The 72,089-nt window shown below is 43.5% G+C and overlaps 1 long non-coding RNA gene across 2 annotated transcripts; it reads left to right on the top strand.

Moving 5' to 3' along the window:
* Positions 1–36,251: 36,251 nt before the first annotated feature.
* On the top strand, positions 36,252–46,117 carry LOC138319455 (uncharacterized). Of its 2 annotated transcripts, XR_011208024.1 has the most exons (7): positions 36,252–36,495; positions 36,782–36,891; positions 37,701–37,814; positions 39,317–39,458; positions 41,582–41,654; positions 43,056–43,148; positions 44,081–46,117. It is a non-coding gene; the product is annotated as an uncharacterized lncRNA (long non-coding RNA). The 2 variants fall into 2 exon arrangements; XR_011208023.1 differs by lacking the exon at positions 36,252–36,495 and having other exon boundaries at positions 36,551–36,891.
* Positions 46,118–72,089: the final 25,972 nt, after the last annotated feature.

Below are 72,089 nucleotides of genomic sequence, written 5' to 3'. Positions count from 1 at the left end.
AAATTTTGGCTCTGACCCCCCGGGGGCAGGAGGGGCGGGGCCCAATAGGGGAAATAGAGGTAAATCCTTTAAATCGCTACTTGTCATAGAGTTCTGAATGGAATGTAACCAAATTTGGCCACAAACATCCTTGGGGGAAGGGGAACAGAACTTGTATAAATTTTGGCTCTGGTCCCCCGGGGGCAGGAGGGGCGGGGCCCAATAGGGGAAATAGAGGTAAATCCTTTAAATCGCTACTTGTCATAGAGTTCTGCATGGATTGTAACCAAATTTGGCCACAAACATCCTTGGGGGAAGGGGAACAGAACTTGTATAAATTTTGGCTCTGGACCCCCGGGGGCAGGAGGGGCGGGGCCCAATAGGGGAAATAGAGGTAAATCCTTTAAATCGCTACTTGTCATAGAGTTCTGCATGGATTGTAACCAAATTTGGCCACAAACATCCTTGGGGGAAGGGGAACAGAACTTGTATAAATTTTGGCTCTGGACCCCCGGGGGCAGGAGGGGCGGGGCCCAATAGGGGAAATAGAGGTAAATCCTTTAAATCGCTACTTGTCATAGAGTTCTACATGGATTGTAACCAAATTTGGCCACAAACATCCTTGGGGGAAGGGGAACAGAACTTGTATAAATTTTGGCTCTGATCCAGCAGGGGCAGGAGATGCGGGGCCCAATAGGGGAAATAGAGGTAAATCCTTTAAATCGCTACTTGTCATAGAGTTCTGCATGGATTGTAACCAAATTTGGCCACAAACATCCTTGGGAGAAGGGGAACAGAACTTGTATAAATTTTGGCTCTGTCCCCTGGGGGCAGGAGGGGCGGGGCCCAATAGGGGAAATAGAGGTAAATCCTTTAAATCGCTACTTGTCCTAGAGTTCTGCATGGATTGTAACCAAATTTGGCCACAAACATCCTTGGGGGAAGGGGAACAGAACTTGTATAAATTTTGGCTCTGACCCCCCGGGGGCAGGAGGGGGGGGGGCCCAATAGGGGAAATAGAGGTAAATCCTTTAAATCGCTACTAGTCATAGAGTTCTGCATGGATTGTAACCAAATTTGGCCACAAACATCCTTGGGGGAAGGGGAACAGAACTTGTATAAATTTTGGCTCTGACCCCCCGGGGGCAGGAGGGGCGGGGCCCAATAGGGGAAATAGAGGTAAATCCTTTAAATCGCTACTTGTCATAGAGTTCTGAATGGATTGTAACCAAATTTGGCCACAAACATCCTTGGGGGAAGGGGAACAGAACTTGTATAAATTTTGGCTCTGGTCCCCCGGGGGCAGGAGGGGCGGGGCCCAATAGGGGAAATAGAGGTAAATCCTTTAAATCGCTACTAGTCATAGAGTTCTGAATGGATTGTAACCAAATTTGGCCACAAACATCCTTGGGGGAAGGGGAACAGAACTTGTATAAATTTTGGCTCTGTTCCCCCGGGGGCAGGAGGGGCGGGGCCCAATAGGGGAAATAGAGGTAAATCCTTTAAATCGCTACTAGTCATAGAGTTCTGAATGGAATGTAACCAAATTTGGCCACAAACATCCTTGGGGGAAGGGGAACAGAACTTGTATAAATTTTGGCTCTGACCCCCCGGGGGGCAGGAGGGGCGGGGCCCAATAGGGGTAATAGAGGTAAATCCTTTAAATCGCTACTAGTCATAGAGTTCTACATGAATTGTAACCAAATTTGGCCACAAACATCCTTGGGGGAAGGGGAACAGAACTTGTATAAATTTTGGCTCTGATCCCCCTGGGGGCAGGAGGGGCGGGGCCCAATAGGGGAAATAGAGGTAAATCCTTTAAATCGCTACTTGTCATAGAGTTCTGCATGGATTGTAACCAAATTTGGCCACAAACATCCTTGGGGGAAGGGGAACAGAACTTGTATAAATTTTGGCTCTGACCCCCCCCGGGGGCAGGAGGGGCGGGGCCCAATAGGGGAAATAGAGGTAAATCCTTTAAATCGCTACTTGTCATAGAGTTCTGAATGGAATGTAACCAAATTTGGCCACAAACATCCTTGGGGGAAGGGGAACAGAACTTGTATAAATTTTGGCTCTGGTCCCCCGGGGGCAGGAGGGGCGGGGCCCAATAGGGGAAATAGAGGTAAATCCTTTAAATCGCTACTTGTCATAGAGTTCTGCATGGATTGTAACCAAATTTGGCCACAAACATCCTTGGGGGAAGGGGAACAGAACTTGTATAAATTTTGGCTCTGACCCCCCCAGGGGGGGCAGGAGGGGCGGGGCCCAATAGGGGAAATAGAGGTAAATCCTTTAAATCGCTACTAGTCATAGAGTTCTGCATGGATTGTAACCAAATTTGGCCACAAACATCCTTGGGGGAAGGGGAACAGAACTTGTATAAATTTTGGCTCTGACCCCCCGGGGGCAGGAGGGGCGGGGCCCAATAGGGGAAATAGAGGTAAATCCTTTAAATCGCTACTTGTCCTAGAGTTCTGCATGGATTGTAACCAAATTTGGCCACAAACATCCTTGGGGGAAGGGGAACAGAACTTGTATAAATTTTGGCTCTGACCCCCCGGGGGCAGGAGGGGCGGGGCCCAATAGGGGAAATAGAGGTAAATCCTTTAAATCGCTACTAGTCATAGAGTTCTGCATGGATTGTAACCAAATTTGGCCACAAACATCCTTGGGGGAGGGGGAACAGAACTTGTATAAATTTTGGCTCTGTCCCCCCCGGGGGCAGGAGGGGCGGGGCCCAATAGGGGAAATAGAGGTAAATCCTTTAAATCGCTACTTGTCATAGAGTTCTGCATGGATTGTAACCAAATTTGGCCACAAACATCCTTGGGGGAAGGGGAACAGAACTTGTATAAATTTTGGCTCTGGTCCCCCGGGGGCAGGAGGGGCGGGGCCCAATAGGGGAAATAGAGGTAAATCCTTTAAATCGCTACTTGTCATAGAGTTCTGCATGGATTGTAACCAAATTTGGCCACAAACATCCTTGGGGGAAGGGGAACAGAACTTGTATAAATTTTGGCTCTGTCCCCCCGGGGGCAGGAGGGGCGGGGCCCAATAGGGGAAATAGAGGTAAATCCTTTAAATCGCTACTTGTCATAGAGTTCTGCATGGATTGTAACCAAATTTGGCCACAAACATCCTTGGGGGAAGGGGAACAGAACTTGTATAAATTTTGGCTCTGACCCCCCGGGGGCAGGAGGGGCGGGGCCCAATAGGGGAAATAGAGGTAAATCCTTTAAATCGCTACTTGTCATAGAGTTCTGCATGGATTGTAACCAAATTTGGCCACAAACATCCTTGGGGGAAGGGGAACAGAACTTGTATAAATTTTGGCTCTGGTTCCCCGGGGGCAGGAGGGGCGGGGCCCAATAGGGGAAATAGAGGTAAATCCTTTAAATCGCTACTTGTCATAGAGTTCTGAATGGATTGTAACCAAATTTGGCCACAAACATCCTTGGGGGAAGGGGAACAGAACTTGTATAAATTTTGGCTCTGACCCCCCGGGGGCAGGAGGGGCGGGGCCCAATAGGGGAAATAGAGGTAAATCCTTTAAATCGCTACTAGTCATAGAGTTCTGCATGGATTGTAACCAAATTTGGCCACAAACATCCTTGGGGGAAGGGGAACAGAACTTGTATAAATTTTGGCTCTGTCCCCCCCCGGGGGCAGGAGGGGCGGGGCCCAATAGGGGAAATAGAGGTAAATCCTTTAAATCGCTACTTGTCATAGAGTTCTGCATGGATTGTAACCAAATTTGGCCACAAACATCCTTGGGGGAAGGGGAACAGAACTTGTATAAATTTTGGCTCTGATCCCCCGGGGGCAGGAGGGGCGGGGCCCAATAGGGGAAATAGAGGTAAATCCTTTAAATCGCTACTTGTCATAGAGTTCTGCATGGATTGTAACCAAATTTGGCCACAAACATCCTTGGGGGAAGGGGAACAGAACTTGTATAAATTTTGGCTCTGATCCCCCGGGGGCAGGAGGGGCGGGGCCCAATAGGGGAAATAGAGGTAAATCCTTTAAATCGCTACTAGTCATAGAGTTCTACATGGATTGTAACCAAATTTGGCCACAAACATCCTTGGGGGAAGGGGAACAGAACTTGTATAAATTTTGGCTCTGACCCCCCGGGGGCAGGAGGGGCGGGGCCCAATAGGGGAAATAGAGGTAAATCCTTTAAATCGCTACTTGTCATAGAGTTCTGCATGGATTGTAACCAAATTTGGCCACAAACATCCTTGGGGGAAGGGGAACAGAACTTGTATAAATTTTGGCTCTGGTCCCCCGGGGGCAGGAGGGGCGGGGCCCAATAGGGGAAATAGAGGTAAATCCTTTAAATCGCTACTAGTCATAGAGTTCTGAATGGATTGTAACCAAATTTGGCCACAAACATCCTTGGGGGAAGGGGAACAGAACTTGTATAAATTTTGGCTCTGGTCCCCCGGGGGCAGGAGGGGCGGGGCCCAATAGGGGAAATAGAGGTAAATCCTTTAAATCGCTACTAGTCATAGAGTTCTGAATGGATTGTAACCAAATTTGGCCACAAACATCCTTGGGGGAAGGGGAACAGAACTTGTATAAATTTTGGCTCTGACCCCCCCGGGGGCAGGAGGGGCGGGGCCCAATAGGGGAAATAGAGGTAAATCCTTTAAATCGCTACTTGTCATAGAGTTCTGCATGGATTGTAACCAAATTTGGCCACAAACATCCTTGGGGGAAGGGGAACAGAACTTGTATAAATTTTGGCTCTGGTTCCCCCGGGGGCAGGAGGGGCGGGGCCCAATAGGGGAAATAGAGGTAAATCCTTTAAATCGCTACTTGTCATAGAGTTCTGCATGGATTGTAACCAAATTTGGCCACAAACATCCTTGGGGGAAGGGGAACAGAACTTGTATAAATTTTGGCTCTGACCCCCCGGGGGCAGGAGGGGCGGGGCCCAATAGGGGAAATAGAGGTAAATCTTTAAATCGCTACTTGTCATAGAGTTCTGCATGGAATGTAACCAAATTTGGCCACAAACATCCTTGGGGGAAGGGGAACAGAACTTGTATAAATTTTGGCTCTGGTCCCCCGGGGGCAGGAGGGGCGGGGCCCAATAGGGGAAATAGAGGTAAATCCTTTAAATCGCTACTTGTCATAGAGTTCTGCATGGATTGTAACCAAATTTGGCCACAAACATCCTTGGGGGAAGGGGAACAGAACTTGTATAAATTTTGGCTCTGTCCCCCCGGGGGCAGGAGGGGCGGGGCCCAATAGGGGAAATAGAGGTAAATCCTTTAAATCGCTACTTGTCATAGAGTTCTGCATGGATTGTAACCAAATTTGGCCACAAACATCCTTGGGGGAAGGGGAACAGAACTTGTATAAATTTTGGCTCTGACCCCCCGGGGGCAGGAGGGGCGGGGCCCAATAGGGGAAATAGAGGTAAATCCTTTAAATCGCTACTTGTCATAGAGTTCTGCATGGATTGTAACCAAATTTGGCCACAAACATCCTTGGGGGAAGGGGAACAGAACTTGTATAAATTTTGGCTCTGACCCCCGGGGGCAGGAGGGGCGGGGCCCAATAGGGGAAATAGAGGTAAATCCTTTAAATCGCTACTTGTCATAGAGTTCTGCATGGATTGTAACCAAATTTGGCCACAAACATCCTTGGGGGAAGGGGAACAGAACTTGTATAAATTTTGGCTCTGATCCCCGGGGGCAGGAGGGGCGGGGCCCAATAGGGGAAATAGAGGTAAATCCTTTAAATCGCTACTTGTCATAGAGTTCTGCATGGATTGTAACCAAATTTGGCCACAAACATCCTTGGGGGAAGGGGAACAGAACTTGTATAAATTTTGGCTCTGATCCCCCGGGGGCAGGAGGGGCGGGGCCCAATAGGGGAAATAGAGGTAAATCCTTTAAATCGCTACTAGTCATAGAGTTCTGCATGAATTGTAACCAAATTTGGCCACAAACATCCTTGGGGGAAGGGGAACAGAACTTGTATAAATTTTGGCTCTGACCCCCCGGGGGCAGGAGGGGCGGGGCCCAATAGGGGAAATAGAGGTAAATCCTTTAAATCGCTACTTGTCATAGAGTTCTGCATGGATTGTAACCAAATTTGGCCACAAACATCCTTGGGGGAAGGGGAACAGAACTTGTATAAATTTTGGCTCTGACCCCCCCGGGGGCAGGAGGGGCGGGGCCCAATAGGGGAAATAGAGGTAAATCCTTTAAATCGCTACTAGTCATAGAGTTCTGCATGGATTGTAACCAAATTTGGCCACAAACATCCTTGGGGGAAGGGGAACAGAACTTGTATAAATTTTGGCTCTGATCCCCCGGGGGCAGGAGGGGCGGGGCCCAATAGGGGAAATAGAGGTAAATCCTTTAAATCGCTACTAGTCATAGAGTTCTGCATGGATTGTAACCAAATTTGGCCACAAACATCCTTTGGGGAAGGGGAACAGAACTTGTATAAATTTTGGCTCTGACCCCCCCCGGGGGCAGGAGGGGCGGGGCCCAATAGGGGAAATAGAGGTAAATCCTTTAAATCGCTACTAGTCATAGAGTTCTGCATGGATTGTAACCAAATTTGGCCACAAACATCCTTGGGGGAAGGGGAACAGAACTTGTATAAATTTTGGCTCTGATCCCCCCGGGGGCAGGAGGGGCGGGGCCCAATAGGGGAAATAGAGGTAAATCCTTTAAATCGCTACTAGTCATAGAGTTCTGCATGGATTGTAACCAAATTTGGCCACAAACATCCTTGGGGGAAGGGGAACAGAACTTGTATAAATTTTGGCTCTGATCCCCCGGGGGCAGGAGGGGCGGGGCCCAATAGGGGAAATAGAGGTAAATCCTTTAAATCGCTACTAGTCATAGAGTTCTGCATGGATTGTAACCAAATTTGGCCACAAACATCCTTGGGGGAGTGGGAACAGAACTTGTATAAATTTTGGCTCTGACCCCCGGGGGGGAGGAGGGGCGGGGCCCAATAGGGGAAATAGAGGTAAATCCTTTAAATCGCTACTAGTCATAGAGTTCTGCATGGATTGTAACCAAATTTGGCCACAAACATCCTTGGGGGAAGGGGAACAGAACTTGTATAAATTTTGGCTCTGACCCCCGGGGGCAGGAGGGGCGGGGCCCAATAGGGGAAATAGAGGTAAATCCTTTAAATCGCTACTAGTCATAGAGTTCTGCATGGATTGTAACCAAATTTGGCCACAAACATCCTTGGGGGAAGGGGAACAGAACTTGTATAAATTTTGGCTCTGGTCCCCCGGGGGCAGGAGGGGCGGGGCCCAATAGGGGAAATAGAGGTAAATCCTTTAAATCGCTACTTGTCCTAGAGTTCTGCATGGATTGTAACCAAATTTGGCCACAAACATCCTTGGGGGAAGGGGAACAGAACTTGTATAAATTTTGGCTCTGACCCCCCCGGGGGCAGGAGGGGCGGGGCCCAATAGGGGAAATAGAGGTAAATCCTTTAAATCGCTACTTGTCCTAGAGTTCTGCATGGATTGTAACCAAATTTGGCCACAAACATCCTTGGGGGAAGGGGAACAGAACTTGTATAAATTTTGGCTCTGACCCCCCGGGGGCAGGAGGGGCGGGGCCCAATAGGGGAAATAGAGGTAAATCCTTTAAATCGCTACTTGTCATAGAGTTCTGCATGGATTGTAACCAAATTTGGCCACAAACATCCTTGGGGGAAGGGGAACAGAACTTGTATAAATTTTGGCTCTGACCCCCGGGGGGCAGGAGGGGCGGGGCCCAATAGGGGAAATAGAGGTAAATCCTTTAAATCGCTACTTGTCATAGAGTTCTGCATGGATTGTAACCAAATTTGGCCACAAACATCCTTGGGGGAAGGGGAACAGAACTTGTATAAATTTTGGCTCTGATCCCCGGGGGCAGGAGGGGCGGGGCCCAATAGGGGAAATAGAGGTAAATCCTTTAAATCGCTACTAGTCATAGAGTTCTGCATGGATTGTAACCAAATTTGGCCACAAACATCCTTGGGGGAAGGGGAACAGAACTTGTATAAATTTTGGCTCTGACCCCCCGGGGGCAGGAGGGGCGGGGCCCAATAGGGGAAATAGAGGTAAATCCTTTAAATCGCTACTTGTCATAGAGTTCTGAATGGAATGTAACCAAATTTGGCCACAAACATCCTTGGGGGAAGGGGAACAGAACTTGTATAAATTTTGGCTCTGGTCCCCAGGGGGCAGGAGGGGCGGGGCCCAATAGGGGAAATAGAGGTAAATCCTTTAAATCGCTACTAGTCATAGAGTTCTGCATGGATTGTAACCAAATTTGGCCACAAACATCCTTGGGGGAAGGGGAACAGAACTTGTATAAATTTTGGCTCTGACCCCCCGGGGGCAGGAGGGGCGGGGCCCAATAGGGGAAATAGAGGTAAATCCTTTAAATCGCTACTTGTCCTAGAGTTCTGCATGGATTGTAACCAAATTTGGCCACAAACATCCTTGGGGAAGGGGGAACAGAACTTGTATAAATTTTGGCTCTGACCCCCCGGGGGCAGGAGGGGCGGGGCCCAATAGGGGAAATAGAGGTAAATCCTTTAAATCGCTACTTGTCATAGAGTTCTGCATGGATTGTAACCAAATTTGGCCACAAACATCCTTGGGGGAAGGGGAACAGAACTTGTATAAATTTTGGCTCTGGTCCCCCGGGGGCAGGAGGGGCGGGGCCCAATAGGGGAAATAGAGGTAAATCCTTTAAATCGCTACTAGTCATAGAGTTCTGCATGGATTGTAACCAAATTTGGCCACAAACATCCTTGGGGGAAGGGGAACAGAACTTGTATAAATTTTGGCTCTGGTCCCCCGGGGGCAGGAGGGGCGGGGCCCAATAGGGGAAATAGAGGTAAATCCTTTAAATCGCTACTTGTCCTAGAGTTCTGCATGGATTGTAACCAAATTTGGCCACAAACATCCTTGGGGGAAGGGGAACAGAACTTGTATAAATTTTGGCTCTGGTCCCCCGGGGGCAGGAGGGGCGGGGCCCAATAGGGGAAATAGAGGTAAATCCTTTAAATCGCTACTAGTCATAGAGTTCTGCATGGATTGTAACCAAATTTGGCCACAAACATCCTTGGGGGAAGGGGAACAGAACTTGTATAAATTTTGGCTCTGACCCCCCGGGGGCAGGAGGGGCGGGGCCCAATAGGGGAAATAGAGGTAAATCCTTTAAATCGCTACTTGTCATAGAGTTCTGCATGGATTGTAACCAAATTTGGCCACAAACATCCTTGGGGGAAGGGGAACAGAACTTGTATAAATTTTGGCTCTGACCCCCCGGGGGCAGGAGGGGCGGGGCCCAATAGGGGAAATAGAGGTAAATCCTTTAAATCGCTACTTGTCATAGAGTTCTGCATGGATTGTAACCAAATTTGGCCACAACATCCTTGGGGGAAGGGGAACAGAACTTGTATAAATTTTGGCTCTGGTCCCCCGGGGGCAGGAGGGGCGGGGCCCAATAGGGGAAATAGAGGTAAATCCTTTAAATCGCTACTTGTCATAGAGTTCTGCATGGATTGTAACCAAATTTGGCCACAAACATCCTTGGGGGAAGGGGAACAGAACTTGTATAAATTTTGGCTCTGACCCCCCGGGGGCAGGAGGGGCGGGGCCCAATAGGGGAAATAGAGGTAAATCCTTTAAATCGCTACTTGTCCTAGAGTTCTGCATGGAATGTAACCAAATTTGGCCACAAACATCCTTGGGGGAAGGGGAACAGAACTTGTATAAATTTTGGCTCTGACCCCTGGGGGCAGGAGGGGCGGGGCCCAATAGGGGAAATAGAGGTAAATCCTTTAAATCGCTACTTGTCCTAGAGTTCTGCATGGATTGTAACCAAATTTGGCCACAAACATCCTTGGGGGAAGGGGAACAGAACTTGTATAAATTTTGGCTCTGTCCCCCCGGGGGCAGGAGGGGCGGGGCCCAATAGGGGAAATAGAGGTAAATCCTTTAAATCGCTACTTGTCATAGAGTTCTGCATGGATTGTAACCAAATTTGGCCACAAACATCCTTGGGGGAAGGGGAACAGAACTTGTATAAATTTTGGCTCTGGACCCCCGGGGGCAGGAGGGGCGGGGCCCAATAGGGGAAATAGAGGTAAATCCTTTAAATCGCTACTTGTCCTAGAGTTCTGCATGGATTGTAACCAAATTTGGCCACAAACATCCTTGGGGGAAGGGGAACAGAACTTGTATAAATTTTGGCTCTGTCCCCTGGGGGCAGGAGGGGCGGGGCCCAATAGGGGAAATAGAGGTAAATCCTTTAAATCGCTACTAGTCATAGAGTTCTGCATGGATTGTAACCAAATTTGGCCACAAACATCCTTGGGGGAAGGGGAACAGAACTTGTATAAATTTTGGCTCTGGTCCCCGGGGGCAGGAGGGGCGGGGCCCAATAGGGGAAATAGAGGTAAATCCTTTAAATCGCTACTTGTCCTAGAGTTCTGCATGGATTGTAACCAAATTTGGCCACAAACATCCTTGGGGGAAGGGGAACAGAACTTGTATAAATTTTGGCTCTGACCCCCCGGGGGCAGGAGGGGCGGGGCCCAATAGGGGAAATAGAGGTAAATCCTTTAAATCGCTACTTGTCATAGAGTTCTGCATGAAATGTAACCAAATTTGGCCACAAACATCCTTGGGGGAGGGGGAACAGAAATTGTATAAATTTTGGCTCTGTCCCCGGGGGCAGGAGGGGCGGGGCCCAATAGGGGAAATAGAGGTAAATCCTTTAAATCGCTACTAGTCATAGAGTTCTACATGAAATGTAACCAAATTTGGCCACAAACATCCTTGGGGGAAGGGGAACAGAACTTGTATAAATTTTGGCTCTGGTCCCCCGGGGGCAGGAGGGGCGGGGCCCAATAGGGGAAATAGAGGTAAATCCTATAAATCGCTACTTGTCCTAGAGTTCTGCATGGATTGTAACCAAATTTGGCCACAAACATCCTTGGGGGAAGGGGAACAGAACTTGTATAAATTTTGGCTCTGACCCCCCGGGGGCAGGAGGGGCGGGGCCCAATAGGGGAAATAGAGGTAAATCCTTTAAATCGCTACTTGTCATAGAGTTCTGCATGGATTGTAACCAAATTTGGCCACAAACATCCTTGGGGGAAGGGGAACAGAACTTGTATAAATTTTGGCTCTGATCCCCCGGGGGCAGGAGGGGCGGGGCCCAATAGGGGAAATAGAGGTAAATCCTTTAAATCGCTACTTGTCATAGAGTTCTGCATGGATTGTAACCAAATTTGGCCACAAACATCCTTGGGGGAAGGGGAACAGAACTTGTATAAATTTTGGCTCTGGACCCCGGGGGGCAGGAGGGGCGGGGCCCAATAGGGGAAATAGAGGTAAATCCTTTAAATCGCTACTTGTCATAGAGTTCTGCATGGATTGTAACCAAATTTGGCCACAAACATCCTTGGGGGAAGGGGAACAGAACTTGTATAAATTTTGGCTCTGACCCCCCGGGGGCAGGAGGGGCGGGGCCCAATAGGGGAAATAGAGGTAAATCCTTTAAATCGCTACTAGTCATAGAGTTCTGCATGGATTGTAACCAAATTTGGCCACAAACATCCTTTGGGGGAAGGGGAACAGAACTTGTATAAATTTTGGCTCTGACCCCCCTGGGGGCAGGAGGGGCGGGGCCCAATAGGGGAAAATAGAGGTAAATCCTTTAAATCGCTACTAGTCATAGAGTTCTGAATGGAATGTAACCAAATTTGGCCACAAACATCCTTGGGGGAAGGGGAACAGAACTTGTATAAATTTTGGCTCTGGTCCCCGGGGGCAGGAGGGGCGGGGCCCAATAGGGGAAATAGAGGTAAATCCTTTAAATCGCTACTTGTCCTAGAGTTCTGCATGGATTGTAACCAAATTTGGCCACAAACATCCTTGGGGGAAGGGGAACAGAACTTGTATAAATTTTGGCTCTGACCCCCCGGGGGCAGGAGGGGCGGGGCCCAATAGGGGAAATAGAGGTAAATCCTTTAAATCGCTACTTGTCCTAGAGTTCTGCATGGATTGTAACCAAATTTGGCCACAAACATCCTTGGGGAAGGGGAACAGAACTTGTATAAATTTTGGCTCTGACCCCCCGGGGGCAGGAGGGGCGGGGCCCAATAGGGGAAATAGAGGTAAATCCTTTAAATCGCTACTTGTCATAGAGTTCTGCATGGATTGTAACCAAATTTGGCCACAAACATCCTTGGGGGAAGGGGAACAGAACTTGTATAAATTTTGGCTCTGACCCCCCTGGGGCAGGAGGGGCGGGGCCCAATAGGGGAAATAGAGGTAAATCCTTTAAATCGCTACTTGTCATAGAGTTCTGCATGGATTGTAACCAAATTTGGCCACAAACATCCTTGGGGGAAGGGGAACAGAACTTGTATAAATTTTGGCTCTGACCCCCCGGGGGGGGCAGGAGGGGCGGGGCCCAATAGGGGAAATAGAGGTAAATCCTTTAAATCGCTACTTGTCCTAGAGTTCTGCATGGATTGTAACCAAATTTGGCCACAAACATCCTTGGGGGAAGGGGAACAGAACTTGTATAAATTTTGGCTCTGATCCCCCGGGGGCAGGAGGGGCGGGGCCCAATAGGGGAAATAGAGGTAAATCCTTTAAATCGCTACTTGTCCTAGAGTTCTGCATGGATTGTAACCAAATTTGGCCACAAACATCCTTGGGGGAAGGGGAACAGAACTTGTATAAATTTTGGCTCTGATCCCCGGGGGCAGGAGGGGCGGGGCCCAATAGGGGAAATAGAGGTAAATCCTTTAAATCGCTACTTGTCATAGAGTTCTGCATGGATTGTAACCAAATTTGGCCACAAACATCCTTGGGGGAAGGGGAACAGAACTTGTATAAATTTTGGCTCTGACCCCCTGGGGGCAGGAGGGGGGGGGCCCAATAGGGGAAATAGAGGTAAATCCTTTAAATCGCTACTTGTCATAGAGTTCTGCATGGATTGTAACCAAATTTGGCCACAAACATCCTTGGGGGAAGGGGAACAGAACTTGTATAAATTTTGGCTCTGACCCCCCGGGGGCAGGAGGGGCGGGGCCCAATAGGGGAAATAGAGGTAAATCCTTTAAATCGCTACTTGTCATAGAGTTCTGCATGGATTGTAACCAAATTTGGCCACAAACATCCTTGGGGGAAGGGGAACAGAACTTGTATAAATTTTGGCTCTGATCCCCCGGGGGCAGGAGGGGCGGGGCCCAATAGGGGAAATAGAGGTAAATCCTTTAAATCGCTACTTGTCATAGAGTTCTGCATGGATTGTAACCAAATTTGGCCACAAACATCCTTGGGGGAAGGGGAACAGAACTTGTATAAATTTTGGCTCTGACCCCCCGGGGGCAGGAGGGGCGGGGCCCAATAGGGGAAATAGAGGTAAATCCTTTAAATCGCTACTTGTCATAGAGTTCTGCATGGATTGTAACCAAATTTGGCCACAAACATCCTTGGGGGAAGGGGAACAGAACTTGTATAAATTTTGGCTCTGACCCCCCGGGGGCAGGAGGGGCGGGGCCCAATAGGGGAAATAGAGGTAAATCCTTTAAATCGCTACTAGTCATAGAGTTCTGCATGGATTGTAACCAAATTTGGCCACAAACATCCTTGGGGGAAGGGGAACAGAACTTGTATAAATTTTGGCTCTGTCCCCCCGGGGGCAGGAGGGGCGGGGCCCAATAGGGGAAATAGAGGTAAATCCTATAAATCGCTACTTGTCCTAGAGTTCTGCATGGATTGTAACCAAATTTGGCCACAAACATCCTTGGGGGAAGGGGAACAGAACTTGTATAAATTTTGGCTCTGACCCCCCTGGGGGCAGGAGGGGCGGGGCCCAATAGGGGAAATAGAGGTAAATCCTTTAAATCGCTACTTGTCATAGAGTTCTGCATGGAATGTAACCAAATTTGGCCACAAACATCCTTGGGGGAAGGGGAACAGAACTTGTATAAATTTTGGCTCTGGTCCCCCGGGGGCAGGAGGGGCGGGGCCCAATAGGGGAAATAGAGGTAAATCCTTTAAATCGCTACTAGTCATAGAGTTCTGCATGGATTGTAACCAAATTTGGCCACAAACATCCTTGGGGGAAGGGGAACAGAACTTGTATAAATTTTGGCTCTGACCCCCCGGGGGCAGGAGGGGCGGGGCCCAATAGGGGAAATAGAGGTAAATCCTTTAAATCGCTACTTGTCATAGAGTTCTGCATGGATTGTAACCAAATTTGGCCACAAACATCCTTGGGGGAAGGGGAACAGAACTTGTATAAATTTTGGCTCTGTCCCGGGGGCAGGAGGGGCGGGGGGCCCAATAGGGGAAATAGAGGTAAATCCTTTAAATCGCTACTTGTCCATAGAGTTCTGCATGGATTGTAACCAAATTTGGCCACAAACATCCTTGGGGGAAGGGGAACAGAACTTGTATAAATTTTGGCTCTGACCCCCCGGGGGCAGGAGGGGCGGGGCCCAATAGGGGAAATAGAGGTAAATCCTATAAATCGCTACTTGTCCTAGAGTTCTGCATGGATTGTAACCAAATTTGGCCACAAACATCCTTGGGGGAAGGGGAACAGAACTTGTATAAATTTTGGCTCTGACCCCCGGGGGCAGGAGGGGCGGGGCCCAATAGGGGAAATAGAGGTAAATCCTATAAATCGCTACTTGTCCTAGAGTTCTGCATGGATTGTAACCAAATTTGGCCACAAACATCCTTGGGGGAAGGGGAACAGAACTTGTATAAATTTTGGCTCTGACCCCCGGGGGCAGGAGGGGCGGGGCCCAATAGGGGAAATAGAGGTAAATCCTTTAAATCGCTACTTGTCCTAGAGTTCTGCATGGATTGTAACCAAATTTGGCCACAAACATCCTTGGGGGAAGGGGAACAGAACTTGTATAAATTTTGGCTCTGATCCCCGGGGGCAGGAGGGGCGGGGCCCAATAGGGGAAATAGAGGTAAATCCTATAAATCGCTACTTGTCCTAGAGTTCTGCATGGATTGTAACCAAATTTGGCCACAAACATCCTTGGGGGAAGGGGAACAGAACTTGTATAAATTTTGGCTCTGACCCCCCCCTGGGGCAGGAGCCAGGGCGGGGCCCAATAGGGGAAATAGAGGTAAATCCTTTAAATCGCTACTTGTCATAGAGTTCTGCATGGATTGTAACCAAATTTGGCCACAAACATCCTTGGGGGAAGGGGAACAGAACTTGTATAAATTTTGGCTCTGTCCCCCCGGGGGCAGGAGGGGCGGGGCCCAATAGGGGAAATAGAGGTAAATCCTTTAAATCGCTACTTGTCCTAGAGTTCTGCATGGATTGTAACCAAATTTGGCCACAAACATCCTTGGGGGAAGGGGAACAGAACTTGTATAAATTTTGGCTCTGACCCCCCGGGGGCAGGAGGGGCGGGGCCCAATAGGGGAAATAGAGGTAAATCCTTTAAATCGCTACTTGTCCTAGAGTTCTGCATGGATTGTAACCAAATTTGGCACAAACATCCTTGGGGGAAGGGGAACAGAACTTGTATAAATTTTGGCTCTGACCCCCTGGGGGCAGGAGGGGCGGGGCCCAATAGGGGAAATAGAGGTAAATCCTTTAAATCGCTACTTGTCCTAGAGTTCTGCATGGATTGTAACCAAATTTGGCCACAAACATCCTTGGGGGAAGGGGAACAGAACTTGTATAAATTTTGGCTCTGACCCCCCCGGGGGCAGGAGGGGCGGGGCCCAATAGGGGAAATAGAGGTAAATCCTATAAATCGCTACTTGTCATAGAGTTCTGCATGGATTGTAACCAAATTTGGCCACAAACATCCTTGGGGGAAGGGGAACAGAACTTGTATAAATTTTGGCTCTGACCCCTGGGGGCAGGAGGGGCGGGGCCCAATAGGGGAAATAGAGGTAAATCCTATAAATCGCTACTTGTCCTAGAGTTCTGCATGGATTGTAACCAAATTTGGCCACAAACATCCTTGGGGGAAGGGGAACAGAACTTGTATAAATTTTGGCTCTGATCCCCTGGGGGCAGGAGGGGCGGGGCCCAATAGGGGAAATAGAGGTAAATCCTTTAAATCGCTACTAGTCATAGAGTTCTGAATGGATTGTAACCAAATTTGGCCACAAACATCCTTGGGGGAAGGGGAACAGAACTTGTATAAATTTTGGCTCTGGTCCCCCGGGGGCAGGAGGGGCGGGGCCCAATAGGGGAAATAGAGGTAAATCCTATAAATCGCTACTTGTCCTAGAGTTCTGCATGGATTGTAACCAAATTTGGCCACAAACATCCTTGGGGAAGGGGAACAGAACTTGTATAAATTTTGGCTCTGACCCCCCGGGGGCAGGAGGGGCGGGGCCCAATAGGGGAAATAGAGGTAAATCCTATAAATCGCTACTTGTCCTAGAGTTCTGCATGGATTGTAACCAAATTTGGCCACAAACATCCTTGGGGGAAGGGGAACAGAACTTGTATAAATTTTGGCTCTGACCCCCCGGGGGCAGGAGGGGCGGGGCCCAATAGGGGAAATAGAGGTAAATCCTTTAAATCGCTACTTGTCATAGAGTTCTGCATGGATTGTAACCAAATTTGGCCACAAACATCCTTGGGGGAAGGGGAACAGAACTTGTATAAATTTTGGCTCTGACCCCCGGGGGCAGGAGGGGCGGGGCCCAATAGGGGAAATAGAGGTAAATCCTTTAAATCGCTACTTGTCCTAGAGTTCTGCATGGATTGTAACCAAATTTGGCCACAAACATCCTTGGGGGAAGGGGAACAGAACTTGTATAAATTTTGGCTCTGACCCCCGGGGGCAGGAGGGGCGGGGCCCAATAGGGGAAATAGAGGTAAATCCTTTAAATCGCTACTTGTCATAGAGTTCTGCATGGATTGTAACCAAATTTGGCCACAAACATCCTTGGGGGAAGGGGAACAGAACTTGTATAAATTTTGGCTCTGACCCCCCGGGGGCAGGAGGGGCGGGGCCCAATAGGGGAAATAGAGGTAAATCCTTTAAATCGCTACTAGTCATAGAGTTCTGCATGGATTGTAACCAAATTTGGCCACAAACATCCTTGGGGGAAGGGGAACAGAACTTGTATAAATTTTGGCTCTGACCCCCCAGGGGCAGGAGGGGCGGGGGCCAATAGGGGAAATAGAGGTAAATCCTATAAATCGCTACTTGTCCTAGAGTTCTGCATGGATTGTAACCAAATTTGGCCACAAACATCCTTGGGGGAAGGGGAACAGAACTTGTATAAATTTTGGCTCTGACCCCCCGGGGGCAGGAGGGGCGGGGCCCAATAGGGGAAATAGAGGTAAATCCTTTAAATCGCTACTAGTCATAGAGTTCTGCATGGATTGTAACCAAATTTGGCCACAAACATCCTTGGGGGAAGGGGAACAGAACTTGTATAAATTTTGGCTCTGACCCCCCAGGGGGCAGGAGGGGCGGGGCCAATAGGGGAAATAGAGGTAAATCCTTTAAATCGCTACTTGTCATAGAGTTCTGCATGGATTGTAACCAAATTTGGCCACAAACATCCTTGGGGGAAGGGGAACAGAACTTGTATAAATTTTGGCTCTGACCCCCCGGGGGCAGGAGGGGGGGGGGCCCAATAGGGGAAATAGAGGTAAATCCTATAAATCGCTACTTGTCCTAGAGTTCTGCATGGATTGTAACCAAATTTGGCCACAAACATCCTTGGGGGAGGGGGAACAGAACTTGTATAAATTTTGGCTCTGACCCCCCGGGGGGCAGGAGGGGGGGGGCCCAATAGGGGAAATAGAGGTAAATCCTTTAAATCGCTACTTGTCATAGAGTTCTGCATGGATTGTAACCAAATTTGGCCACAAACATCCTTGGGGGAAGGGGAACAGAACTTGTATAAATTTTGGCTCTGTCCCCCCGGGGGCAGGAGGGGCGGGGCCCAATAGGGGAAATAGAGGTAAATCCTATAAATCGCTACTTGTCCTAGAGTTCTGCATGGATTGTAACCAAATTTGGCCACAAACATCCTTGGGGGAAGGGGAACAGAACTTGTATAAATTTTGGCTCTGACCCCCCGGGGGCAGGAGGGGGGGGGGCCCAATAGGGGAAATAGAGGTAAATCCTTTAAATCGCTACTTGTCCTAGAGTTCTGCATGGATTGTAACCAAATTTGGCCACAAACATCCTTGGGGGAAGGGGAACAGAACTTGTATAAATTTTGGCTCTGACCCCCCGGGGGCAGGAGGGGCGGGGCCCAATAGGGGAAATAGAGGTAAATCCTTTAAATCGCTACTTGTCATAGAGTTCTGCATGGATTGTAACCAAATTTGGCCACAAACATCCTTGGGGGAAGGGGAACAGAACTTGTATAAATTTTGGCTCTGACCCCCCGGGGGCAGGAGGGGCGGGGCCCAATAGGGGAAATAGAGGTAAATCCTATAAATCGCTACTTGTCCTAGAGTTCTGCATGGATTGTAACCAAATTTGGCCACAAACATCCTTGGGGGAAGGGGAACAGAACTTGTATAAATTTTGGCTCTGACCCCCGGGGGGCAGGAGGGGCGGGGCCCAATAGGGGAAATAGAGGTAAATCCTTTAAATCGCTACTAGTCATAGAGTTCTGCATGGATTGTAACCAAATTTGGCCACAAACATCCTTGGGGGAAGGGGAACAGAACTTGTATAAATTTTGGCTCTGACCCCCCGGGGGGCAGGGGGGGGGCGGGGCCCAATAGGGGAAATAGAGGTAAATCCTATAAATCGCTACTTGTCCTAGAGTTCTGCATGGATTGTAACCAAATTTGGCCACAAACATCCTTGGGGAAGGGGAACAGAACTTGTATAAATTTTGGCTCTGACCCCCCGGGGGCAGGAGGGGCGGGGCCCAATAGGGGAAATAGAGGTAAATCCTTTAAATCGCTACTTGTCCTAGAGTTCTGCATGGATTGTAACCAAATTTGGCCACAAACATCCTTGGGGGAAGGGGAACAGAACTTGTATAAATTTTGGCTCTGACCCCCGGGGGCAGGAGGGGCGGGGCCCAATAGGGGAAATAGAGGTAAATCCTATAAATCGCTACTTGTCCTAGAGTTCTGCATGGATTGTAACCAAATTTGGCCACAAACATCCTTGGGGGAAGGGGAACAGAACTTGTATAAATTTTGGCTCTGACCCCCCGGGGGCAGGAGGGGCGGGGCCCAATAGGGGAAATAGAGGTAAATCCTTTAAATCGCTACTTGTCCTAGAGTTCTGCATGGATTGTAACCAAATTTGGCCACAAACATCCTTGGGGGAAGGGGAACAGAACTTGTATAAATTTTGGCTCTGACCCCCCGGGGGCAGGAGGGGCGGGGCCCAATAGGGGAAATAGAGGTAAATCCTATAAATCGCTACTTGTCCTAGAGTTCTGCATGGATTGTAACCAAATTTGGCCACAAACATCCTTGGGGGAAGGGGAACAGAACTTGTATAAATTTTGGCTCTGATCCCCGGGGGGCAGGAGGGGCGGGGCCCAATAGGGGAAATAGAGGTAAATCCTTTAAATCGCTACTTGTCATAGAGTTCTGCATGGATTGTAACCAAATTTGGCCACAAACATCCTTGGGGGAAGGGGAACAGAACTTGTATAAATTTTGGCTCTGACCCCCGGGGGGCAGGAGGGGCGGGGCCCAATAGGGGAAATAGAGGTAAATCCTATAAATCGCTACTTGTCATAGAGTTCTGCATGGATTGTAACCAAATTTGGCCACAAACATCCTTGGGGGAAGGGGAACAGAACTTGTATAAATTTTGGCTCTGACCCCCCGGGGGCAGGAGGGGCGGGGCCCAATAGGGGAAATAGAGGTAAATCCTTTAAATCGCTACTTGTCATAGAGTTCTGCATGGATTGTAACCAAATTTGGCCACAAACATCCTTGGGGGAAGGGGAACAGAACTTGTATAAATTTTGGCTCTGACCCCCCGGGGGCAGGAGGGGCGGGGCCCAATAGGGGAAATAGAGGTAAATCCTTTAAATCGCTACTTGTCATAGAGTTCTGAATGGATTGTAACCAAATTTGGCCACAAACATCCTTGGGGGAAGGGGAACAGAACTTGTATAAATTTTGGCTCTGACCCCCCGGGGGCAGGAGGGGCGGGGCCCAATAGGGGAAATAGAGGTAAATCCTTTAAATCGCTACTAGTCATAGAGTTCTGCATGGATTGTAACCAAATTTGGCCACAAAAATCCTTGGGGGAAGGGGAACAGAACTTGTATAAATTTTGGCTCTGACCCCCCGGGGGCAGGAGGGGCGGGGCCCAATAGGGGAAATAGAGGTAAATCCTATAAATCGCTACTTGTCCTAGAGTTCTGCATGGATTGTAACCAAATTTGGCCACAAACATCCTTGGGGGAAGGGGAACAGAACTTGTATAAATTTTGGCTCTGACCCCCCGGGGGCAGGAGGGGCGGGGCCCAATAGGGGAAATAGAGGTAAATCCTATAAATCGCTACTTGTCATAGAGTTCTGCATGGATTGTAACCAAATTTGGCCACAAACATCCTTGGGGGAAGGGGAACAGAACTTGTATAAATTTTGGCTCTGACCCCCCCGGGGGCAGGAGGGGCGGGGCCCAATAGGGGAAATAGAGGTAAATCCTTTAAATCGCTACTTGTCATAGAGTTCTGCATGGATTGTAACCAAATTTGGCCACAAACATCCTTGGGGAAGGGGAACAGAACTTGTATAAATTTTGGCTCTGACCCCCCGGGGCAGGAGGGGCGGGGCCCAATAGGGGAAATAGAGGTAAATCCTTTAAATCGCTACTTGTCATAGAGTTCTGCATGGATTGTAACCAAATTTGGCCACAAACATCCTTGGGGGAAGGGGAACAGAACTTGTATAAATTTTGGCTCTGACCCCCCGGGGGCAGGAGGGGCGGGGCCCAATAGGGGAAATAGAGGTAAATCCTATAAATCGCTACTTGTCCTAGAGTTCTGCATGGATTGTAACCAAATTTGGCCACAAACATCCTTGGGGGAAGGGGAACAGAACTTGTATAAATTTTGGCTCTGACCCCCGGGGGCAGGAGGGGCGGGGCCCAATAGGGGAAATAGAGGTAAATCCTTTAAATCGCTACTTGTCATAGAGTTCTGCATGGATTGTAACCAAATTTGGCCACAAACATCCTTGGGGGAAGGGGAACAGAACTTGTATAAATTTTGGCTCTGACCCCCCCGGGGGCAGGAGGGGCGGGGCCCAATAGGGGAAATAGAGGTAAATCCTTTAAATCGCTACTTGTCCTAGAGTTCTGCATGGATTGTAACCAAATTTGGCCACAAACATCCTTGGGGGAAGGGGAACAGAACTTGTATAAATTTTGGCTCTGACCCCCCGGGGGCAGGAGGGGCGGGGCCCAATAGGGGAAATAGAGGTAAATCCTTTAAATCGCTACTTGTCATAGAGTTCTGCATGGATTGTAACCAAATTTGGCCACAAACATCCTTGGGGGAAGGGGAACAGAACTTGTATAAATTTTGGCTCTGACCCCCCGGGGGCAGGAGGGGCGGGGCCCAATAGGGGAAATAGAGGTAAATCCTTTAAATCGCTACTTGTCCTAGAGTTCTGCATGGATTGTAACCAAATTTGGCCACAAACATCCTTTGGGGGAAGGGGAACAGAACTTGTATAAATTTTGGCTCTGACCCCCCGGGGGCAGGAGGGGCGGGGCCCAATAGGGGAAATAGAGGTAAATCCTTTAAATCGCTACTTGTCATAGAGTTCTGCATGGATTGTAACCAAATTTGGCCACAAACATCCTTGGGGGAAGGGGAACAGAACTTGTATAAATTTTGGCTCTGACCCCCGGGGGCAGGAGGGGCGGGGCCCAATAGGGGAAATAGAGGTAAATCCTATAAATCGCTACTTGTCCTAGAGTTCTGCATGGATTGTAACCAAATTTGGCCACAAACATCCTTGGGGGAAGGGGAACAGAACTTGTATAAATTTTGGCTCTGACCCCCCGGGGGCAGGAGGGGCGGGGCCCAATAGGGGAAATAGAGGTAAATCCTTTAAATCGCTACTTGTCATAGAGTTCTGCATGGATTGTAACCAAATTTGGCCACAAACATCCTTGGGGGAAGGGGGAACAGAACTTGTATAAATTTTGGCTCTGACCCCCCCGGGGGCAGGAGGGGCGGGGCCCAATAGGGGAAATAGAGGTAAATCCTATAAATCGCTACTTGTCCTAGAGTTCTGCATGGATTGTAACCAAATTTGGCCACAAACATCCTTGGGGGAAGGGGAACAGAACTTGTATAAATTTTGGCTCTGACCCCCCGGGGGCAGGAGGGGCGGGGCCCAATAGGGGAAATAGAGGTAAATCCTTTAAATCGCTACTTGTCATAGAGTTCTGAATGGATTGTAACCAAATTTGGCCACAAACATCCTTGGGGGAAGGGGAACAGAACTTGTATAAATTTTGGCTCTGGTCCCCCGGGGGCAGGAGGGGCGGGGCCCAATAGGGGAAATAGAGGTAAATCCTTTAAATCGCTACTAGTCATAGAGTTCTGCATGGATTGTAACCAAATTTGGCCACAAACATCCTTGGGGGAAGGGGAACAGAACTTGTATAAATTTTGGCTCTGACCCCCCGGGGGGCAGGAGGGGCGGGGCCCAATAGGGGAAATAGAGGTAAATCCTTTAAATCGCTACTAGTCATAGAGTTCTGAATGGAATGTAACCAAATTTGGCCACAAACATCCTTGGGGGAAGGGGAACAGAACTTGTATAAATTTTGGCTCTGACCCCGGGGGGCAGGAGGGGCGGGGCCCAATAGGGGAAATAGAGGTAAATCCTTTAAATCGCTACTAGTCATAGAGTTCTGCATGGATTGTAACCAAATTTGGCCACAAACATCCTTGGGGGAAGGGGAACAGAACTTGTATAAATTTTGGCTCTGACCCCGGGGGCAGGAGGGGCGGGGCCCAATAGGGGAAATAGAGGTAAATCCTATAAATCGCTACTTGTCCTAGAGTTCTGCATGGATTGTAACCAAATTTGGCCACAAACATCCTTGGGGGAAGGGGAACAGAACTTGTATAAATTTTGGCTCTGATCCCCCGGGGGCAGGAGGGGCGGGGCCCAATAGGGGAAATAGAGGTAAATCCTTTAAATCGCTACTAGTCATAGAGTTCTGCATGGATTGTAACCAAATTTGGCCACAAACATCCTTGGGGGAAGGGGAACAGAACTTGTATAAATTTTGGCTCTGACCCCCGGGGGCAGGAGGGGCGGGGCCCAATAGGGGAAATAGAGGTAAATCCTATAAATCGCTACTTGTCCTAGAGTTCTGCATGGATTGTAACCAAATTTGGCCACAAACATCCTTGGGGGAAGGGGAACAGAACTTGTATAAATTTTGGCTCTGACCCCCCGGGGGCAGGAGGGGCGGGCCCCAATAGGGGAAATAGAGGTAAATCCTTTAAATCGCTACTTGTCCTAGAGTTCTGCATGGATTGTAACCAAATTTGGCCACAAACATCCTTGGGGGAAGGGGAACAGAACTTGTATAAATTTTGGCTCTGACCCCCGGGGGGCAGGAGGGGCGGGGCCCAATAGGGGAAATAGAGGTAAATCCTATAAATCGCTACTTGTCCTAGAGTTCTGCATGGATTGTAACCAAATTTGGCCACAAACATCCTTGGGGGAAGGGGAACAGAACTTGTATAAATTTTGGCTCTGACCCCCCGGGGGCAGGAGGGGCGGGGCCCAATAGGGGAAATAGAGGTAAATCCTTTAAATCGCTACTTGTCATAGAGTTCTGCATGGATTGTAACCAAATTTGGCCACAAACATCCTTGGGGGAGGGGAACAGAACTTGTATAAATTTTGGCTCTGACCCCCCGGGGGCAGGAGGGGCGGGGCCCAATAGGGGAAATAGAGGTAAATCCTATAAATCGCTACTTGTCCTAGAGTTCTGCATGGATTGTAACCAAATTTGGCCACAAACATCCTTGGGGGAAGGGGAACAGAACTTGTATAAATTTTGGCTCTGACCCCCCGGGGGCAGGAGGGGCGGGGCCCAATAGGGGAAATAGAGGTAAATCCTTTAAATCGCTACTTGTCATAGAGTTCTGCATGGATTGTAACCAAATTTGGCCACAAACATCCTTGGGGGAAGGGGAACAGAACTTGTATAAATTTTGGCTCTGACCCCCGGGGGCAGGAGGGGCGGGGCCCAATAGGGGAAATAGAGGTAAATCCTATAAATCGCTACTTGTCCTAGAGTTCTGCATGGATTGTAACCAAATTTGGCCACAAACATCCTTGGGGGAAGGGGAACAGAACTTGTATAAATTTTGGCTCTGACCCCCGGGGGCAGGAGGGGCGGGGCCCAATAGGGGAAATAGAGGTAAATCCTATAAATCGCTACTTGTCCTAGAGTTCTGCATGGATTGTAACCAAATTTGGCCACAAACATCCTTGGGGGAAGGGGAACAGAACTTGTATAAATTTTGGCTCTGACCCCCCGGGGGCAGGAGGGGCGGGGCCCAATAGGGGAAATAGAGGTAAATCCTATAAATCGCTACTTGTCATAGAGTTCTGCATGGATTGTAACCAAATTTGGCCACAAACATCCTTTGGGGGAAGGGGAACAGAACTTGTATAAATTTTGGCTCTGACCCCCCGGGGGCAGGAGGGGCGGGGCCCAATAGGGGAAATAGAGGTAAATCCTATAAATCGCTACTTGTCATAGAGTTCTGCATGGATTGTAACCAAATTTGGCCACAAACATCCTTGGGGGAAGGGGAACAGAACTTGTATAAATTTTGGCTCTGACCCCCCCGGGGGGCAGGAGGGGCGGGGCCCAATAGGGGAAATAGAGGTAAATCCTTTAAATCGCTACTTGTCATAGAGTTCTGCATGGATTGTAACCAAATTTGGCCACAAACATCCTTGGGGGAAGGGGAACAGAACTTGTATAAATTTTGGCTCTGACCCCCCGGGGGCAGGAGGGGCGGGGGGGCCCAATAGGGGAAATAGAGGTAAATCCTATAAATCGCTACTTGTCATAGAGTTCTGCATGGATTGTAACCAAATTTGGCCACAAACATCCTTGGGGGAAGGGGAACAGAACTTGTATAAATTTTGGCTCTGACCCCCCAGGGGGCAGGAGGGGCGGGGCCCAATAGGGGAAATAGAGGTAAATCCTATAAATCGCTACTTGTCATAGAGTTCTGCATGGATTGTAACCAAATTTGGCCACAAACATCCTGGGGGAAGGGGAACAGAACTTGTATAAATTTTGGCTCTGACCCCCCCGGGGGCAGGAGGGGCGGGGCCCAATAGGGGAAATAGAGGTAAATCCTATAAATCGCTACTTGTCATAGAGTTCTGCATGGATTGTAACCAAATTTGGCCACAAACATCCTTGGGGGAAGGGGAACAGAACTTGTATAAATTTTGGCTCTGACCCCCCGGGGGCAGGAGGGGCGGGGCCCAATAGGGGAAATAGAGGTAAATCCTTTAAATCGCTACTTGTCATAGAGTTCTGCATGGATTGTAACCAAATTTGGCCACAAACATCCTTGGGGGAAGGGGAACAGAACTTGTATAAATTTTGGCTCTGACCCCGGGGGCAGGAGGGGCGGGGCCCAATAGGGGAAATAGAGGTAAATCCTTTAAATCGCTACTAGTCATAGAGTTCTGCATGGATTGTAACCAAATTTGGCCACAAACATCCTTGGGGGAAGGGGAACAGAACTTGTATAAATTTTGGCTCTGACCCCCCTGGGGGCAGGAGGGGCGGGGCCCAATAGGGGAAATAGAGGTAAATCCTATAAATCGCTACTTGTCCTAGAGTTCTGCATGGATTGTAACCAAATTTGGCCACAAACATCCTTGGGGGAAGGGGAACAGAACTTGTATAAATTTTGGCTCTGACCCCCCGGGGGCAGGAGGGGCGGGGCCCAATAGGGGAAATAGAGGTAAATCCTATAAATCGCTACTTGTCCTAGAGTTCTGCATGGATTGTAACCAAATTTGGCCACAAACATCCTTGGGGGAAGGGGAACAGAACTTGTATAAATTTTGGCTCTGACCCCCGGGGGCAGGAGGGGTGGGGCTCAATAGGGGAAATAGAGGTAAATCCTATAAATCGCTACTTGTCCTAGAGTTCTGCATGGATTGTAACCAAATTTGGCCACAAACATCCTTGGGGGAAGGGGAACAGAACTTGTATAAATTTTGGCTCTGACCCCCCGGGGGCAGGAGGGGCGGGGCCCAATAGGGGAAATAGAGGTAAATCCTTTAAATCGCTACTTGTCATAGAGTTCTGCATGGATTGTAACCAAATTTGGCCACAAACATCCTTGGGGGAAGGGGAACAGAACTTGTATAAATTTTGGCTCTGACCCCCCGGGGGCAGGAGGGGCGGGGCCCAATAGGGGAAATAGAGGTAAATCCTATAAATCGCTACTTGTCATAGAGTTCTGCATGGATTGTAACCAAATTTGGCCACAAACATCCTTGGGGGAAGGGGAACAGAACTTGTATAAATTTTGGCTCTGACCCCCCGGGGGCAGGAGGGGGGGGGGCCCAATAGGGGAAATAGAGGTAAATCCTATAAATCGCTACTTGTCCTAGAGTTCTGCATGGATTGTAACCAAATTTGGCCACAAACATCCTTGGGGGAAGGGGAACAGAACTTGTATAAATTTTGGCTCTGACCCCCCGGGGGCAGGAGGGGCGGGGCCCAATAGGGGAAATAGAGGTAAATCCTATAAATCGCTACTTGTCCTAGAGTTCTGCATGGATTGTAACCAAATTTGGCCACAAACATCCTTGGGGGAAGGGGAACAGAACTTGTATAAATTTTGGCTCTGACCCCCGGGGGCAGGAGGGGCGGGGCCCAATAGGGGAAATAGAGGTAAATCCTATAAATCGCTACTTGTCCTAGAGTTCTGCATGGATTGTAACCAAATTTGGCCACAAACATCCTTTGGGGAAGGGGAACAGAACTTGTATAAATTTTGGCTCTGACCCCCCGGGGGGCAGGAGGGGCGGGGCCCAATAGGGGAAATAGAGGTAAATCCTTTAAATCGCTACTTGTCCTAGAGTTCTGCATGGATTGTAACCAAATTTGGCCACAAACATCCTTGGGGGAAGGGGAACAGAACTTGTATAAATTTTGGCTCTGACCCCCGGGGGCAGGAGGGGCGGGGCCCAATAGGGGAAATAGAGGTAAATCCTATAAATCGCTACTTGTCCTAGAGTTCTGCATGGATTGTAACCAAATTTGGCCACAAACATCCTTGGGGGAAGGGGAACAGAACTTGTATAAATTTTGGCTCTGATCCCCCCGGGGCAGGAGGGGCGGGGCCCAATAGGGGAAATAGAGGTAAATCCTTTAAATCGCTACTTGTCCTAGAGTTCTGCATGGATTGTAACCAAATTTGGCCACAAACATCCTTGGGGGAAGGGGAACAGAACTTGTATAAATTTTGGCTCTGACCCCCCAGGGGCAGGAGGGGCGGGGCCCAATAGGGGAAATAGAGGTAAATCCTATAAATCGCTACTTGTCCTAGAGTTCTGCATGGATTGTAACCAAATTTGGCCACAAACATCCTTGGGGGAAGGGGAACAGAACTTGTATAAATTTTGGCTCTGACCCCCCGGGGGCAGGAGGGGCGGGGCCCAATAGGGGAAATAGAGGTAAATCCTTTAAATCGCTACTTGTCCTAGAGTTCTGCATGGATTGTAACCAAATTTGGCCACAAACATCCTTGGGGGAAGGGGAACAGAACTTGTATAAATTTTGGCTCTGACCCCCCGGGGGCAGGAGGGGCGGGGCCCAATAGGGGAAATAGAGGTAAATCCTTTAAATCGCTACTAGTCCTAGAGTTCTGCATGGATTGTAACCAAATTTGGCCACAAACATCCTTGGGGGAAGGGGAACAGAACTTGTATAAATTTTGGCTCTGACCCCCCGGGGGCAGGAGGGGCGGGGCCCAATAGGGGAAATAGAGGTAAATCCTTTAAATCGCTACTTGTCATAGAGTTCTGCATGGATTGTAACCAAATTTGGCCACAAACATCCTTGGGGGAAGGGGAACAGAACTTGTATAAATTTTGGCTCTGACCCCCCGGGGGCAGGAGGGGCGGGGCCCAATAGGGGAAATAGAGGTAAATCCTATAAATCGCTACTTGTCCTAGAGTTCTGCATGGATTGTAACCAAATTTGGCCACAAACATCCTTGGGGGAAGGGGAACAGAACTTGTATAAATTTTGGCTCTGACCCCCGGGGGCAGGAAGGGTGGGGCCCAATAGGGGAAATAGAGGTAAATCCTATAAATCGCTACTTGTCCTAGAGTTCTGCATGGATTGTAACCAAATTTGGCCACAAACATCCTTGGGGGAAGGGGAACAGAACTTGTATAAATTTTGGCTCTGACCCCCCGGGGGCAGGAGGGGTGGGGCCCAATAGGGGAAATAGAGGTAAATCCTTTAAATCGCTACTTGTCCTAGAGTTCTGCATGGATTGTAACCAAATTTGGCCACAAACATCCTTGGGGGAAGGGGAACAGAACTTGTATAAATTTTGGCTCTGACCCCCCGGGGGCAGGAGGGGCGGGGCCCAATAGGGGAAATAGAGGTAAATCCTATAAATCGCTACTTGTCCTAGAGTTCTGCATGGATTGTAACCAAATTTGGCCACAAACATCCTTGGGGGAAGGGGAACAGAACTTGTATAAATTTTGGCTCTGACCCCCCGGGGGGCAGGAGGGGCGGGGCCCAATAGGGGAAATAGAGGTAAATCCTTTAAATCGCTACTTGTCATAGAGTTCTGCATGGATTGTAACCAAATTTGGCCACAAACATCCTTGGGGGAAGGGGAACAGAACTTGTATAAATTTGGCTCTGACCCCCCGGGGGCAGGAGGGGCGGGGCCCAATAGGGGAAATAGAGGTAAATCCTTTAAATCGCTACTTGTCCTAGAGTTCTGCATGGATTGTAACCAAATTTGGCCACAAACATCCTTGGGGGAAGGGGAACAGAACTTGTATAAATTTTGGCTCTGATCCCAAAGGGGCAGGAGGGGCGGGGCCCAATAGGGGAAATAGAGGTAAATCCTATAAATCGCTACTTGTCATAGAGTTCTGCATGGATTGTAACCAAATTTGGCCACAAACATCCTTGGGGGAAGGGGAACAGAACTTGTATAAATTTTGGCTCTGACCCCCCGGGGGCAGGAGGGGCGGGGCCCAATAGGGGAAATAGAGGTAAATCCTATAAATCGCTACTTGTCATAGAGTTCTGCATGGATTGTAACCAAATTTGGCCACAAACATCCTTGGGGGAAGGGGAACAGAACTTGTATAAATTTTGGCTCTGACCCCCCCGGGGGCAGGAGGGGCGGGGCCCAATAGGGGAAATAGAGGTAAATCCTTTAAATCGCTACTAGTCCTAGAGTTCTGCATGGATTGTAACCAAATTTGGCCACAAACATCCTTGGGGGAAGGGGAACAGAACTTGTATAAATTTTGGCTCTGGACCCCCCCGGGGGCAGGAGGGGGCAGGGGCCCAATAGGGGAAATAGAGGTAAATCTTTTAAATCGCTACTAGTCATAGAGTTCTGCATGGATTGTAACCAAATTTGGCCACAAACATCCTTGGGGGAAGGGGAACAGAACTTGTATAAATTTTGGCTCTGACCCCCGGGGGGCAGGAGGGGCGGGGCCCAATAGGGGAAATAGAGGTAAATCCTATAAATCGCTACTAGTCATAGAGTTCTGCATGGATTGTAACCAAATTTGGCCACAAACATCCTTGGGGGAAGGGGAACAGAACTTGTATAAATTTTGGCTCTGACCCCCCTGGGGGCAGGAGGGGCGGGGCCCAATAGGGGAAATAGAGGTAAATCCTATAAATCGCTACTTGTCCTAGAGTTCTGCATGGATTGTAACCAAATTTGGCCACAAACATCCTTGGGGGAAGGGGAACAGAACTTGTATAAATTTTGGCTCTGACCCCCCGGGGGCAGGAGGGGCGGGGCCCAATAGGGGAAATAGAGGTAAATCCTATAAATCGCTACTTGTCCTAGAGTTCTCATGGATTGTAACCAAATTTGGCCACAAACATCCTTGGGGGAAGGGGAACAGAACTTGTATAAATTTTGGCTCTGACCCCCTGGGGGCAGGAGGGGGGGGCCCAATAGGGGAAATAGAGGTAAATCCTATAAATCGCTACTTGTCCTAGAGTTCTGCATGGATTGTAACCAAATTTGGCCACAAACATCCTTGGGGGAAGGGGAACAGAACTTGTATAAATTTTGGCTCTGACCCCCGGGGGCAGGAGGGGCGGGGCCCAATAGGGGAAATAGAGGTAAATCCTATAAATCGCTACTTGAACCTAGAGTTCTGCATGGATTGTAACCAAATTTGGCCACAAACATCCTTTGGGGGAAGGGGAACAGAAACTTGTATAAATTTTGGCTCTGACCCCCCTGGGGGCAGGAGGGGCGGGGCCCAATAGGGGAAATAGAGGTAAATCCTTTAAATCGCTACTAGTCATAGAGTTCTGCATGGATTGTAACCAAATTTGGCCACAAACATCCTTGGGGAAGGGGAACAGAACTTGTATAAATTTTGGCTCTGACCCCCCGGGGGCAGGAGGGGCGGGGCCCAATAGGGGAAATAGAGGTAAATCCTTTAAATCGCTACTAGTCCTAGAGTTCTGCATGGATTGTAACCAAATTTGGCCACAAACATCCTTGGGGGAAGGGGAACAGAACTTGTATAAATTTTGGCTCTGACCCCCCGGGGGCAGGAGGGGCGGGGCCCAATAGGGGATGTAATGAGAGGTTCAATCCTTAAAATCGTACTAGTCATAAAGTTTTCTACATGGATCTGTGACCAAAATTCGAGACACACAATAACATTCCTTGGGGGAAGGGCACAAGAACTTGTATAAATTTGACTCTGGTCCCCTGGTGGGCTAATGGGGCTGGGGCCCATCGCTACTAGTAAAGAGTTTGCATGGATTGTGACCAAATTTGGCCACAAAGATCCTTGGGGGAAGGGGAACAGAACTTGTATAAATTTTGGCTCTGAGCCCCTGGGGGCAGGAGGGGCGGGGCCCAATAGGGGAAATAAAGGTAAAATCCTATAAATCGCTACTTGTCATAGAGTTCTGCATGGATTGTAACCAAATTTGGCCACAAGCATCCTTGGGGGAAGGGGAACAGAACTTGTATAAATTTTGGCTCTGAAGCCCCCGGGGGCAGGAGGGGCGGGGCCCAATAGGGAAATAAAGGTAAATCCTATAAATCGCTACTTGTCCTAGAGTTCTGCATGGATTGTGACCAAATTTGGCCACAAACATCCTTAGGAGAAGGGGAACAGAACTTGTATAAATTTTGGCTCTGACCCCCTGGGGGCAGGAGGGGCGGGGCCCAATATAGGAAATAGAGGTAAATCCTATAAATCGCTACTAGTCATAGAGTTCTTCATGGATTGTAACCAAATTTGGCCACAAACATCCTTTGGGGAAGGGGAACAGAACTTGTATAAAATTTGGCTCTGACCCCCAGGGGGGCAGGAGGGGCGGGGCCCATAGGGGAAATAAAGGTAAATCCTTTAAATCGCTACTAGTCATAGAGTTCTGCATGGATTGTAACCAAATTTGGCCACAAGCACATCCTTGGGGAAGGGGAACAGAACTTGTATAAATTTTGGCTCTGACCCCCCGGGGGCAGGAGGGGCGGGGCCCAATAGGGGAAATAAAAGTAAATCCTATAAATCGCTACTAGTCATAGAGTTCTGCATGGATTGTAACCAAATTTGGCCACAAACATCCTTGGGGGAAGGGGAACAGAGCTTGTATAAATTTTGGCTCTGACCCCCAGGGGGCAGGAATGGTGGGGCCCAATAGGGGAATTTAGAGGTAAATATTCAAATTTCTTCAGAAAATAAACAATGAACCTGTATCCAGAATATTACTTGGCATTACAAACCAGGTGAGCGATACAGGCCCTCTGGGCCCTCTTGTTTGTTTCCTTTTCTTATTATCACCAATCTATATATTTAAGTGCATGTATATATGTCATAATGACTTTGTCATATTCTAGTTAAGATAATCAAACATCGTCATAGATAATAATTTGGGGCAGCTGAGGGATATTCTATATGGGATTCTTTGTTATTAATTGTCATGATGGAGTACAGAATTCTGCTAACATAGAACATTTTTAGCTCACCTGGCCCGAAGGGCCGGTGAGCTTTATGTCATGGCGCGGCGTCCGTCGTCCGTCGTCCGTCCGTCCGTCCGTTGTCCGTCCGTCTGTCCGTCAACATTTCCTTTAAATCGCTACTAGTCATAGAGTTCTGCATGGATTGTAACCAAATTTGGCCACAAACATTCTTGGGGGAGGAGGAACAGAACTTGTATAAATTTTTGGTTCTGACCCCCCGGGGGCAGGAGGGGCGGGGCCCAATAGGGGAAATAGAGGTTAATCCTTTAAATCGCTACTTGTCCTAGAGTTCTGCAAGGATTGTGACCAAATTTGGCCACAAACATCCTTGGGGGAGGGGGAAACAGAACTTGTATAAATTTCGGCTCTGACTCCCTGGGGGCAGGAGGGGCGGGGCCAATAGGGGAAATAGAGGTAAATCCTTTAAATCGTTACTTGTCCTAGGGTTCTGCATGGATTGTAACCAAAATTAGCCACAAACATCATTGGGGGAAGGGGAACAGAACTTGTATAAATTTTGGCTCTGATCCCCAAGGGGCAGGAGGGGCGGGGCCCCAATAGGAGAAATAGAGGTAAATCCTTTAAAATCGCTACTAGTCATAGAGTTCTGCATGGAATGTAACCAAATTTGGCCACAAACATCATTTGGGGAAGGGGAACAGAACTTGTATAAATTTTGGCTCTGGTCCCCCAGGGGCAGATAGGGGAGATAGAGGTAAATCCTTTAAATCGTTACTAGTCATAGAGTTCTGAATGGAATGTAACCAAATTTGGCCACAAACATCATTTGGAAAAGGGGAACAGAACTTGTATAAATTTTGGCTCTGGTCCCCCAGGGGCAGGAGGGGCGGGGCCCAATAGGGGAAATAGAGGTAAATCCTTTAAATCGCTACTAGTCATAGAGTTCTACATGAATTGTAACTAAATTTGGCCATGAACATCCTTGGGGGAAGGGGAACAGAACTTGTATAAATTTTGGCTCTGGTCCCCCGGGGCAGGAGGAGCGGGGCCCAATTAGTTGAAATAGAGGTAAATCCTTTAAATCGCTACTAGTCATAGAGTTCTGAATGGAATGTAACCAAATTTGGCCACAAACATCATTTGGGGAAGGGGAACAGAACTTGTATAAATTTTGGCTCTGGTCCCCCAGGGGCAGGAGGGGCGTGGCCCAATAGGGGAAATAGAGGTAAATCCTTTAAATCGCTACTAGTCATAGAGTTCTGAATGGAATGTAACCAAATTTTGGCCACAAACATCACTTGGGGAAGGGGAACAGAACTTGTATAAATTTTGGTTCTGACCCTCCGGGGGGCAGGAGGGAGGGGGGGGGGGGAAATAGAGGTAAATCCTTTAAATCGCTACTAGTCATAGAGTTCTGCATGGATTTAACCAAATTTGGCCAAAACATCCTTTTGGGAAGGGAAACAGAACTTGTATCAATTTTGGCTCTGGCCCCCCGGGGGCAGGACGGGTGGGGCCAAATAGGGGAAATAGAGGTAAATTCTATAAAAATCGTTACTAGTCATAGAGTTCTGAATGGAATGTAACCAAATTTGGCCACAAACATCATTGGGGAAGGGGAACAGAAGTTGTATAAATTTTGGCTCTGACCCCCTGGGGGCAGGAGGGGGCGGGGCCCAATACGGGAAATAGAGGTAAATTCTTTAAATCGCTACTTGTCCTAGAGTTCTGCAAGGATTGTGACCAAATTTGGCCACAAACATCCTTGGGGAAGGGGAACAGAACTTGTATAAATTTCGGCTCTGACTCCCTGGGGGCAGGAGGGGCAGGGGCCCAATAGGGGAAAATAGAGGTAAATCCTTTAAATCGCTTCTTGTCCTAGGGTTCTGCATGGATTGTTACCAAAATTAGCCACAAAAACTTCATTGGGGGAAGGGGAACAGAACTTGTATAAATTTTGGCTCTGATCCCCAAGGAGCAGGAGGGGCGGGGCCCAATAGGAGAAATAGAGGTAAATCCTTTAAATCGCTACTAGTCATAGAGTTCTGCATGGAATGTAACCAAATTTGGCCACAAACATCCTTGGGGAAGGGGAACAGAACTTGTATAAATTTTGGCTCTGGTCCCCCAGGGGCAGGAGGGGCAGGACCCAATAGGGGAAAATAGAGGTAAATCCTTTAAATCGCTACTAGTCATAGAGTTTCTACATGAATTGAAACTAAATTTGGCCACAAACATCCTTGGGGGAAGGGGAACAGAACCTGTATAAATTTTGGCTTTGGTCCCCCAGGGGCAGGAGGGGCAGGGCCCAATAGGGGAAATAGAGGTAAATCCTTTAAATCGCTACTAGTCATAGAGTTCTACATGAATTGTAACTAAATTTGGCCACAAACATCCTTGGTGGAAGGGGAACAGAACTTGTATAAATTTTGGCTCTGGTCCCCAAGGGGGCAGGAGGGGCGGGGGCCCAATAGGGGAAATAGAGGTAAATCCTTTAAATCGCTACTTGTCATAGAGTTCTGCATGGATTGTAACCAAAATTAGCCACAAACATCATTTGGGGAAGGGGAACAGAACTTGTATAAATTTTGGCTCTGGTCCCCCGGGGGCAGGAGGGGCGGGGCCCAATAGGGGAAAATAGAGGTAAATCCTTTAAATCGCTTTCTTGTCCTAGAGTTCTGCATGGATTGTAACTAAATTTGGCCACAAACATCCTTGGGGAAGGGGAACAGAACTTGTATAAATTTTGGCTCTGATCCCCCGGGGGCAGGAGGGGCGGGGCCCAATAGGGGAAATAGAGGTAAATCCTTTAAATCGTTACTTGTCATAGAGTTCTGCATGGATTGTAACCAAATTTGGCCACAAACATCCTTGGGGGAAGGGGAACAGAACTTGTATAAATTTTGGCTCTGACCCCCCAAGGGGCAGGAGGGGCGGGGCCCAATAGGGGAAATAGAGGTAAATCCTATAAATCGCTACTTGTCCTAGAGTTCTGCATGGATTGTAACCAAATTTGGCCACAAACATCCTTGGGGGTAGGGGAACAGAACTTGTATAAAGTTAGGCTCTGACCCCCCGGGGGCAGGAGGGGCGGGGGCCCAATAGGGGAAATAGAGGTAAATCCTATAAATCGCTACTTGTCCTAGAGTTCTGCATGGATTGTAACCAAATTTGGCCACAAACATCCTTGGGGGAAGGGGAACAGAACTTGTATAAAGTTTGGCTCTGACCCCCCGGGGGGCAGGAGGGGCGGGGGCCCAATAGGGGAAATAGAGGTAAATCCTATAAATCGCTACTTGTCCTAGAGTTTTGCATGGATTGTAACCAAATTTGGCCACAAACATCCTTGGGGGAAGGGGAACAGAACTTGTATAAAGTTTGGCTCTGACCCCCCGGGGGCAGGAGGGGCGGGGGCCCAATAGGGGAAATAGAGGTAAATCCTATAAATCGCTACTTGTCCTAGAGTTCTGCATGGATTGTAACCAAATTTGGCCACAAACATCCTTGGGGGAAGGGGAACAGAACTTGTATAAAGTTTGGCTCTGACCCCCCCGGGGGCAGGAGGGGCGGGGCCCAATAGGGGAAATAGAGGTAAATCCTATAAATCGCTACTTGTCCTAGAGTTCTGCATGGATTGTAACCAAATTTGGCCACAAACATCCTTGGGGAAGGGGAACAGAACTTGTATAAAGTTAGGCTCTGACCCCCCGGGGGCAGGAGGGGCGGGGCCCAATAGGGGAAATAGAGGTAAATCCTATAAATCGCTACTTGTCCTAGAGTTCTGCATGGATTGTAATCAAATTTGGCCACAAACATCCTTGGGGGAAGGGGAACAGAACTTGTATAAAGTTTGGCTCTGACCCCCCGGGGGCAGGAGGGGCGGGGCCCAATAGGGGAAATAGAGGTAAATCCTATAAATCGCTACTTGTCCTAGAGTTCTGCATGGATTGTAATCAAATTTGGCCACAAACATCCTTGGGGGAAGGGGAACAGAACCTTCTATAAATGTTGGCTCTGACCCCCCGGGGGCAGGAGGGGTGGAGCCCAATAGGGGAAATAGAGGTAAATCCTATAAATCGCTACTTGTCCTAGAGTTCTGCATGGATTGTGACCAAATTTGGCCACAAACATCCTTAGGGGAAGGGGAACAGAACTTCTATAAATTTTGGCTCTGACCCCCCGGGGGCAGGATGGGTAGGGCCCAGTAGGTGAATTAGAGGTAAATATTCGAATTCCTTCAGAAAAGAAACAATGAACCTGTATTTAGAACATTACTTGGCATTACAAACCAGGTGAGCGATACAGGCCCACTGGGCCTCTTGTTTTCACATCAGAGTAGACCTACTGTAGGCTACATTGTGAATCTGATTATAATCATGAAATGTTACTTAACAGGATTGAGGAAAGGTGAAAATGTACCGTCCAGGACGTAGCCGGATGTAGCTGCAATATTGTAGCTCAAAAGACTTTTAGACAGATAATAGTGTCGTCTTTAGAGCTACGATTGGTGCCTATTACTGCTAATGGAGCAAGTAATGATTACGCAAATCATTATTAAATCGTTGCTATCTGCTTTAGGGTTGTTGGGCAGGACCAGAAGGACAGCAGTGCAGTGCTATGCTAAGGCAGCAGAACGATCTTCATGCGGGGTGTGGATGAAGAAGGACACCAGTATCTTCTGTTATTTGGTATCTAAATTGTTGTAGTTTTCATATTTAGTATATCCCTAACTTAATTGTATAGACAGTTTTTGTCTATGAAACTATCGAGCATCCTCGAACAAACTTAATATTGACTGAGAATATGTCTGCACTTCCTATACTTCAGGAGAAGTATAAAGTTTGTTCAAGGATGCGCTCTATGGTTTCTAAAACAACAATTTAACCTATAAAAAATCGCAAAAAATTGTCAATAATTTCCACATTTTCATAATTTATGCATATTTTGAGTGGTTACCATGGCAACTGAAGCTGCAAAATTAGATACCTATAAAAAAAAAATAGCAAAAATTGTCAAAATTTCCACATTTGCATAATTAATGGTTACCATGGTAACTTCATCTGCAAAATTAGAAAACAGTCATCATAGATGAATTAGGGATATACTAAATATTTAGAATACAACAAATGAACAGGTTTGAAAATTTGATGGATTTGGGGGCCAAAAAGGGCCCAAACCATACATAGTCCTTTGATACCCAGAATCCTGACATAAAGGGGAGTTGAGCAAACTATATAGGGTTCTGCAATGTCCCCTGTTAATGGAGTTATTACTAAATTTGTGTAGCAGGGGGGTATTAGTCGTCCACTCTGGCGACAGTTCTAGTTGTTGTAAGTAAATTAAGCCTGATAATGTGTTTCTGTTAGATACACTTTATAAAATTTAAATTTTGTGAATTTTGAACATCTAAATGGCTAGAAAATGTGTTTTGTGGAAAGAAAATACAATTTTATTCCCAGCAAAAATCACATTGAAGTGTATATCTCTTTGTTTGCAGGTGAACATGACAATAGCCATTTGTTAAACTTCGGCCAAAAATATGGAACCACACTGTAAACATCACATCAATGTCATCGGTCCAGCTCTCATCAATTGTCTAGGAGACAGTAAGGTAAAGGACAAAGTGCAGGGGACTGTAAGATAAAGGTCAAAGTGAAGGAGACTGTGTAAGATAAAGGTCAAAGAGTAGGGGACTCTAAGGTAAAGGTCAAAGAGTAGGGGACTCTAAGGTAAAGGTCAAAGCGAAGGAGACTGTAAGGTAAAGGTCAAAGTGAAGGAGACTGTAAGGTAAAGGTCAAAGTGTAGGTGTTATAGTCAAAGTGTAGGGAACTACAAGGTAAAGGTCAAAGTGTAGGGCACTTTAAGGTATAAGTCAAAGTTTAGGGCTCTGTGAGGTAAATGTCAAAGTGTAAGGGACAGTAAGGTAAAGGTCAAAGTGAAGGGGACAGTAAGGGAAAGGTCAAAGTGTAGGGGACAGTAAGGTAGTGGTCAAAGTGTAGGGAACTGCAAGGTAAATATCAAAGTATAGTGCACTTGAAGGTAAAGGTCAAAGTGTAGGGGACAGTAAGTTAAAGGTCAAAGTGTAGGGCATGGTAAGGTTAAGGTTAAAAAAGTGTAGGGCACTAAGGTAAGGTTAAGTGTAGTCAAAGTGTGTAGGGCACGGTAAGGTTAAGGTCAAAGTATAGTGTAGGGGACAGTAAGGTTAAGGTCAAAGTATAGTGTAGGGGACAGTAAGGTCGTAATGGTCAAAGTTTTGATAAGTTTTGAAACGTCCTATTAACAGCCAGGGTCATTTAAGGACGTGCCAGGTTTGTTGGTGGAGGAAAGCCGGAGTACCCGGAGAAAAACCACCAACCAGCGGTCAGTACCTGGCAACTGCCCCACATGGGATTCGAACTCGCAACCCAGAGGTGGAGGGCATGTGGTAATATGTCGGTACATCTTAACCACTCGGCCACCGCGACCCAATGGTCAAAGTGTAGGGAACTGCAAAGTAAAGGTCAAAGTGTAGGGCACTGTAAGGTAAAGGTCAAAGTGTAGGGGACAGTAAAGTAAAGGTCAAAGTGTAGGGCACGGTAAGGTTAAGGTCAAAGTATAGGGGTCAGTAACGTAACGGTCAAAGTGTATGGAACTGCAAAGTAAAGGTCAAAGTGTAGGGAACTGCAAAGTAAAGGTCAAAGTGTAGGGAACTGCAAGGTAAAGGTCAAAGGTCAAATGGTAGGGCATGGTAAGTTTAAGGTCAAAGTATAGTGCACTTTAAGGTAAAAGTCAAAGTGTAGGGGACAGTAAGGTAACAGTCAAAAGTGTAGGCGATTAACAAAATTAAGTCAGAATAACTATTGTAGCATTGTGACTCCTTTTATTATACCACCCGCAATGAAGTTAATGGGGTATACTGGAACTTTGTTCGGCAAACTCCTCCTAAACTACTTGGCAGATTTTGATTAAATTTGGTACATAAAACCCTGATATAAAGGGGGATATGAGAAAAACTATATTGGGTTCTGCAATTTCCTCTATTAATGGAGTTATTATTAATTTTGTGCAACAGGGAGTATTAGTTGTTTACTCTGGTGACAGTGGTAGTTAGTCTACTCCTTTGTTACTTTACAGGTAAAATGAAAGAAGCCACCGGCTCCAACTAGAGGACTTATCACACATTCTGGGGATGACGAGGAGGACAAAGATGACAAGGAGACTGGTGAGAAAGGAGAAAAAGTAACGTGACTGATTTCATACCAATGAATGATGTTTGGTAGGTAACTCTTGGTCAGTTCTTGATGAAGGTATGATTACTGTAAACGAAATTAATTAATTTGTACAAACAGAATTTACGAATTCAAAGTAAACTGATGCAAATATGTTTATAGAGGCACCAAGTAAGTGAATGAACAGTCATTCATTTTGTTGGAGTCCGGCATGGCTACTGGTGTTTCCTTTTTAAGATTATCATTGTCAGTCTGTTGAGTTAAGATTGAAGTAAAGTGGATCTTAATTTTTCATCATTTAATTTACTGTCGACACGGGATTACTTCGAAAGGCACAGGTGAAGTACTAACCAGACAGACGGAGGAAGTTCCTTTCATCACTAGAGGCACAAATTGAATGGGATAACATGCGCGTGGCGATTGGTCGAGTCTGACTTCATAAGCCCCGCCCCATAAACAACACTGGACAGCACGTACACTGTTCATGTAAAAACTCTTCAATTCAGTGATCACCGAGATGTGACAGCCTAGTACATGGCCTCTCAGTTTCGGTGTAGAACTTTACATATATACTGTATTGTAATGCCCCGATTAATTTGAACCGACGGATAGTTCAAACACACATTTTTTTAGGAAAACAAATCTTTAGTTAATCAGTTCGAACAAATGATCAAAGTAAAATTAAGATTTTTGTCGGCAAATCGGCACAATGGGATCCTCATAAATGACGGTACCGGGGTATTTTGATTATTGCCACAAAGATTTTTGAATTAAAGACTGAATAAATGATCATTATAATGCCTTTTACAACAGAAAATGAATTCAAATGAACATTTTAAGTAATAAATAAAATTATTTGCGCTGAAATATTGTGCACAAAAACAGCACCCCAACAACGTACATATTGTAAACATGTGCCGTACGCTGGTTTGGGCAAGCCAGTTAGCCCTACGCGGTGTCATGTCAGCGAGAATGCTGGATATTCAGCTCCAGCCAAAACAATCCACTTGTTGGTAATATTTTAACAATGTAACCGTAAACGATACATACTTATCATCAGTTTAAATCTGTATCTGTAGACGTAGACAATCTGCGATCGGGGGGTAGACAATCTGACAGTTCGATTGTGACCTAATTTTACGAACAGAATGTAAACATTTTCAGCAGTAGTTTCGTAAAAGCAACCGACTCTATTTATAATTAAAAAACATATGTTTAGTTACGAAATATAACAAAGAACTAATACTTAACTAGATTTTCTGTGGTTTACTGCCGGTAAATAATTACGGACGTCGTTGTAGATTCTAGGCCTCGATCAGCGGTGCTGTTTTGGGGCTTTGACTACACGCATGGCTTTTGTTACAAATAAATGCTCACGATAATAGAGAATTCGTCTTTCAGGTAAATCGGCAAAATGTGTGCTTTTCCTACAAATTTTCTGCTTTACGTCGCGTATGTCAGATATGTATCGGTAACTGAAACTGATTTTTAAATACTGATTTCTTTTCTGAAGCTTATTTTTTGAGGAAATGGGCGTGTTTATAGAAATGCGTCGACCAATGAAAACAAGCGCTGCATTCCCAGAATAAATTAACCACACTCGTGTGTATAGATGCACAGGTAACTAGTTCATCCACATATCGAGGAAGTAATGCAGCCGTGCCTTTCGAAGTAATCCCGCGTCGACAGTAATAGTTCTTTAGTGCACCATTTTGGGACTTACTTGTTGCCATGAATAACATTTTTTTTTAAAAAGGTCATTCTTATCATCTTTATTTGTTTCTATTGCAATAATCAATATACATGTAAGTTATATATTGTGTTTATCAACCCTCAGATTATTTTATAAACATACATAACTATGATTATCTTATTAATAATAATCACCTTGTGAACAACTGAGCCTTGATCATTAGACCTAACCTATATACTTCTAGAAGCAAACTTCCTTGAAAATTCATAAAATGACATAATAATATCAATCATTTCATATTTTCATTAAATAACAAAAAAACTCCTGAAATAGGATATTTCATTATATTTTATTCAGAATAAAACTGTCTTTTGTGTAACAGCTGACTTGAATATGATATTGGATTACAGATATCCTAAATATAAGGTGGCAATGTGGTGTTCACTTATCGCTAGACAATTTTTACTCTCATTACAGATCGTGATCATGACGTCATGCTAACCAGATCTCTTCAATGAAAATGGCACTACAGCCAAAGACATCAGTAGAGGTGAAGTTACTTTACAATATGGTAAATTTGAGATATGTCTGTTGATCACTACCAGGTCAATATCTCACTAGACCAGATGCATTAATTTATTAGCTCACCTGGTCCGAAGGACGAAGGTGAGCTTATGCCATACCGTGGCGTCCGTCCGTCGTCCGTCCGTCCGCCAACAATCGACTTCTTCTCCATAACCGCTGTTCGGAATTCAACAAAATTTGACTGGTAGCATCCTTATGGGTTACTGACTGAAAATTGTACAAAAAATTGGGCTGACCCCCCAGGAGCCTGAGGGGCGGGGCCTGAGGGGTGGGGCCAAAAGGGGCTAATTTGGCTATTTCCATATAAACGACTTCTTCTCTGAAACTAAGAATGGGATAGCACTCATAATGCAATGGTAGCATCCTTATAGGGTGGGGATTCAAAATTGTACAAACGATGGGGCTGACCCCCCAGGGGCCTGAGGGGCGGGGCCAAAAGGGGTCAATTTGGCTATTTCCATATAAACGACTTCTTCTCTGAAACTAAGCATGGGATAGCACTCATAGTGCAATGGTAGCATCCTTAAGGTGAGGATTCAAAATTGTACAAATGATGGGGCTGACCCCCGGGGCCTTAGGCGCGGGGCCAAAAAGGTTAATAAGGCTACTATTTTCATAAAAATTACTTCCTCTCTGAAACTATGTATTGGATAGCATATTCGTATTGGTATGACTATAGCATCATTATATGGTTGGGATTCAAAATTAAACAAATCATGGAGTCAATTTTGCTATTTTCCTAATTGTTAGAGTCTTTGTGATTTTTGAATCACTAATTACTAAATTACAGAATTACTCAAAAAAAAAAAAAAAAAAACAGGTGAGCGATACAGGCCCTCTGGGCCTCTTGTTGATAGTTATCTATACTTGTAGTTAAATTGACTGAATTTATTTATAAGTTAAGTATTTATACAAATTCCATTACCTGTGGATGCCATCAGGAAAGTCACTAGAACACAGCAGTAAATATCACTCAGCATGTTACAGACCACGTTTCTGAGAAAGCCTAATTGGTGTAGCTCAAGCTGGTATGGATGTATCATTGAATCATAACGCATTTTATGACAAAAACATTGGAAAGTCATGTATCACAACACATATCAGGTAAAAACTTGTTATGCAGAATGTATATTTATATGTTAATTGATAATTTGGAAAGGACTTGCATGTAAATGGGCATAGCCTAGGCCTCAGATGTCCAATCCATCTGATGTACATTTGTAAATAAAAACGACGAAATCTTCTTGAAATTGAAATACATTGTCATGTACTAGGTAAACAAGCTTACCTGTATCATGGATATCGGAAATATTGCTTGCTTTCATCAAGAGATTTTACATTTTATCTTTTATCTTTGAATGCACAGAAAATCTTCAGACTCTGGAAGAATGGCGACAGGAGATGCTCGGGAAAATTACATCACCAGTTTACTGATCTACATCTATGTCCTGCCCATTTGGTAAGTAACTTAAATTGTATTGAATGTAGTTGAAATAATTTTGTTCTTATACCCCCTGCAATGAAGTTAGGGCTATACGTTGGAATCAACTTCCCTGGATGTCTGTCCTTATGTCTGGATGTCTGTCATCTGCAAATGTTGTCCGTACAACTCCTCCTGAACTGGACCAATTCTGATGAAAATTCACAATAATGTGTAGATATAAAAGAACACTTATTTTCCCAAACTTTTGATTGCCAAGGTAACCAAGTCAATATACACAGGTTTTGTAATATAGGCAATAACTTTAGACTTTGCATCAAAAACAGATGGATGTCTATTAATTACCACATCACATGGTTTAATAATAACAATGGATACCTTGAAACACAATATAAATATATCACATACACAGCCTCCCAAAACATACAGACATTCACACACACAACACATTGTACACAGGCGAGGCTGTCCTTACATTACCTGATAGCTGTTAATAAGACATTAAGTCTAATAAACCAAATCAAACCATGGAAACAAAAGAGAGGCTTCTGGTTGATCATATATAAATGAAGATATTGTCCGATTAAGCCACAGAGTTTTTGAAAGGATGACAAATACAATGGCTGTCATTTGGTTGTCATTGTTACCAAATGAAATGTCAAAATGAACATAATTGAACTTTATCCATGGATTAAAACAACATTTGGTTGCTATGTTCCCAAATGAGTGGTAGCGGGGATATTAGTTAACCATTTGCTTGCAGTGCTAGTTATAACTATAAAAATGTTTTGTGTGCTTGTTGGTTATTAGGTTGCTTAGAATATGCTTTATTGTATTTCCTTTTAATGCTCATTAGCCACTATGGATAAAAACTATTTAATTGAACTCTCCCTTTTGTCAATATCAGTATACCTATACATAATTTAATTATTCATTTATTTATTGACAAGTGTGCCAGATTTGAAGTGCTTCTGGATGAACATTGCAAGCTTCCCAAGACTGACACCACCCTTTGCTGAAGTTGAAGATTTTGTTCAGGAGCAGTCTACTAGGGTGATCAATGGGAGGTCAATTAAGAGATGTGGCTCAAGGATGTTTCAGAGGATTCCATTGAAGAAGGGAATAGTACATTTGGTCTTTGTTCAAAACTGTAAATGTATATTATGTTACATTATATGGCAAATACAAATAGTATGAATGCTCACATAGTCACAATTCACCCAGAATTACATTTGGTTAATTTCAGAATAATGCCAAGGACAAATTTCTTAAAAATAACACAGTTGGTTAAAAAATTGTACAACAGAAACGTAAAACTATTTCTGAAGAAATTTGATTTATACAATGGATGAAGCCTGGGTGGATAATGTTATCTGTACTTTAAACAAGATATCAAGAAGAAAAGTTACAGGGCTAGAAAGAAATTTTTGCAGAGTCTTAAAGAAAAATGTTGTTGTCCAGTGACAAAAAATTTCTTATCAATTTTGAAGAGAAGGTGTATTTTCTTTGGCAACATGTCTCTGTTGTATAGACTGGGTGTTTAATGTCATTCCTGTTTATTCAAAAGCTGACATAGATTTTCCAAGATTCAACATTTTTTAGTCCCTATCTGATTCAAATTGTCTAATGTCCATGATCTGTTCATCCGTTCTTCCTTCTGTCCTTCCCTCCATATTAAACAATTCTTGTTATAGCTATTTCTCAGAAAATACATAAGAGATCTATCTCAAATTTCATATATAGGTTTGCCTTGGTGCCTAGTTGTGCATATTGTATTTTAGGACTGATTGGATAACAAGATGGCCGACTGGCAGCCATCTTGGATTTTGACAATTATCGCTATTTCTCAGAAAGTATTGCAGGTATCTTTCTCAAATTGGGTATATTGGTTCCCCTTGGTGCCTTTTTGTATTTTGTATTTTGACCAATGCAAGATGGCAGACTGGCAGCCATCTTGGATTTTGCCATAGCACTATTTCTCAGATAATGCTGAAGGAATTTTTCTCATATTGCATATGTAAATTCTTCTTGGTGTCTAGTTGTACACATTGCATATTGGGTCTGATCAAAAATAAGATGCCGCCAGGCAGCCTTCTTTGAATTCAACAATTTATGAAGTTTTTATTGGTATTTCTCAGGAAATACTGAAGGAAACTCTCAAATTTGATATGTAGGTTTATTTTTTATTTTAAAAATATTTTATTAAATCAAAGAGATTCAATTTTGGATCGGGCAGCAGACAAAGCCTATATATGCCCTCTCCACATGATTACATGCATGTACTGTATAAAGAAGCATATTTTTAAGAGCATATCTTTACTAATAAAAGCATACTGTATACTACATGGATATTTCCGCTTAATTTCGCTATTGGTATGCATGTAACTTTCACAATGTTGTTATTTTCCCGATAGATACGCTTTTAGCCATTGAACAAACATGTAAAAAATATTACGTGCGAGGAAAATTTTCGCAATCAAGCGGCCTTCATATAATTAGCAAAATTTCCCCCTCACGAAAATGTCCACATTTACAGTATTTGCACATTTACAGTATTTGCACTGGTCTGGATCTATAAAATAACATTTAATAGTTTGAATTTTTTAATAATTAACTTATACATAGTTATTTACATATATAAATAGAAGAAATTACCTATAGCTAAGAACAATTAACATGCATATCTTCCTGTTGTATTAAACTTTCATTAATAACGGTAGTAATTGATCTGTATTAAAAGAAAAGCAGAAAAAATATATGTTGAATATTTGGTTTTAAGGCAAATTTTGTGTTATAGGTTATTACTGGAATCGGGTTGTCCGTCTGTCCGTCCGTCCGTCCATCCATCTGTCTGTCCATCTGTAGATGCAACTTTGTCCTGCAAACTCCTCCTAAACTACTTGACAGATTTTGATAAAATTTGGTGCACAGAACCCTGACATAAAGGGGAATTGAATAAACTATATAGGGTTCTGATATGTCCCCTATTAATGTAGTTATTACTACTAAATTTGTGCAGCGGGGGTTATTAGTTGTCCACTCTAGATCTGGCGACAGTTCTAGTTTCACCAATTTTAGCATAGGCTCTAAATACATATATAATACTTACTAATTTTTCATTGACACAAACTTCAACTTTTAGTGATACTCAAAATGATTTTAGATAAAACTGGAGTCAGCATGTGCTGGTATTAAATTCAGATTATCTAGCTGCTGAAAATTGAAACTTTTTCAACAGATATTTCGCATCAGCCCAGGTCATAGATCATAGTTTTTTCTGCCATATTTTATTTTAAAAGTTATTTACCATACAATCGTTACTGAGTCAGGATGATATTTACTGAGTCAGGATGAAGGGAGAAGGGTGCTTTAATAGTATTTAATCATTTTGCAGTGATACATAACTTAATATGTGCATTATTATTACATTATGTATTATTTAATAAACTGTAATTAAAACTTCTTACATAGTCTTATGTTTGTGTTATAATTAAGCTACATAAGAATGTTCATTATAAACGTGTTATACTGTACATTAACCTATTACAACCATATAATGAGGTGATCTTGAACAAGGAAGATCAAATATACACAGTCCTTGTGTGGTGACATACAGAATCAAAGACAGTTGTTACAATGTGGTGACAAATTAATATGGTGGTATACACATCAAATACAAACGTTATCATGTGGTGGTATATTCACCTTATAACACATCAAATACAGACATTATCATGTGGTGACAAGTCGATGTGGTGGTATACACACGCCTTAAACACATCAAATACAGACGTTATCGATGTGGTGACAAGTCGATGTGGTGGTATACACCTTTTCACATCAAATACAGACGTTATAATGTGGTGACAAGTCGATGTGGTGGTATACACACCTTATACACATCAAATACAGACGTTATCATGTAGGTGACAAGTCGATGTGGTGGTATATACACACCTTATACACATCAAATACAGACGTTATAATGTGGTGACAAGTCGATGTGGTGGTATACACGCCTTATAGACATCAAATACAGACGTTATAATGTGGTGACAAGTCGATGTGGTGGTATACACGCCTTATAGACATCAAATACAGACGTTTATCATGTGGTGACAAGTCGATGTGGTGGTATACACGCCTTATAGACATCAAATACAGACGTTATATGTGGTGATGACAAGTCGATGTGGTGGTATACACACCTTATACACATCAAATACAGACGTTATCATGTGGTGACAAGTCGATGTGGTGGTATACACACCTTATACACATCAAATACAGACGTTATAATGTGGTGACAAGTCGATGTGGTGGTATACACGCCATTATAGACATTCAAATACAGACGTTATCATTGTGGTGACAAGTCGATGTGGTGGTATACACGCCTTATAGACATCAAATACAGACGTTATCATGTGGGTGACAAGTCGATGTGGTGGTATACACACCTTATAGACATCAAATACAGACGTTATAATGTGGTGACAAGTCGATGTGGTGGTATACACGCCTTATAGACATCAAATACAGACGTTATAATGTGATGACAAGTCGATGTGGTGGTATACACGCCTTATACACATCAAATACAGAAGTTATAATACAGACGTTATCATGTGGTGACAAGTCGATGTGGTGGTATACACACCTTATACGACATCAAATACAGACGTTATCATGTGGTGACAAGTCGATGTGGTGGTATACACACCTTATACGACATCAAATACAGACGTTATCATGTGGTGACAAGTCGATGTGGTGGTATACACACCTTATAGACATCTCAAATACAGACGTTATAATGTGGTGACAAAGTCGATGTGGTGGTATACACACGCCTTATACACATCAAATACAGACGTTATAATGTGGGTGACAAGTCGATGTGGTGGTATACACACCTTATACACATCAAAATACAGACGTTATAATGTGGTGACAAGTCGATGTGGTGGTATACACGCCTTATAGACATCAAATACAGACGTTATAATGTGGATGTGACAAGTCGATGTGGTGGTATACACACCTTATACACATCAAATACAGACGTTTTTCATGTGGTGACAAGTCGATGTGGTGGTATACACGCCTTATACGCACAAATACAGACGTTATATAATGTGGTGACAAGTCGATGTGGTGGTATACACACCTTATAACAAAATACAGACGTTATAATGTGGTGACAAGTCGATGTGGTGGTATACACGCCTTATAGACAATCAAATACAGACGTTATAATGTGTGACAAGTCGATGTGGTGGTATACACACCTTATACACATCAAATACAGACGTTATATCGATGTGGTGGAACTGACAAGTCGATGTGGTGGTATACACGCCTTATACACATCAAATACAGACGTTTATAATGTGGGTGACTAAGTCGATGTGGTGGTATATACACGCCTTATACACATGGGTGGTATAACATTCAAATACAGACGTTATAATGTGGTGACAAGTCGATGTGGTGGTATACACGCCTTATAACATCAAATACAGACGTTATATGTGGGTGACAAGTCGATGTGGTGGTATACACCCTTATATACGCATCAAAATACAGACGTTATCATGTGGTGACAAGTCGATGTGGTGGTATACACGCCTTATACCACAAATACAGACGTAATATGTGGTTGACAAGTCGATGTGGTGGTTATTACACACCAAATACACATCAAAATACAGACGTTATAATGTGGTGACAAGTCGATGTGGTGGTATACACGCCTTATACACATCAAATACAGACGTTATAATGTGGTGACAAGTCGATGTGGTGGTATATCACGCCTTTATACACACCAAAATACAGACGTTATAATGTGGTGACAAGTCGATGTGGTGGTATACACGCCTTATACACATCAAATACAGACGTTATCATGTGGTGACAAGTCGATGTGGTGGTATACACCAGCACTTATACACATCAAATACAGACGTTATCAATGTGGTGACAAGTCGATGTGGTGGTATACACGCCTTATAGACATCAAATACAGACGTTATCATGTGGTGACAAGTCGATGTGGTGGTATACACACTTATACCAAATACAGACGTTATCATGTGACAAGTCGATGTGGTGGTATACACACCTTATACACATCAAATACAGACGTTATAATGTGGTGACAAGTCGAAGTGGTGGTATACACGCCTTATACACACAAAATACAGACAGTTATTCATTGTGGTGAAAGTCGTTGTGGTGGTATACACACCTATAACACACCTACAGACGTTATATAGTGATCAAGTCGATTGTGGTTGTGTACAATTACAGACATTGTCCTGTAGTGACAAGTCGTTGTGGTGGTATACAAAAAACCTTATAGACATTCAAATTCAGACATTATCATGTGGTAACAAACCTGACACGTCCTTAAATGACCCTGGCTGTTAATAGGACGTTAAAACTAATCAAACAAACAAGTATTTGACGTGTATACCATTACATCGAGTTAATATAATTATTAGTAACCACGATGTGGCCCCCCGTATCCCCAGTATTTACATGTAAAATAATCTAACTTTGCAAAGGAGACTTTTGGCCGATACTGACGTTGCCCATCTGTCTTCAAGTATACATTTTATTAGAATGTGGCAGGTGACGTTGTGAAAGTAAAATACATTAATATTTAGTAATCGTAAATAAAACACATTTAATACATCCTCTAACAGTCGTACGCCGATCACCAACATGTCAATCATGAGTATTTAAAATTCCCATCAGATTCATTGCTTGAGTTTATTACATTATATAAACATTATCGTTACTATGATATTATATGGTCGGGAATGCAACTATATTGACATGCTAGTAATCAACTATATTATATATGCTCTGATTTTCCACTAAATTGTCATTGGCTAATGGGTAGTCATCTGCAGGTAAAAACGTTGAGTTAATATTACATAATTATGAACTATTGTGAATTTCACTGTCCAATTGTTGATTTCAACAGGGTATTGTCCTATGGCCATCGTTTTTCTTGTAAGAAATATGCACCTGTTAAAACATATTCTACAATTGTATATCTAATGTAAATTATGGACCTTTGATTCGGTTAATATGGTGTTATATATAAGTCCATACTTGTAATTGATATATGCATTCATTTTTTTCACTATTACAACATTTTAAAATTATTCATCGTTTTTTTCATTAATACATACATATCATGCATATCCAGATTCCAGTTGAATTCATCAGGGAATGGTGGCGTTTCCATTTAGAATAATTAAATCGTTTTCACCTGGAATCCGATTTCATACTAAGTATATTTTCAAATAAAACGTAATTTCGATATCCGAATACCTGAATATCGCTACAGCAGATCGGATTCATACTAGGAGGTGTTGCCCTTATTCGGCACGAAGAAAAAAAACCACAATTATGTCATTGTATCCACATTGCTTTTTAACCCTGGCTACGCCCCTGGAAGTTGAAATCATGATTATTCCATGAATCAATGGATAAATGAATTGATGACACAGGACAACAGACAGGAGATAAAAATATATTCACTAATTTTACCTAAAATTGCTATAAATGTCAACAGAGAATAGATGACAGGAATGACATCAAGCATCCTAAATCTCGAGGGGTTATGATCACGTATACTGTCTAGGATATTATAATGTTGCAACGTCTGTTTTTTAACGTGCACAGGATGCGTGACCACAATTGCATCAACACTTAATAGCCTCAACTTGTACCTTGTATGGTGATAGTTTTCTATTAGCTTGTACTCAGACATATGTGCATGGTGCTTGTGTTCTAGTACCCAGACATGTATGGTGCTTGTGTTATAGTACCCAGCTATGTATGGTGCTTGTGTTCTAGTACCCAGACATGTATGGTGCTTGTGTTTCTAGTACCCAGACATGTATGGTGCTTGTGTTCTAGTACCCAGACATGTATGGTGCTTGTGTTCTAGTACCCCAGACATGTATGGTGCTTGTGTTCTAGTACCCAGACATGTATGGTGCTTGTGTTCTAGTGACATGTATGGTGCTTGTGTTCTAGTACCCAGACATGTATGGTGCTTGTGTTCTAGTACCCAGACATGTATGGTGCTTGTGTTCTAGTACCCAGACATGTATGGTGCTTGTGTTCTAGTACCCAGACATGTATGGTGCTTGTGTGTGTTCTAGTACCAAGACATGTATGGTGCTTGTGTTCTAGTACCCAGACTATGTATGGTGCTTGTGTGTTCTAGTACCCAGACATGTATGGTGCATGTATGACATGTGCTTGTGTTCTAGTACCCAGACATGTATGGTGCTTGTGTTCTAGTACCCAGACATGTATGGTGCTTGTGTTCTAGTACCCAGACATGTATGGTGCTTGTGTTCTAGTACCCAGACATGTATGGTGCTTGTGTCTAGTACCAGTGTATTGTGTTCTAGTACCCAGACATGTATGGTGCGTGTGTTTCTAGTACCCAGACATGTATGGTGCTTGTGTTCTAGTACCCAGACATAAAGCCCTCACCTCTGGGTCGCGAGTTCGAATCCTATTTTGGGCAGTTGTCAGGTACTGACGCTGGTCGGTGGTTTTCCTCCGGGTATTCCAGGCTTTCCTCCACCAACAAATCTGACACATCCTTAAATGACCCTGGCTGTTATAGGACGTTAAACTAATCAAACCAAAAATCTAGTACCTAGAAATGTATGGGGCTAGTGTTCTAGTACCTAGATATGTATATTTTGGTGCTTGTGTTCCAGTACCCAGATATGTATGGTGTTAGTGTAGTACCTATGTAAGAGAAAACAAATCACTTGTAGATTTATTGTGATATTTCAAAAGCTTCCGAATGGGTCTGGCACAAAGGTTGTAATTGTAAAATAACAATGGTTGTTTCAGGATATTTCTTGTTATGGTTGGAAAATTATCTTATTTTTCGATAACAAAAATAGTTAATATAAAAAAATCCATTTTCTGAAAATAGGCAAGGATTATGGCTAGTAGTCCTTCAAGGCTCAATACTTGGTCCTCTTCTTTTTGTTATCTTTCTGAACAATATTGCTGAGCTTGAATCTTCTACATGTCTTTTTGCGGACGATAAATCTAATACAATCCTCATCTTCATGCAGAGAAATTGAATATGTACTTAATAGCGATTTAGAAAGATAAAAAGGTGGGCAAAAAGCATCGCTTGCATTTTTTAATCCCAATAAGACTGAAGTTCATCTTATTTCAATACTTAGTATTGCATTGATGATGATTTAGATCTGTTTTTTTGTTGACATTTTTGACATTTGTGTTGACATGCTCACATTGTGTGGCGTAGAATAACTATAAGTCTTAATTGAAGTAAATCTAGAGTATTTTTTTTAACACACTATACAGTACAGATAACTTGAATAACAGTGTTAAACAAACTAATAATCATCTTTATTTCGTATTTGTGAATAAAAATTCACCATAATATTTAATCATCACTGAAAAGATTTCACATGAGTGAGATGTAATTTAAGTTAATTGATAAGAAGGACAATAGGTGCTCTTAACAAGTAAATACACCAGGTTTAAGCTTTAACATGTCAACATATTCAGTAAACATCGTAGGTACAGCATCATAATGCCATACCTACACTCTAGAAATTTAATAACAAGAGGCACCAGAGGGCCTGTATCGCTCACCTGGTTTGTAATGCCAAGTAATATTCTGGATACAGGTTCATTGTTTATTTTCTAAAGAAATTTGAATATTTACCTCTAATTCCCCTATTGGGCCCATCATCCTGACCCCTTGGGGTCAGAGCCAAAATTTTACAAGCTGGATGTTTGTGGCCCCCCTGGGGGTCGAGGATTACCTTTATTTCCCTATTGGGCACCCGCCCCTGCCAAAATTTATACAAGCTCTGTTCCCCTTCCCCCAAGGATGTTTGTGGCCAAATTTGGTTATAATCCATGCAGAACTCTATGGACTAGTAGCGATTTATAGGATTTACCTTTATTTCCCCTATTGGGCCCCGCCTGACCCTCCTGCCCCCAGGGGTCAGAGCCAAAATTTATACAAGTTCTGTTCCCCTTTCCCCAAGGATGTTTGTGGCCAAATTTTGGTTACAATCCATGCAAAACTCTAGGACAAGTAGCGATTTTTATAGGATTTACCTTTATTTCCCCTATTGGGCCCCGCCCCTCCTGCCCCCAGGGGTCAGAGCCAAAATTTATACAAGTTCTGTTCCCCTTCCCCAAGGATGTTTGTGGCCAAATTTGGTTACAATCCATGCAGAACTCTAGGACAAGTAGCGATTTATAGGATTTACCTTTATTTCCCCTATTTGGACCCGCCCCTCCTGCCCCCGGGGGGTCAGAGCCAAAATTTATACAAGTTCTGTTCCCCTTCCCCCAAGGATGTTTGTGGCCAAATTTGGTTACAATCCATGCAGAACTCTATGACTAGTAGCGATTTATAGGATTTACCTTTATTTTCCCTATTTGGGCCCGCCCCCCTGCCCCAGGGGGGTCAGAGCCAAAATTTATACAAGTTCTGTTCCCCTTCCCCCAAGGATGTTTGTGGCCAAATTTGGTCACAATCCATGCAGAACTCTAGACTAGTAGCGATTTATAGGATTTACCTTTATTTCCCCTATTGGACCCCGCCCCTCCTGCCCCCGGGGGCTCAGAGCCAAAATTTATACAAGTTCTGTTCCCCTTCCCCCAAGGATGCTTGTGGCCAAATTTGGTTACAATCCATGCAGAACTCTATGACTAGTAGCGATTTATAGGATTTACCTTTATTTCCCCTATTGGGCCCCGCCCCTCCTGCCCCCAGGGGGTCAGAGCCAAAATTTATACAAGTTCTGTTCCCCTTCCCCCAAGGATGTTTGTGGCCAAATTTGGTCACAATCCATGCAGAACTCTATGACTAGTAGCGATTTAAAGGAAATGTTGACGGACAACAGACGCACGGACGGACGGACGGACGCCGCGCCATGGCATAAGCTCACCGGCCCTTCGGGCCAGGTGAGCTAATAAAATTATGCCCTACAATGATTGCACAAATTCTCAATAAAAAATAGGAACTCCTTCATATCAATTTCACAAATGACATCTGATCACACATATTACTCTACTTTGTAAAACAAATACAGCAACTATTATACAATGTATATAAGTTACAAATGACATCCCAGATGTCCACACAATACATATAACAAATACAGCAACTATTATACAATGTATATAAGTTACAAATGACATCCCAGATGTCCACACAATACATATAACAATAAACTTTCAATAGAAATAACAACTAAATGTCTCCATAATATTTAAAATATTTTTCTTAGATTAATTGAAAATAAATACTGGCTACTACTGCAGTTCTATCACATATATATTTTATGTCACAAATGACATCACAGATATTCATATACTACTTTCAATAAAGAAAGAAGTATTGTAGTCATATTCATGAATGACATTTTGTGTTAAATATAACTTGAACTCTATAAATTCATGTTTTATGAAAAACCTACAAACTGCTTCTGTCACATAAAATTCATAAAAGATGTTGACATAATAAAAACAATACCGTAGCAGCTATTTCCATATGATTGACAAACATCTCAATTAAAAATATTATTTTCTTTAAATAAACACAACTGACTAGCTGCAAATGACACCAGATATTCATATATCTTTTTTTCAAGAGAAAATATCAACTGTTTGTTAAACCATTAAATTGACAAACTCAACTCAATAAATACTGTTCATGATCAAGTCACATAAGAACACATCACAGATTGTTCCATATGAACACATCACAGTACAAGCTAAGTTCAAGCACTAATTCTCTCAATTCCATTTGGAAATCTGAAGATTGGTGACACATATTATGGTTCCTTGTTGCTGTGTTTGCCAGCTTCAGGACCTCCTGGACTCGGTTCTCTGTCTGAAGTTTGTGCACCATTTTGTGCATTGGGAATGGTCAACATGGCTTCAGACAGAATGAACAGAACTGGAAATTGCTTGTCACCTGTGATGTTATTACACATTTTTTTGCCCATACTGGCCCATGAAGTTCAAAATCAGCTGTCACAGATTAATCAGTCAGTTCATCCTCTAGTTTGGTTGATTGATTGATTAATGGGGCTTTACCACCTTAATGTCCTTGTTCCAGTTATAACCAAGCCTAGGACACTCTAGTTTGGGAAGGTCCTCCTGTGGAACAATCCCTGGGAACTTCCTGGCAATGGCCATCACATCTGTTGGTGTGCCATCAGACCGTGTAGCAGGGTTAAGGTAACCCAACTGCATCCTCAAATGGAAACTTCTTGATCATCTTGTCTACAACAGTGCAATAAAATTTCCTGAAAGACCTGTTAGAATAAATATGAAAATATTTAGTGTAAAGTTTTTTCTATGGCAAGTTATCACAAATGAAATTGAAATTAGTTTAAGTAATTAGTATTGATAATAAATCATAACAAACTTCTATTATTGTTATTATCATCCTGGAAATACATTTAATTCAGATTAATGCAAAATTTTAAATATCCATGATTAATCATGTTGAAATGTTTTACAAGTTATTTTTAATACATATTCATGATTTATACACTTATATTGTTTAACTTACCCCAAAATTCTATTGGTCAAGGATGGGGAAATGCTGTCCTCTTTGTCGACTATGTATGCATAGCAGAATGGTCCAATGTCCACAATGCTGTCTGGAATCTGGTTGTTGATGTTGTCAAACTCAACCTTGGTCAAATGATCAGCTTCCCGGATGACTTTGGCTTTGACGAATCTGCCCAGGAACCTCCCCAGTAGACGTCTGATCTCCTTTGCCATGTAACCAATCCCGGATTCATCAGCCTGAAGTATAATGGAATGTTATTAGAGAAATTCTAGCTTAATATGAATGTATAAATAGGTTAATCTAATAAACATTTTAAATATTGAAGAATTATCGAAGATCAAAAAGTGTTGTGTAAATAATCAAGAATTATCAAAGCTAGATTAAGACATAGGTGTGTGATAATCATACACAAATATATATAGACTTTACATTGATAAGAACTACTAATCATACTCATAATCATATACAGATAAAAATATTCTGTCATATTTTTTTTTCAAAACAATTGCCATATCGTCTTGTCATATTAGAGTTTTAGTATATAACGTGACCTTTTCTCACGTTTTCATTGGTTCAGTCCCCAGGCACTATTTAGCCATAGTCCCGGGACAATGGTTTCCCGTGGGATACAATGGTTTCCCGTGGGATTATGGCATGGTTTGGCATGCTTTTTGTTATGTACGTCGACATTGAAAAAAATGACGTCACTGTCGCTATTTGCGCTGTTCACTGGCAAACAAGCTATATGCAGACGACGTTTTGCAAAACACTATGATGTCATGGTTTGAAAACTTGAATGCTGAGGAATTTACACAGGAAAAAACGGCTCGGGTACTATGCCATACCTTGACAACACTATAAAACAATAGTGCCCTCAAAAGAAATAGTAATAGCTGAAATGTTATGTTGAACTCGTTGAATGACTCTAGGATGAAAGCCAGAAATAAGTAGTACATTCTCATCTATGAAGATGATAGTTGACCAGCAATCCTCTTGATACGGACAGGCTTCTCCACGTCATCACGAGAATTGAAGTAGCTCTGGAGGGCTGGCCAGTGATCCAGGAGGCACTTCACTTTACACACTTCTCAAGGCTCAACCAATGGGTAGAGCAATGTTTCAGTATCTTGGTTGGCTCCACATCACAAAACTTTGTAAATTCTATGTACTTCTCTTTCTCTCTCTGCTGGAGCTGAAAATATATAATTTAACATATTTCTCAGTTAAATAATTAAAGATGTTCCAGGCCAGCCCTAATGAATTGTTTGTTTCCCCTTTAACAACCAATACCAGTGTTGGGTAGGTAGGTAGTTGTTTTTTGTTTGGTTTTTTTTTATTAGACAACAAATACCTCAACTTATTAGTTTTCTTTCTAAAACTGAAGTTATAAAAGCATAAAATGTATTATAAGAAAACAAACAAAACAGAGAAAACAAAGAAAAATTAGAAATGAAAAAATATTTTTGGTATGGAAAATGCCAATAAAATATTTTGGGTAGGGAGTGTTTTGGTGGGTAGGTCGGAAAGGGGAAAGAAACAATATTTTATTTTAAGCCCAACCACCGACAGAGCATAAATGATTCTTATCATTTGAACAACGATTGGTATTTAATCATGTATATATATATGTCTGACTAACACAAAAAACAATATAATTTTGCTTTCGGTTGCATGCGCAATCAGTACCTCATTCCATATAGGACATAGTGCCATCAATTTTTTTCCGGACGCAAGTAATTATTGTTTAATATTTTTATCTTGAAGTAAAATTAGAAGCTGTTCGAAACTTTTCAATAGTGGTAATGGTGTACAGTAAGTAACTTTTGTAACTGAAGAAAAATACTAATTCGTCAGCTCATGTTTTTTATTGTGAAAAAATGCTATTTGTCAGAGGTGGAGCATCTTTAACATTCCAACAGTTTCAATCTATCATCTCAACAAACACCCACTGAAATATCTTCACTGAATGATAAATGTTATAAATTCACTTTTCATTCGACGGTTTTGTTACATGTACATTGTATTTGTGAATACTTTTCACGGTCAATTCTAACAATAAAACATACACATAACTTCTGAGAGTTCATTTGAATGAAGCACACCGAGAGAAATGGATCGTACATGTACACCTCAGAAACCAAGAAAACGTAGGATGGAATTCTGTGTTCTACCATGTACATATGTGTTGTGTACCAGCCTGGCAGAGACAACCATGAGTCTGTTTCGTTTTCAATGCAGAACTGATTTTTATTACCTTCACATAGGAGAGTTACAATTTAGGCGTGACTAGTATTCAGACCGGAAAGGACTATAAATCCGGAATACAATAATTACAAATACACAACACTCCTCCCCTCTAAATTGTGAAATACTGAACGTATGACAATTATTACATAGTCCTCAATTCCTAATATTCATGATCATTAAAATTTTCAATGTCAGAAATTTGAAACTGTCTTTGGCTTATTTTGTTTTCTTGACTAGAACATGTATATAACCGATTGTTCAACACAAAAGATGAGAATAACAAATTAAACCTTTAGCAACATGATAAACTTATTGATCATATAATGAAAATGAACCTATGTGGTTCAGTGGTACACACAGGGATTATTATGCCCTGAACACAGTGTGTCCACATAGAATTAACTATTTACAAAGTCTTTGTACTTGACTGGTGGGCACATCCGAGTAGACCGGCTGGGGTATCGCGAACCCAAGTTCGAATCTGTCATAGTAGGTTTAGACCTTGGTAATGGCTTCAAAGGTGGTGTAATTACTGCATCGCGAATTTCCATGGACCCGTCAGAATTATTTGGAGGAACCACTTCCGGTTCGGACGATTTCTGAACACTGGATGGTATGGTAGGTGCTGGTAAACTAACATTCAGCGGAATGTGAGCATGAGCGTTCCTCATTTGATCCACATGTCGCCTCCAGTACACTCCTGGTGAGACTTCCACACGGTACGACACAGGACCTGTCTGTTCATGGATTTTACCAGAAACCCACTTATCCTCGCTTCCCCGACGATAGTCACGAGTCGTGACATTTTGACCTGGCTCAAAGGTCCTCAGAGTTGAATTTCGTTTGAAAGTCATTTGACTCTGTTGACTTTCCACACGACTCCTAACGTTTGGAATTAGGGAATCTAATCTTGATGGTAGTTTTCGTCCTACGAATAGCTTTGCAGGAGGTTCATTCGTTGTTGCATGAGGCGCGTTCCTATATGCTAACAGGAAATTGGCCAGTTTCTTTGTTATTGAACCACTATCCTTCCTACTAGCCTTCATTGCTGCCTTAAAGGATTGAACAAACCTTTCTGTCAGTCCGTTGGTGCTTGGATGATATGGGGCAGAAGTTATATGTTTGATGCCATTTGACTTGACAAAATTCTTGAAACTTTCCGATACAAATTGTGGTCCATTGTCGCTCACAATTTCGGTAGGTATACCATTTCTAGCAAATATGGTACGGAGAACGTCGATGGTTTTCTCTGATGTGGTGGTCCTCATAGGTACCACTTCCGGCCACTTTGAGTACGCATCAACCACTATCAAGAACATTGTGTCCAGAAAAGGACCAGCAAAGTCTAGGTGAATTCGTTTCCATGGTTTTGTGGGCCACTCCCATGGGTGGAGTGGAGCCGCAGGTGGTGCCACTTTAACGCTCTGACACCCTGCACAAGCCTTACACAATTGTTCTATGTCATAGTCTATGTTAGGCCACCAAATATAACTACGGGCCATCGCTTTCATTTTCACGACCCCAATGTGACCTCTGTGTAGCTCCTCAAGGACTCTGGCTTGTAGTTTTGGGGGAACTATTACTCTAGTTCCCCACATCAGACATCCCTGATGTTCAATGAGCTCTGTTTTCCTAACAAAATATGCCTTCAGATTTGAATCTGATATTTCTTCATCCCAGCCATTCATAATGTGCTGTAATACTGTAGCCATAAGGGGATCATGAGTTGTCTCCCTTCGAATCTGTGCCTGTGTTACTGGTAGTTTCTCAAGCTGATTCACATGTAAAGCATTGATAGCTTCATCGTCATCACACTCTGTTACTACTGTGTTCACTACTTTCATAGGCAACCTTGATAGACTGTCCGCATTACCATGAGCTGTTGTAGACTTATATTTCTATTCTGTAAGTCAGCCCAGATAGGAATAATGCATATCTCTGCATCCTTGCTGCTGTCGTCGATGGAATGCCCTTCTCTGGATGGAAAATTGACACTAGCGGCTTATGATCTGTGATCATGGTGAACTCGCGTCCGAAAACATAGTTATAAAAGTGTTTGACTCCCCACACTAATGCCAGTGCCTCCTTATCAATCTGAGAATAATTCCTCTCAGCAGCATTTAGAGTTCTTGAGGCATACGCAATGGGACGCTCCGTTCCATTTTCCATTTCGTGTGATAGGACAGCTCCCAGACCTACTGGTGATGCATCACATGCTAATCTTATTGGTTTGGCATGATCATAATGTGTCAACACCTCTTGTGATGTGACTAGCTGTTTGACCTCATCAAATGCTCTTGCGCATTCTCCATTCCACTCCCACTTCCGGTTTTTCTCTAGAAGTCGATGTAGGGGATGGAACACGGTCGAGAGGTTTGGCAGAAACCTCGCGTAGTAATTTACTAAGCCTAGGAATGCCCGTAATTGTGGGACGTCTGTAGGCGTAGGGGCCTGGAGTACGGCCTCAACCTTGCTGTCAGCTTTGTGTAGACCCTCTGCATCTATTTCATGTCCACAGAACGACACTTTTGTTTTGAAAAATTCACATTTGTCCTTTCGCAATCTCAAATTATACTGGTCTAAGCGTTCCAAGACTGCCTTTAAATTCTTGAGATGCTCTTCATCGGTCTTTCCCGTGATCAACATATCGTCAATAATGCATTGAACTCCCTCTAATCCTTGGAGAACTGTATCCATGGCTCTCTGCCAAATTGCTGGGGCTGAGGCTACCCCGTAAACGAGTCGATTGAATCGATATAGACCCTTCTCAGTGTTTATGGTGAGCAAGTCTCTGGAGTCTTCCTCCACCTCCATTTGAAGGTATGCATGTTGTAGATCAAGTTTTGAAAATCTTTGACCACCAGCTAGCGAAGCAAAAATGTCAGCAGTACGGGGAAGGGGGTATTGATCAACCTCTAATACTGGATTTAGTGTCACCTTGAAGTCACCACATAGCCGTACTGAACCATCACGTTTGATGACAGGGACAATTGGTGTTCCCCACTCGCTATAGTTGACCTTAGACAGGACCCCGACATTTACCAGTCGATCTAATTCCTCGTCAACCTTTGGCTTAATGGCATAGGGCACAGGCCTAGCTTTGCAGAATTTCGGATGAGAACCCGGTTTGATGTTAAGTCTGGCCTTAATGTCTTTCAATGTTCCCCAGTCGTCCTGAAATACTGAGGAATGGGCACACATAATTTCCTCAATTTTCTGTTGTACATGTACCCCAGACTTTGAATCTTTCTTTACAGCACATATACTGTGGATGTTCGGCCAGTCTAGCGTGATGTTCCGCAGCCATTCGCGTCCAAATAGAGGTCTTCCTCCATCTGCGACAACATACAGGTCCAACATTTTGGTCTGTCCATTGTAGTCGACCTTGACCTTTGCTACTCCCAGTGTGTTAAGCTGTTCACCGGAGTATGTTTTCAACCGTATGTCTGTATTTGACAAGTGCTTCGTCTTACCATTTAGGTTTTTCTTGTACACATACTCTGTAATAACTGAAACACCGGAACCTGTATCTAATTCCATCTTAAGTTCTTGTCCATTTATTTTCGGCATGACCCAAATTGAATCTTGACCAGCAGCTTTTGTAGAGTTTACATTCACCAACTCAATGTGAGCAATATAGTCATCATACTCATCCTCACCTTCATGTTCAGTTTCTAATGAGTGTGTCTTCTGCACTTTACTTCTACAAGCTTTCTTAATGTGTCCACGTTTACCACACTTGTAACATGTTTCATTTCTAAGTTTACAGTCTTTCTGATCATGATTTCCTGTACATCGATAACATGATTTCCTGTTGTTTGAGTAACTGTTTGTGTTAGTCTTGAACGTGTTTTTCCTGGTCTTTGGTCTGTCTGTACCTTTGTAAATCTTGTTCACGTTACCTGTGTTTCCTCGAAGCTCTATAGCATCCTTTGCAGCAGTCTCCATGGCAACCGAAAGTTCCACAGCTCTGTCATATGTGAGATCTGCCTCTGATAAAAGCTTTCTTTGTATGTTTTCATTTTTCAAACCACATACTAGTCTGTCACGTAACGCATCGGCCAGCGTGGCTCCAAATTCACAGTATTCAGACAACTTTCTGATTTCTGCTATGTACTCTCGTATTGTTTCTCCCTCGCGCTGCTCCCTTTTGTGGAATCTAAATCTTTCCGCGATTACCAGGGGCTTTGGATTGTAATGTTCTTTTAACAAGGCCACTAACCTGTCGAATGTTTCCTCCGAGGGCTTTTTCGGTGCGGTGAGTCCTCGCAATAATGCATATGTGCTTCCGCCCACGAGGCTCAGAAGGGCGGGAACTTTTTTCTCGGCCTTCACTTCATTACATATGAAGTATTGTCCTAGTCTCTCGCTGTACGCATCCCAGCTTTCCAGACCTTCGTTGAATGGATCGATACGTCCGATTCTCCCCGACATTGTAACATCGAATTTCTCCAAATGTCCTCGTCGCCAATTTGTTGTGTACCGGCCTGGCAGAGACAACCATGAGTCTGTTTCGTTTTCAATGCAGAACTGATTTTTATTACCTTCACATAGGAGAGTTACAATTTAGGCGTGACTAGTATTCAGACCGGAAAGGACTATAAATCCGGAATACAATAATTACAAATACACAACAATATGTGAGAATAAATGTTTGTGTTGTAATAAAAAAGTCTTCTGATGATTTCCATGTGAACATATTGTGATAAGGTTCTATCCTCTATAAACCGGACACTTGTATAAACCGAACAAATAGACTGGTCCCGTTCACATCCGGTTTAGACAAGTTATATGGTATATGATATTAACACACATTACATCATATGAGATCTTTGTCTTAAAAGTTTAAATCTTATAAAGAATTTGGGAACCAATTACCTCAAGCAATATATACAAATTATATGTACCTGTAATAGAAATGGAAGAAGGTGTCCACCAATAGATCCTCGATGGGCATAGGCAGGGTCTTGACAGCTGCCACAGTGCACAGGTTGCTCAGATGGCAGCTACATCCAATATCAAAAATATAAGGGTGTTTTCTCTTTGATGTAGGTCATCAGAGTTGTGTCTACCTTTCATAACAGAGTAGTTGTCTGGGACAAAGGAAATAACATTCTGCAAAGGATTATCATGATTCCTGTAAAAAAAAAAAAAAAAAAAAAGGAAAAAAAAAAAAAGAATCCGTTACAAATCAAAATTACAATAGTCTTAACTAAATATCTATTAGCCAGTTAAGCACAGCAAAATTTATTGAATCTAGGAAATTTATTATTTGAAATCAAAAATAACATATCTGGATATCGATTTCTTATATTTAATCATTTACGGTAGTTTTCTGCGTATTGCCAGCGGGCTATACAATTTTTTCTGTGTATTGCCAGCGGGCTATACAATTTTTTATATCAGAAGATGCCTAATGCAGGCTATCTGCCGATGCGGGCTATCTGTGAAAACTATTACCAAACAAGGACATAGTCATTCAGATCCCCCGCCAATGGAGATATCAAAGCTGAAGTAAGTTTGATTGTAGAGACTTATGTGTATGAAAAAAAACAGGAAAAAGGAAGTTGAGCTAAAGAAAGATGGAGTATAATTCAAGTAGAGCGGGGCTGCAATTGTTGAATCAGGTATACAGCCTTGACATTAATTTATATTAGACTATATACACAAAGATGGGTGGAGTTTTGCAAAGTAACATTTACCATTTACCATGATATTTTCAGCAATATTTCCTTGGTAACGGAAAAAGTGCAAAAGATGAAAACCTAAAAATAGCAAAAGGTACTACTAGACCATAAAAAGAAAGTGTCTATGAAGTTTCATGGAAATATCTCTGCTGGTTTTAGAGTTATGCTCCGGAAATGAACCTGCTACAAAAATATGATATTTTCAGCAATGTTTCTATGGTTACAGAAAAAAGCACAAAAAGTGAAAACCTAAAAATAGCAAAAGGCACTACTAGACCATAAGAACAATGTGTCTATGAAGTTTCATGGAAATATCTCTGCTGGTTTTAGAGTTGTGCTCCGGAAACAATTCTTACACAAAAATCTGCCATTTTCAGCAATGTTTCCATGGTTACAGAAAAAAGTACAAAAAGTGAAAACTTTAAAATAGCAAAAGGCACTACTACACCATAAGACTAATGTGCCTATGGAGTTCCATGCATATATCTCAACCGGTTTTCCAGTTATGCTGTGGAAACGAACCTGGTACAAAAATATGATATTTTCAGCAATGTTTCCATGGTTACGGAAAAAGTGCAAAAAACGAAAACCTAAAAATAGCAAAAGGCACTACTAGACCATAAGAACAATGTGTCTATGAAGTTTCATGGAAATATCTCTGCTGGTTTTAGAGTTGTGCTCCGGAAACGATTCTTACACAAAAATCTGCCATTTTCAGCAATGTTTCCATGGTTACAGAAAAAAGTACAAAAAGTGAAAACTTTAAAATAGCAAAAGGCACAACTAGACCATAAGACAAATGTGTCTATGAAGTTTCGTGGAAATATCTCTTCTGGTTTTAGAGTTATGCTCCGGAAACGAACCTGGTACAAAAATCTGCCATTTTCAGCAATGTTTCCATGGTTACAGAAAAAAGTACAAAACGTGAAAACCTTAAAATAGCAAAAGGCACCACTAGACCATAAGACCAATGTGTGTATGAAGTTTCGTGGAAATATCTTTACTGGTTTTAGAGTTATGCTCCGGAAACCATTCGTACGGACGGACGGACGGACGGACGGACGGACGGACGGACGGACGGAACCCATTTGTATATCCCCCGCCAACTTCGTTGGGCGGGGGATAATTATAACAAGAGATCCCAGAGGGAGCTTGGTGCCCACCAAAGATTGATCTATGTCTGACAATTGTCAGATGGATCTTTTCTCTACTTTCAAAACTTCAACTATCAAAATCAAAGATGGCGGCCTGTCGGCCATCTTGCTGACCGATCGGTCCCAAAATGCACAACTAGGACCCGAGGAGAACCTACATATGGAATTTGAGACAGATTCTTGCAGTACTTTCTGAAAAATAGTGGTAACAAACTTCAACAATCAAAATTCAAGATGGCGACTGGCATGGTCAGCCATCTTGTTGACCGATCGGTCCCAAATGTCAGTATGCACAACTAGGGCCCAAGAGGAACCTTCATGTGTTATTTGAGAATTATCCCTTTAGTCCTTTCTGAGAAACAGTGGAAACAATTTTTTACTACCAAAATCCAAGATGGCTGCCTGATCCCTTCAGTACTTTATGAGAAATAGTGATAACAAACTTTAACTATCAAAATCCAAGATGGCTGCCTGGTGGCCATCTTGATTACCGACTGATCCCAAAATGCAAAATGCATAATTAGCTATAGGGCCCTTGGAGAACCTACATATGAAATTTGAGAAAGATCCCTTCATCACTTTCTGAGAAATAGCGATAACAAGAATTGTTAACGGACGGACTAGACGAAAAGCGATTTGAATAGCCCACCATCTGGCATCTGCTGATGGTGGGCTAAAAATATGCGGGCTATACATGTATGTTGGAAATAGTTCAGGTAACCCTCTCACTATTCTAAAATATTTTTGTATGAGCTATTATTCCTTGCATTTAAAACCTATTTCCAAAGAAAAAAATATGTTATTGATAGCTTTACATATCTTTGAATAAACCTATAGCCCTTTCGAAATGAAATGACTATAAAGCATATATATATGTGTATATATATAGACTCATGAACCATTATTAGTATATCATATACTACATATGTCCTGTCAAAAATCAACTGTATTTTCAAGGATTACATCAAAGAATAACCCGAAGGCAATCTGACTGTGTGGGTTATCTGTAATTTATTTTTCAAAATCATAGAGAATGCTTGATTTTGCTTCCCCTGGGCTATACCCCAGCGCGGGTTATATGCAGGTAATTACAGTAATTTTCTTTTTACATTCAAATTCCAACAAGATGGGTTTTTTACATACAGGCTATAGCTTACTTCATTTAGAACTTATTACCTTATGAAAGATATCCTTACAAGAACATTTGTTGAAGGTATATTTGCAGATGTTCTGAGAATTGCTGACGTTACAAATAGGCATGGCCAGGGACCGTGAGACAGTCCTGCTGTTTAAGAAATGAACCATTACTGCTAGATCTCAGGTGCGGAACTACTTCCTGCTCTAACGTTGGGGCCAGGGCTTTCTTCACTAGCATGGTGGCCTTTGTTTGACTACAGGCAAACTTACAGGAAATCTTAAGCTTGATATCGGGAAACATTTTCTTGTAGATCTTTGTGAAATGATCAGCAACATATGCATTGTAGGGAAGATTGTGCTCTGCCAAGAAGTCACAAAATAGGGTCTATGCTGTGGTGACATCTACAATAAAAAAAATATGCATTATAAGGAGGCTAAGTCGATTTAAGTATTAATGACAGATTTATTAAATATTAATTTCTCTAAAAAAATTAATATCTGATATCAGTTTTGCTTTGGTTTGACTGTTACTTTGATGTCAATTTAAAATGAATAACTTATTAATAATTTAAAAACAAGCAGACATTTTGCACTCAATCAAATCTATTAATGTTTTAACACATTGAAACCAATAATACTTATATAGAATATGTAAAATGATCTGACTGTGAATCCTCGTTTTACCCGAAGGCATTGATCCTGACATTATCTTATGTATGCAACCAGTGTATCCAGTTATATTCCCTGCCTCTATAATACATGTTGATTGAGTTGAATGACATCAATGACTTGACAGTACTAGTACAATTGGCGTTCTGTCTATAATATATGAATCTACTTAGTCTAGTATAAATTAGTGTAACCCTGGTCAATACCAACAGCAATATATTGCTTGGCTAGAGAGAACTTTTCTTTAGCTCCATCGGTTGAGTGTCAGACTAGTAATCGTTGAGGTTCTGAGTTCGAACCCTGGCATAGGCAGGTATTAAATTTATTGTAAATCCTGCACCCTGTTACATTGGCTCCCGTGTAGGGACTCGGGAATGATACTTCACAATACCTGCGAAGGAATCGTTGTGACCCCTTGAAACTCGAGGACGAGTTGATACCTGGAGGGGGAGTATGTAACCCTGGTCAATACTAGCGCTCGGTTAGAGAGAACTTCTCTTTAGCTCAATCGGTTGAGCGTCAGACTAGTAATCATGAGGTTCTGAGTTCAAACCCTGGCAGAGGCAGATATTAAATTTATTGTAAAATCCTGGTAATGTTGGGAATAGGTTGAAATTTAATGGTCGATCATCAGTTTTATTTAACCAATCAATGATTGATTAAAATCGATTACTTTATTCCTTGATGTATAAACAAATTTCATATAAAAACAAGAGGCCCAGAGGGCCTGTATCGCTCACCTGGTTTGTAATGCCAAGTAATATTCTGGATACAGGTTCATTGTATTATTTTCTGAAGAAATTTGAATATTTACCTCTAATTCCCCTATTGGGCCCCACCATTCCTGCCCCCTGGGGGTCAGAGCCAAAATTTAAACAAGCTCTGTTCCCCTTCCCCCAAGGATGTTTGTGGCCAAATTTGGTTATAATAATCCATGCAGAACTCTATGACTAGTAGCGATTTATAGGATTTACCTTTATTTCCCCTATTGGGCCCTGCCCCTCCTGCCCCCAGGGGGTCAGAGCCAAAATTTATACAAGTTCTGTTCCCCTTCTCCCAAGGATGTTTGTGGCCAAATTTGGTCACAATCCATGCAGAACTCTAGGACAAGTAGCGATTTATAGGATTTACCTTTATTTCCCATATTGGGCCCCGCCCCTCCTGCCCCCGGGGGGTCAGAGTCAAAATTTATACAGGTTCTTATCCCCTTCCCCAAAGAATGTTTGTGGTCAAATTTGGTTACAATCCATGCAGAACTCTATGACTAGTAGTGATTTATAGGATTTACCTTTATTTCCCCTATTGGGCTCCGCCCCTCCTGCCCCCAGGGGCTCAGAGCCAAAATTTATACAAGTTCTGTTCACCTTCTCCTAAGGATGTTTGTGGCCAAATTTGGTCACAATCCATGCAGAACTCTAGGACAAGTAGTGATTTATAGGATTTACCTTTATTTCCACTATTGGGCCCCACCCCTCCTGCCCCCGGGGGCTCAGAGCCAAAATTTATACAAGTTCTGTTTCCCTTCCCCAAGGATGCTTGTGGCCAAATTTGGTTACAATCCATGCAGAACTCTATGACTAGTAGCGATTTATAGGATTTACCTTTATTTCCCCTATTGGGCCCCGCCCCTCCTGCCCCCGGGGGGTCAGAGCCAAATTTTATACTAGTTCTGTTCCCCTTCCCCCAAAGAATGTTTGTGGCCAAATTTGGTTACAATCCATGAAGAACTCTATGACTAGTAGCAATTTATAGGATTTACCTTTATTTCCCCTATTGGGCCCCGCCCCTCCTGCCCCCAGGGGGTCAGAGCCAAAATTTATACAAGTTCTGTTCCCCTTCTCCTAAGGATGTTTGTGGCCAAATTTGGTCACAATCCATGCAGAACTCTAGGACAAGTAGCGATTTATAGGATTTACCTTTATTTCCCCTATTGGGCCCCGCCCCTCCTGCCCCCGGGGGCTCAGAGCCAAAATTTATACAAGTTCTGTTCCCCATCCCCCAAGGATGTTTGTGGCCAATTTTGGTTACAATCCATGCAGAACTCTATGACTAGTAGCGATTTGATAGGATTTACCTTTATTTCCCCTATTGGGCCCCGCCCCTCCTGCCCCCGGGGGGTCAGAGCCAAAATTTATACAAGTTCTGTTCCCCTTCCCCCAAGGATGTTTGTGGCCAAATTTGGTCACAATCCATGCAGAACTCTATGACTAGTAGCGATTTAAAGGAAATGTTGACGGACAGACAGACGGACGGACGGACGGACGGACGGACGACGGACGACGGACGCCGCGCCATGGCATAAGCTCACTGGCCCTTCGGGCCAGGTGAGCTAAAAATCCTTCAAAGGCTTACGATTGTGAGGCCTCTCGGTGCTGTCATTTTTTTCATGTCGCTTGATTTTCTTCACTTTATACTTTGTTTTATCATGGTATCCTAAAATTCTGATGAAACTCGATTACAGATTTCTTACTCGATTAATTGATCAAACACCTCGAACCAACGATACTCGACGAACTCGACTAATCGGAACGCCACTATTAGTTACGTTATTAAAGCTGACAATGCAAGGTAAAAAATATTCAAATGATTAAAAATAAAGTATACCTGTACTTGTATTTCAAGAATTGTTATGAGACATTCCCCTGTCAAAGACAGCCATTCTTGTTTTACATTCAGACACGCTTACCGACCCCTATATAAAGCGTGTGAAATTAATTGACACACCTGCGCTCAGTCTACACATGTACATTTACTCCTAGCATTTGTCCACTGTGCATCACCTACTAATAATGCTGTATGGGGCTTAATTGTTTTAGCAAACAAGAGGCCCAAGGGCCTTAACGGTCATCTGACTACCTTGGCAATAATCATATAGGAAATTAATTAGATATAGTGTCATGGTAGCCATCTTCGATTTGGGATCTGAGTGAACCACAGATGTAACAACACTTTGTCCGGACCTTGTCAGGATCATTTCATGCAAGTTTCAGCCAAATCGCACCAGTAGAACTTGAGAAGAAGTTCAAAATGTGTTTTCAAGATGGCGGCTGTGGCAGCCATCTTGGATTTCGGATCGACCCGAAAAATAAGAACACTTTGTCGGGACCATGTCAGGATCATTTCAGGCAAGTTTCAGCCAAATCACAACGGTAGAACCTGAGTTCAAAATGTGAAAAGTTAACGCACGGCGGATGGCGCACGGCAGACGACGACGGACGAAACATGACTATAGGTCATCCTGACCTTTCGGGTCAGATGACCTAAAAAACACGTCAACTAAAGCTGAATAGAATTCCAAATAATAATCCGTCCACATATATATTGCCATGTACATCATCATACTCGATGCACTCAACTGGCCATGTGCACATGACTACCTGTCCAGAACGAGTGACATGTGCGCATAAAACCTAAATGTATATTGAAAATTTATATTAGCTTGTATTGGACATAATGGCACTTATTCACATACCACGGATACCCGTTAATGTTTGTGCAGGACTATTGTTTCTATTGGTAATGGAATGACGTCAAAACACAATATCGTGTACGCATGCTAACGTCATTTCAGCGAGGAGATTACGAAGTTCGCTACTTTATATAGGGGGTTGGCCAGTGAAGGTAACTAATTTAAGCAGAGCAGAAAGAAAAATGGCTGACACTTCCTTGGATACGACACTGACATAACTGAGGTATATCTCATCACAGGAGCTTGATATTCTGTCAATAATATTTAGTATAAATATATAAAAAAATACCCCTATATGTTTTTTTATACTATAGGGGTATTTTTTTATATATATATATTTATACTAGACGAAGCAGATTTATAAGAGCCCAGCTCTCTGCGCGGCCGAAGGCCGCGTAGAGCGAAGCTCTACTAACCATAATACGTGTGAGCATATAGATTCAAATACATTCCAGTACCCCTTGGACTTTGAAATTGTGTGTCCCGCGGGAAAAGTCTCGCGCCTCCATGTAGGCAGCCATGTTTTAATTCTCGTTATCAGCACGAGATTTGAAATTTCTGTACTAGACGAAATGTGTTATCAGTATACGTTTTAAAATTACTGTACGTAGTTTTAATTTACACATATACAAGAACAACGCAATAAATGTACTGGTCCAATATATACTGTGTATGTTCTCAAGCGCACGGAACCGTCAGCAGTGACTTCACAAAACCTGACGCCAAAGATGACGGCACAGATTCGCGCATATTTTTGATAGCATTTACATCTGATAAAAACAAGATTGAAGTATATTGAACTATTCCATTTGGATTATTTTGAATTCTCTCGATTCTATCGATAGTATGTGCATGTCAGTAAAATATTTTATTGTTTATCTCGTAGAAAAATATAGACAATATAAAGTTATGATGTTATAATCTTTTACATGTAGCTGCGCTCTTCTGAGGCTTTGCCTTAAATTCATATTATCTTATAGACAGAACGCCAAGTTCCTGTGGTCTCAGAAACAATTTTCGAAAGAAAAGAAATTTCATTAGGCCTACAGTAGACCTAACCTTATATATATTTTTTTAGTTTCAAATGCATACTTTTTAACTTGCATTGTCAGCTTTAGGGCTTACATAGACATAAGACCTACTTGGTATGTAGCAGTGTCATTAAACATTGATATTCAACATCTTTTATAGGTAATTTTTTGTCCAGTAGGCCTATATTTTTGTGAGGAAAACAATAGTTTTGAGGAGAGAGAGTAGGCCTAGACTGTACTTGTCCCTTAACTGTACAGTACATCGCAGGGATTTCGAAATGCTGTATCATTTGCTTACCTTCTGTTCAGCGACTTAACGCTTGGTTAGCTGTTGATAGGGGCATGGCTACTGGCATTACGTAAGACGTTCTGATGTTATCCTCAGGAATCCCAGTTAAAACGGCCCCACTGTTAAAACGGCCCCAGTCAGAACGGCCCCACTGCAATAACGGCCCCAGTCAAAACGGCCCCGTTACAAAAAAATGTTTAAAAAAGGAACACATGTTTATTTCAGCTTATATTCAGCGTTGATTTTGTTTATTTTATTTATAAGAATTTATATATATGCTTGTACATTATAATGATAGAAAAATACGAAACACGGCAACCAAGGACGTATATGAGACATATAAATCCTTGACGGCACTAATTTGTAACTAATCATTTCATTATACATGTAGAATTTATGCCTAGATATTCTACAATGCTTGTTACAGTGAAATTGTTTAATATCTTTGATAGGTTTTCTTGCTGTGTTTTGTTCTTTCTTTTGTACAACGTATTTTTTTCAAATTGGAAACTATTTATTCTAACAACACTACATTGTAAATTATACACCTCTGTAAAACATTTCTTTGGCAGAATAAATGTTAAATTATGGATACTTTTGTTTCTGATATTTTATTATTAGATCAACGAATGATCAAAATTGGAC

This window comes from Argopecten irradians, chromosome 3 (genome assembly GCF_041381155.1).
Source record: "Argopecten irradians isolate NY chromosome 3, Ai_NY, whole genome shotgun sequence".
Taxonomy (NCBI): domain Eukaryota; kingdom Metazoa; phylum Mollusca; class Bivalvia; order Pectinida; family Pectinidae; genus Argopecten; species Argopecten irradians.
Note: the sequence above shows the minus strand (reverse complement) of the source record. Positions and strands in the feature narration are given on the sequence as shown.